The 72,089-nt window shown below is 39.2% G+C and overlaps 1 protein-coding gene across 5 annotated transcripts; it reads right to left on the minus strand.

Moving 5' to 3' along the window:
• Window positions 1–701: 701 nt before the first annotated feature.
• nipblb (NIPBL cohesin loading factor b) lies at window positions 702–56,625 on the minus strand. Of its 5 annotated transcripts, none has more exons than XM_063014589.1 (47): window positions 56,250–56,625; window positions 37,508–37,654; window positions 33,684–33,849; window positions 33,472–33,572; window positions 32,093–32,204; window positions 31,823–31,974; window positions 31,317–31,468; window positions 31,119–31,209; window positions 30,483–30,974; window positions 26,137–27,429; window positions 25,829–25,999; window positions 23,705–23,887; window positions 23,433–23,504; window positions 23,247–23,336; window positions 22,921–23,027; window positions 22,754–22,840; window positions 21,321–21,552; window positions 18,916–19,067; window positions 18,743–18,823; window positions 18,545–18,645; window positions 16,508–16,640; window positions 16,326–16,408; window positions 16,107–16,239; window positions 15,205–15,348; window positions 15,027–15,113; window positions 14,718–14,938; window positions 13,075–13,177; window positions 12,663–12,761; window positions 12,394–12,540; window positions 11,800–11,934; window positions 11,032–11,130; window positions 10,859–10,912; window positions 10,635–10,746; window positions 10,361–10,497; window positions 10,082–10,222; window positions 9,890–9,983; window positions 9,159–9,313; window positions 8,981–9,071; window positions 8,718–8,891; window positions 8,437–8,627; window positions 6,896–7,003; window positions 6,570–6,770; window positions 6,225–6,371; window positions 5,736–6,085; window positions 4,589–4,763; window positions 4,284–4,472; window positions 702–1,852 (listed from the first exon to the last, which is right to left on the minus strand). In XM_063014589.1, exons 2-47 carry the CDS (start codon window positions 37,569–37,571, stop codon window positions 1,487–1,489), a joined length of 7,968 nt encoding a protein of 2,655 aa, XP_062870659.1. In that variant the 5' UTR covers window positions 37,572–37,654; window positions 56,250–56,625; the 3' UTR covers window positions 702–1,486. The 5 variants fall into 5 exon arrangements, with proteins under 5 accessions (XP_062870659.1, XP_062870661.1, XP_062870662.1 ...); XM_063014591.1 differs by having other exon boundaries at window positions 30,483–30,971; window positions 37,508–37,657; XM_063014592.1 differs by having other exon boundaries at window positions 25,829–25,948; window positions 37,508–37,657.
• Between the last annotated feature and the right edge of the window lie 15,464 nt (window positions 56,626–72,089).

Genomic DNA, 72,089 nt, shown 5'->3' on the forward strand with positions numbered 1-72,089 from the left:
CTTGGCCTTGTGACACCATATGCGGTGAATAGGTTCCCAGCCTTACCTTCAAGAATTGTGTTTAAACCACACAAGACAATGCAAATACACCGATTAGGCATAACATTATGACCACCTTCCTAACTGACTGGTCTGCGGCTATGCAGCCCCATACGCAACAAACTGAGATGCACTGTGTAATCTGACACCTTTCTATCAGAACCAGCATGAACTTCTTTAGCAGTTTGAGCTACAGTAGCTCGTCTGTTGGATCGGACCACATGGACCAGCCTTCGCTCCCTACGAGCATCAATGAGACATGACCCTGTCGCCGGTTTACCACTGTTCCTTCCTTGGACCACTTTTGATAGATACTGACCAGTGCAGACCTGGAACACGCCACAAGAGCTGCAGTTTTGGAGATGCTCTGACCCAGTCGTCTAGCCATCACAATTTGGCCCTTGTCAAACTCGCTCAAATATTTACGCTTGAACATTTTTCCTGCTTCTAACATCAACTTTGAGGATAAAATGTTCACTTGCTGCCTAATATATCCCATGCATTAACAGGTCCCGTGATGAAGAGATGAACAGTGTTATTCACTTCACCTGTCAGTGGTCATAATGTTATGCCTTGTAGGTGTATATTTAAAATCTATTTAATTTACCCTTGCATTGAACCGCTACTTAAAAACAACAAAAGTCAAATGCAAACAAGACAAGTAACAAAGAGAAGTAAAAAAATTTATTGCAGTATTTGTTCCGCCAGAAGTGCTGGGGATCCCTTTTTTCTCTCTAGGGTGACCTAATACATCAAAATCTACATTTACAAAAGAAAAACTCCCCCTGCATGTAGGCCACAGATACTGCATGCTCTGCTCTGCTTTGAACAGAATAAATTATGTCCAGGAGACTCCATTGTACAGCATGAGTAAACAAAAAAAGGAGTAAAACATAAAGCAGAGGAAATATTTAAAAGATTCTTTCCCTGGACACTGAGCTAAGCTAAAGAAATCCATCCGGTGCTAGGTTTAACTCCAAGAACACTTTATTAAGAACATCAACAGACTAATTTCCAACATTCACTTTAAGTTTATTTTTTAAACAGATTTTTTGTCAGAGATATAAACATTTTTTGTTTTTGTGTTTGTTGTTTTTTTCCTGTTAAACTATGATACAGTGGGAGTAAAAATCACACAACCGAGTTGCTGCACAACAGCGAAGGAGCTCCCACACAATGTTTTCCAAACATTTCCTTCTAAATGTGTTTGTCCTGTTTAACTTAAAATGTGTCCAGTATGCGTTCCTGCAGTTCCTCACGGGTTTTAAAATGCTTCCCCTGCCCCAGACCTTGTCCCCACCCTCTCCTCACTCGTTCGTCATGACAGTGAATCTGAAGCATGTGAGACCGTGAGTACTTTAGCCGTACTGTCTTGAGTTTAGAAAATGTTGGATCCCAAATAAAGTTTGGCTGCTGAGAGTTCCTGCCAGGGTAAGTGTCGGTTTGATTAGCTGGAAGTCCCCTCCTTGGCTGCGTACAGTGAGCGTAAAGTCTGCACCATTTTGTTAGTCAGCTTGTGCGCACTCGTCAAGGCGATTTTCTTGTAAATGATGTCCGACTCCTTGATAGTGTCCACCCAAGGCACCAGTTTACGTCCGTCACGCTTCTTGGCCTCGGCCCAAGTGCCCGAATACGAGCCGGCCATCCAGTGAACGCTGTAACCGTTGCTCGTCTTCTGGATGACGCGTGCTATCTGTGGCCTGTCCTTGTACTTGGGACAGCAGATTGCGATGACGTCCATGGCTTCTACTGCTTCGTTCATGTGACCTGATGCGTCTCCAGACTCGCCGCCTCTTTTAGACCGCCGTGACGACTAAGGAGTGGAAAAAAGACAAGATTAACAAAAATGACAGTGGAGTCGAAAAATAAATTATGCCTTTTGTGCGTAACATCTCAGGAATTATTATAATACTGCAGGTAACCTACACTAGTACACCAGTATTTATTTATATACAAAAACAATTGTTACTACAGGAAACCTACACTAGTACAATTGTATTTATGTATATATTTATTTATTTATCAGGATTTTAACATCAAACACAGTCATGAACAATTTTGTATCTCCAATTCACCTCACTTGCATGTCTTTGGACTGTTGGAGGAAGTCACAGCTTCCGGAGGAAACCCACACAGACACAAGGATAACATGCAAACTCTACACAGAAAGGACCTGGACTGCTCTACCCGGGAGTCAAACCCAGGACCTTCTTGCTGTGAGGAGACAGTGCTACCCACTGAGCCACCGTGCCGCCCGTATTTATTTATATATAGAAAAACAATTATAAATAATAATAATAATAATACATTTTATTTATATAGCGCTTTTCAAGATACTCAAAGACGCTTTACATAAGACAAATAATCAAAACAAATACGTACATACACCATACAAATCATAGTACAAAATCAAAATAGTACATCAACATCAAGAATAATTAAGATAAAAACAAAGAGAGCAGCATAAGACAGTTCATTAAAAATTAGCTAAATTATGAGAGAGAACAACAAATATAGAACAATTTCTTAAAATTAGACAGAAACAGGACAGATTTACATGCAATCAGGAAACTGAAAACTTTACAAGTTTTAGGATCTAGGACTTCACATTTCTGTCGTGATCTAAGTATAAAAACTATTAAAAAGAATAGCAAAAATAAAAGCATTTATTTCGTGTTGTTACAAGTTAAATGCCATATTGAATAGATGAGTTTTGAGAAGTGACTTGAATTTGGACAGGTCAGGACAATCTCGTAGGTGTTTGGGGAGAGCATTCCATAAAGATGGAGCAGCTATGGAAAAGGCCCTGTCACCCCAGGTCCGGTGCTTGGTCCTAGAGGGTATGGACAGTAGGTTAGCCTCAGAAGAGCGAAGGCTACGGGAGGGAATGTGCTGATGGAGCAGGTCGGTGAGGTAGGATGGGGCCTGATTATGGAGAGCTTTGTGAGTGAATAGAAGAATTTTGAATTGAATGCGTTGAGCAACGGGAAATTATGCAAATTATGTTACTACAGGTAACCTGCAGCAGGGTTTTTCAAACTTTTCTTCAAGTGATCCACATTTCGTCCATGCGGCCCAGACAACACAAACAATGCATCAAAATGAAACACAAAACGATATATACTTAATTAATAAAAATGAATGCAACCTGGTCCCACTGTGGTTTACGATATGTAACGTAAAGCCTCCAAAAGGGGGCGTTCATGTACAAGTTCATTTTGTGTTTGTGCCTGTCAAAATTTGTTTATTTAATTATTATAAATTTTCTCTGCATCCCATGTTTTTGTTTATTCCAAGATCAAGCAGTACATATGTACAGTGGTACCTTGTAACTCAACGTTCCCTAAACTCAAAAAAAGTTGCGAAATTTGTACCATTAAACTCGATGTTTCCCTTAAACTCAGCATGTGTGCAACTGTCGCTTTGTTCAGCACTTGGCTTAAGAGGTGCAGTGAAACGTCATCAAAGTGCGAATATGAGACGAATCTGAATTTAAATGGAATAATCGTTAAATTCACTCTGAAAGCGTCCACATGCATCTGTGTTTAGCTGGATTTTGCTCACGGTTTCACTTTTAAACTTGTGTTATAGCTCAGGGTGCTGAGAAATTGTGCAAATCAGCTTTTCCAAAAGAGTCTAAAACCCTTATCGTTAAAAAAAGCTTAATGTGACTTAATGTATTAAAACAACAACACAGGAACACTAAACTTAATTAATATTGCTCATAAGTTTTCTCCACTAATAAAATTCCTCTCTCGTTTTAGTACACTAAGTCACGTTAAGTTTTGTGCACCGCCACACTTCGTAGGAAATAACGGCACAGCCAGCACAAAAGCTATTCTGCCACTTCTCAAGTGAATGCGCCCGTACAATAAAGGAAACAATAAAGAAGTAAAGGTAAAGCAGGTTTTATTGTATTTATCTGTTTTTCAATTGTATTTCAGTGTTTTTATATTATATTTGTGTTATTTTTTTCAGTGTATAAGGATTAAAAGCAATCCCATTATTTTACATTAGCCTAAAATCTATGCAGTTCCACAGGACCATGGAACGCATCAACAGGTTTCACGTACAGCCTTATGGGAAAAAATACCTTGAAACTCAAAGCCTTTTAAACTCGACACCACTCCCTGAACCAATTTACATCAAGTTTCAAGGTACCACTGTATATATTTATATTTAGAAAAAACATTTTCTTCAGTAAAAAAAACAAAAAAAAAACACATTTTGCATTAGAAACCTACCCCAGGCATTTTCTCATCTCCTTCACTGTCTTCATCATATGACTCAGCGGCGTTAGCATTGGCATTGTTTCTCGGGCTGGAGCCTCCCAGCAGAGCAGTGATGGCTTTGTTTCTGGCGTGGCTGCTGGCTGATGCTTCACCTTCCTCATCCTCTTCGTCTGGATCTAAGTGCTCCATCAGTACCTTAAACTGAAGCCACAGAAAGAGTGACCCATAATGGTGAGAAAAGTTTAGCACTACATTCCATCACTGTAATACAGTAGAGCTTAAGTTTATTAGTTAAAATAAATACTGAAACTACTCACGTCCAAGTATTGCCGGACAATCCTCCTCTTGACCTCATAGGTGAGCTCGGTGTTGGAGAGGCTATTGGTCAGGAAGTCGATCGTCTGCCGTGGATGGAAATGTACGTTGCCTTTCCTGTTTACCGCCTTGTCGTACACTTTTGCTGACTCAGTGGGTGAATACTTCTGGATTTTGCTGTGGACAATGATATGGGTTTAATCATCACAGGCTCTGGGGTATCTGCAGATTTACTTATAATTAACTTCAATTGAGGTAATACCATTGCAAATGGCACTAACGAGTAAGTGTTCTGATATGCAACCACAGAACACTGTTTAATTATCTGTTTACTATGTATTTTATTCCACAGCAAGAAAAAAAGCATCAGATGCATCATAACCGACTTTATTGCTGAGCTCTTTTAGTATGGAGCAAATTCCAAAATCCACACATATGCTGAAACTAGAATTAATATGTTGAGAATTGACTACTTCCAGAGTTCATTATTTCTTGAGATTATTCGTTCACTTATTTCATTAAATTATTAGACCAATGAAAATCATTTGTGATAGATTTAGCCCAACTCTCACTGGTGAGATTTTTACATTATCCTTGATGTGATTTTTTGCTTATTGTTCTCGCCACTAGATGGTGCACTAACACAATAGCAGAATTGGTGTTGGACAATGCTGAAAGTATGAGCATACTAAAGAAGTAAGCAGTAAATCCAGGGTGTCCATCAAACATGTCGCAAAACACACTTTTTAACAAATGATGGAACGAAGGTAAAACGATGTGTTTTATTTGTCAGATCTGGCAGCACGGAATATTGTTTTTTGTTCCTTGTAGGTGGGTACTGACCCGTCAACTGTACAACACACCAATACTGTGTTATTTTTGGCTTCAAAATGTATTGATTGCCAAAAAATGTTGGTGCTTAAAATGTTTTCTTTCAATTGTGAGCATCAACAACACTGCTATGATGGACTTAAATGCTAAAAGAAACTTAAGCTTTGAAGTAACACTGGACACTAGTGAGATACTATTGGTGTTGAACATTATGGGATCTGTCGCTATACAGAGTCTAAATTGCTTGTTCCAGATTTTCCTTGCGTGTCGCAACAGTTGAAACGGGATGTTGGAGTTAGATTAGTGGAAATTAGATACCTGTCAGAGAAGCCATAGAGGTTCTTCAGGTGCTGTTTGAGCACTAAAAGGAGCAGGATGCCCTGAGAGGCGTTGGCGAAATCAAGCAGAGGCATGGTGTTGTCTGGTAGCCGGTCCATGACCTTATCCACGTCATCAGCATCCAAGTCTGAGTCAAAATCAGAATCAACGGCAGCCCGCCTGGGCTTTTTAGCCCTGTGGACGACCTCCTCATCTTCATCGCTGGTGTGTGAGCCGCTGCTCTGTGGTTCCACGTAGTCCTCGTCTTCCTCTTCTGAGCCATATTTCTTCTCTCGCTCCTTCTTCTTTTTCTTTATCTTTTCCCTCTTCACTGGGTCCTTTAGCAAAGACTACATGGACAAGAAGGGACAGTTTAAAGCAGAGAAAAAAAATCACATAAGTATCTGAGCACAAAGTTTAACCTTCAAAAGAAAAAATAAACATTACAAAAGAAAAAAAAAAAAAGATCAACAAGCTCATAGTGCTCACCTCTTTAAAGGACTGCAGCAGATTGCTGCCGGACACGGACAGTGTGATGTCGATGTGATGCATGATAAACAAAGGCTCCTCCTGGGTTTGGAAAGGAAAACATGCCAGGTTGTCTGCGATGAACAGCAGCATGTTTACATCTGTCTTCTGCAAGAGAACAGACAATGGTTGGAAAGGTTAGAAAGCTTGTTAACATCGCCAACGCATCGGTGCACCATTAAAAGCAAGGCATTCTGGGACTTATCAATCAGTATTGATCAGAAATTAAAGTATAAACCATACGTTAAGTGGAAACAATCACTGATCTGAATGACTGAAAAATTCCACTCAAAGCAATGCACTCACCGCACTGTCGTCAAACAGATTAAGCAGCGAAATAAGGAAGGCTCTCCGGTGCTGTCGATTCCCCCGCACCATGGTGAAAAGGTGCGAACAGAGTGCGCTGCTGCTCTCATCCTGGCGGAAACCTCGGATGATGGTGTTGTGAGATTGCATTATAGCCTGCTGGACCTGGTAGGACATTTTCATCCCTGCCACAGCCTTCATCTGGTTTTACACAAAAGTATTTTATACATACATAAGAATTATATAAACATACACATACAAAATTAAAAGAATCATGATGAGTAAGATGTAAACATAAATAAATGAATAAATGCAGGTGCACTTACATGAATGAATCCTGTGTACTTCTTATCAATCTCCACTAGTTGCTGGTCTGCTTTGTTCCTCATTGTAGGCTCAGGGTCTGTACCCATGGCAATCAGGTAGGGCACACACTGCACAAAAAAAGGTTTAAGAAGCATTTAGACTCACTGAAACAACATAATCTCAGTAAAGCGTTAGGATATTAGACACAGAGGTAGTCTATTATTATATATAATTATTTCTTCCAATACATTAACATACACATTGCACAGCATTTAGTGTACAGTCTACAATAAACACATCAGGACTGAAAAATATGCAAAAGTTTGCTTTGCTCTAAGTGTTTTTTATGCATTTTCTCCCCTTTTTCTCCCCCTTTAGCGCGTCCAAATGCCCAATTGCGCCATGCTTCCTCTCCGCCTATGCCAATCCCTGCTCTAACCGAGGAGATCGAAGCTAAGCCACGCCCCCTCCGACACGTGGGCAGCAAGCCGTATGCATCTTATCACTCACACATTGATGAGTGTTGTGCCACCTAGCGTTGTGTATGGAGAGAAACACCCTAAGAGCACTCTTTCACTCTGCGTAGGCGCCTCTAATCAGCCAGCAGAGGTCATACAGAGAGAGACCCATATCCGACTTAGTCCCGCCCATCTGAACAACAGGCCAATCGTTGTTCATGTGACCGCTCAGCCTCAGCCGTCAAGGCAGAGCTGAGATTCGATACGATGTATTCGAGATCCCAGCTCTGGTTCCAGCGTGTGTTTTTAGCGTGCGCTCCACCTGAGCGGCCCAAGTGTTTGCTTGATGCATGTCATGTAATGCATAGATGTTAATGTTACATTAAAAGACAAAGTGCCAGCCCAGTGTTCCGTTGCTATATGAATAGTCTGCTTTGCTTAAATAAATAAAGAGCATTTGAAGGATTAGTATTATCACTCTTTTATTAGACCTTGTCTAAATGATGGTCAAAATTGTCCAAACACAATTAGCAAGCCTTCTTGGTCTTAATTAAGAGAACAGTCAACTGTCTCTTATTTATAATTCGGCATTTCATTTGACTTAAGGTTATTTAAACTTACCCAGACTGGGCTCACAAATACAGAAGGTGCATGGCAGTGTGTAAACTAGCAATTTGGGGGTTACATTAGGACAGCCTTAGCGCCAGTCCAAAGCCTGAATAAATAGGAGGGTTGCATTAAGAAAGGCATCCATAAAAGCTGTGCCAAATCAGATATGCGAACAAATGATCCACGATGGCGACCCCAAATGGGAGCAGTGGAAAAAAATTATTTATTAATTTCACTTATGTTGCAACTAATATTTAAGTACAGGAAATGCTGGTGTGTTTATTCAAGTCACCAAACAGCACTTGTGTATAATTATAAAAAATGTGTATAATTAATGCAATAATAATAATTAATTAAAATTCATGTCATGTTATGGTCCACACGATATAGGGGAAACTGTAAGCCTGAATGATGTCACATTGATAATCACTATTAGCACTTAAAGTTCACTACTGAATAAGAAACTGGAAAATGTAAATCATGTGTTTCTGTACCTGTACTGGGTGAATAAGACCCTGGTTGAGTGTGAGAGCAATGACGTTGAGAGCGAAATGGCGTACGCTGGACTGCGTGTGGAAGAAGGCTTCCAGCACCTGCTTCAGATAAAGCTGCATGATGGAGCTGCTCATGCCTGATGAGATGTCTCCCATCTCCTTCAGATCTTCCTGTTTCGACAGCTTCTTCCCTGCACATGCACAGAAGAGTCAGAGCGTAAAATATACCAGACATATTGATATTTCCAAACTAAGCAGAAAGCTGTGTGATAGGCACTCACATTCCCGGTCAGCCTCCTGCATTCTCGAATCCTCCTCCTGCAAGTATGTTTGGAGATTCTTAAGCACCTGGATCTTCAGGTTCACAGACCTCTTCCTCTCAGAAAGGAGACCATTATACAGGTTCTTCACTTCTGGGACAAACATCAGGCCTGGGTGCTGAATGAAAAGGAAACCTGGAGAAGACCAAAGAGCCATTTAGTTTCACAAAGGCAACAACCAAAATATGTATAAAAGAAACCTGCATTGGAGAGCTAAAACCTACCTAAACCAATGATGGCCTTGGTCTGCACCTCCTCATCTTCATTCTTGGTGAAACAGAGAAGCAACTCCAGCACCTTGTCCTTTATGACAACCTAGAAAGAAGATAGAAAAAAAGATAAGCAACTTTGATTAAGGACATGCTCAAAATCACATGACTGGTATAAAATCCCATAACTGACCTTGTTATTTCCTTTAAACTCTTCCTGGTCAAAGTCAAAATGCCTGCACAGAGCCCCTACAGTAAAGAGAGAGCGCAGCAGTGCAGGCTTGTTGGACACTAGAACCGTGCTGTTTGAATCCTCTTGGTGTTGGGTCTTCAGCTTGTTCAGTGCACCTAGAGAAATATGGTTTATTGTTATTGCATTGTGGTTTACATACATGTAATCTGAAGCTAATTCATCTATATACACAGGTGCGGCACACAAATCTACGACCTGCCACTAGCTATATCTACTACTGAAAATTTCAAGGGCCCTGCACGAGCCCCTACGGCGTTAGCGTAATGTGAGTGAGTGGCTGAGCAATGTAATTTCTCCAGTCAAAAACTAAATAAATATATAATATATAGGTGCTTCTGCTCCAAAGTGAGAGTGATCATAATGGGGTTCAGTGCCTCCACAAAGCTTTGGATGCTTTCCACATTTGTTTGAGGAAAAATTTGTGCATATGGGATTCTAGAGCTTTGTGTAAGCGCTTAATTAGTTTGAAATAATTGCCTGAGCTTTAGAGCCAATAAGGGTTAAGAGGCTTGCTCAAGGGTCTGACATGGCTGCAAGGCATGCCGAGATTTTAATTCATAAATGTATACTTAATTGAAATAATGTGCCCAAACACTTTGTGTTTAACAATGTGCTTAACAAAGTAGTACAGAAATCCTAGAAAATGAGAAAGCATATAACTGTAAACTCACCATAGTATCGGTTAAAACAAGCCCACACAAACTTGTAATTGTGAGTGACCTTGTTCACTATTGCACCAAGACAGCTCACACAATGCTGCACAACCTGAAGACAAATAGAATAAATACAACATTAAGTAAATATAAACACCTATACGTTTTGCCTTTCTAAAAGTTAATCGAATTCTGCAGCTCTTCACTGACCGTCATGCCATATTTAATGATAAGCTTCATCAGGTCCTCTTCTATGGTGGTGAGAAAGGTCTCGCTGGGGTGGTCCATCAGAGGAACCACCAACTCCAAGATTTTTGCCACGTTGCAGATGACCATAAAATCGTTCTGGTTCTGTGATTTTGGATTGAAATGTGATGATTTTATTCAGAAGCAATTGGTAACCAAACTCACTGTGGCTCTTGTAACGAACCACTAGAGAGGTCAAGAGTTTAAATACATCTGTAAGTGAAGATAGGTGAAGATGCTTACGTTGCACTTGGTGGTCAGGTAGGGCTGCATGGTCATGGCGTGTTTTACCATCAGATGTGCTCGGATCTTGCTGAAGAGGTACAGGGTGGTAATGCAGGCCACCAAGCGGTTGGAATTTACCCCTTTATTTTCACAGTCTGCAGAGTCATAGACACAAAAACATCAAAATTGTAACCCTTTATGAATGACATAACTCATTAATGAACCATTAATAAGTTATATCAATACGTAACACTTATGACATGAAATAAATGTGTATTTGCTTATGCCGTACCAGTGAGAGACTCCTCTTCGTACTTGAGGATGTGCTCCACTAGATTGTCGACGAGCTGAGCACAGGCCTTTCGGGTTGGCTTGTAGGAGGCGTCTTCCTCTGTCTTCAGTAGCTGCACCAAACATGAGCGGGCACATCACATTAAGACAATGGCAGCAGAATACACAGCATATGCATAAACATACAAACACAAATGCGCCGCTTAATCAAACAATAAAACTTACATTCTGAAGCAGCTGTTCAAACCAGTCATAACCTGAATCCCGGCATGCAGACACCTGTTGGGAGAAAGTGTTACAGTTCATCATGAATAAACACTGTAAGATTCTGTAAGTCCTATGGATTTATTCACAGACATATACAAATAATGGATCCAACATTTTAAATTGTAGCTTACCACATCAGTGATATTGATGATCTTCCTGGTCATGGTTTCTTTGTCCTGGTTTGGAGTGGGAGTAAACCACAGTTTTTGGAATGTTTCATTCACCAGTTTCTAAAAAATGGGGTTTAAATATACCAAGTGTTAACAGTGCTTTAATCTGAGCTTTAATATTAATTGCAGTAACTGGCAGATCTTTTATTCTTACACAAACAGTAACAATGTCACGGTTTATAGTTAAATCCGGCATGCTTTAAATTGAAGGGTTCATCACTTAAAGATGATGGAATATTTAGGAACGAACACACATCTGAAGCTTATGCAAACAAGTGAAAATAGGTTCAAGTGCAGCGTGTTATAAGTAGGACACTAGGACTGAATTAGGCAAAGAAAACACAAACTTTCTGCTGCTGAAACTAGCATTCTGGTCATTACAAATTCCTGACCCACTTCTGCTCGCAGAACCTCTGATCTAATCAAGGATCACCGCACAAGAATCCTGAGACACTTCTTATCACCTCCCAATGTTGGGTTCCCATACAGAGCCGCATTGCACACAAGATTTAAACTCACATTTGCACATGCTAGTATGTAAGACCACTGCACCACTATAAATATATATGCATAGGTAGCATAAATTCTGATGGGGGAGGGTGGAAAATTTTTATAGACACTAGTAAGATTTGTTTGAATGTTTTAGTAGCAAGAAATAACAGACCCAGGTAATTGAATGCATGTTACATTCTAAAGCATTTAACAAATATAAATAAGTGGAATAATAACCTTAATGCCTTCCTCATCGTTGACCCGCCTGATCATCTTCACACACATTTCTGTAATCTTGTTGAAAGTTGGCTGCTCCAAACAGATGTCACGCAAAATCTTAATCACCCTCTTCCTCACACTAATGCCCGTATCCTGAAAAACATCAAAAAATCCAAAAAAAGCTTTCTCAGTGATCGTGCTACTCTTTTCCAGAGCCTGTAGGTGGCAGCAGAGTGTTAGCTGAATTAACCCAGGGTGAACTTTCATCCTCAGAATGAACTTCCTGCCGTCATGGCTTACAGTTTAAAATCAAGCAAGCCCATGAAGCAACAGTTTCAAATAGGCAGCATCTACTGATGCTAACAAGCAGAGCTTGACATAAGGACAAAAAGAATAAAATAAAATAAAAAACCACACAGTCAGTGCTAATGTGACATGTTGAGTCATATTGGAAGAAAGATCACTAGTTTTAAGTCTCCTTGTTATTTATTTAATAGCTGTTTTTTCATTATTGCTCCTGGCCGTCAATTGCATGGGTACTTCTTTATTTCTGATGGCAATCAATACTTTATTTTGACTCAAGAGGTAGGGGACAAAGCCACGGCGACATACCAATATCCTTTCGATAAGCATGTCGTAGTACTGCTCAGTCAGTTGAGGGCGACTCAGAACAAATCTGCCAAGCAGCTCGACAGCAGCCTCCCGCACACTAGTGGAGTTATCCATAAGTCGTCCGTGGACACCACGCTGCATGTCCGACTGCACATAAACACAGACACACAAGTTACGTCTCACACACAAGGAACAGTGTTGTCTTAGGTGATTAAAAAGAAGGCAGAGCATTAGTATCTGTTCTGCCAGTTCCAATAGGACTCACTCACCCGTGCCAGTATGCTTGGGTCCACTGCGACCACTTCAGACAGACACTTCATCGCCTTCGTTCGTACAGCGATGGCACTCTCACCCAGCACTCTTAAAATCTAAGCAACACAAAATGTTTGATTTAGTTGCCACATATTGCAAAATACTTCTGACTAAAATACTTCTCAACATTTTAAGGACAAATTTAAAGGGCTTTGCCACCCTTCGCTGCTTTAGCATTGTGACACATTGTGAAATAGGTGTAAGCAATACAGCAAGATGTATTACATCAGTTCCTTAATACAGTGTATAAGACTAAAATAAAAAGCACAGCACCTGGTAATACACAACACACTAAGGAATGTGTATCACACTAATATGATCACAGTAAAATCAGAAAGCTTTACACGATCCGTCTGTGAGTGTGCTTACCTGTGTTAAATAAATATCAAAGCTCTGTGCAAACGGCCTCATGGAGGCCAAATATCGCACAACTAAGCAGGCGTCTTCATAGTCCACAGCGTCAGAGTTCATCCTGAGAAAGAGTACAGATGTGTCAGACAGAGGTTTTTCATCTACCAATTGATTGTTTTTTTCATCTGTGCTTCACTGTTTGGATGTACAGTCTGTAGTCATAAAAATCACATTGTTACACGCATTATCTAAATTTAACTTCCTGCAAGTTTCATAACATGTCTCCTTACTATACCTTCCCATTCATTTATCAGCACCAGGGGTTGGACAATGAAACTGAAACACCTGGTTTTAGACCACAATAATTTATTAGTATGGTGTAGGGCCTCCTTTTGCGGCCAATACAGCGTCAATTCGTCTTGGAAATGACATATACAAGTCCTGCACAGTGGTCAGAGGGATTTTAAGCCATTCTTCTTGCAGGATAGTGGCCAGGTCACTACGTGATGCTGGTGGAGGAAAACGTTTCCTGACTCGCTTCTCCAAAACACCCCAAAGTGGCTCAATAATATTTAGATCTGGTGACTGTGCAGGCCATGGGAGATGTTCAACTTCACTTTCATGTTCATCAAACCAATCTTTCACCAGTCTTGCTGTGTGTATTGGTGCATTGTCATCCTGATACACGGCACCGCCATTGGATGCACATGGTCCTCCAGAATGGTTCGGTAGTCCTTGGCAGTGACGCGCCCATCTAGCACAAGTATTGGGCCAAGGGAATGCCATGATATGGCAGCCCAAACCATCACTGATCCACCCCCATGCTTCACTCTGGGCATGCAACAGTCTGGGTGGTACGCTTCTTTGGGGCTTCTCCACACCGTAACTCTCCCGGATGTGGGGAAAACAGTAAAGGTGGACTCATCAGAGAACAATACATGTTTCACATTGTCCACAGCCCAAGATTTGCGCTCCTTGCACCATTGAAACCGACGTTTGGCATTGGCACGAGTGACCAAAGGTTTGGCTATAGCAGCCCGGCCGTGCATATTGACCCTGTGGAGCTCCCGACGGACAGTTCTGGTGGAAACAGGAGAGTTGAGGTGCACATTTAATTCTGCCGTGATTTGGGCAGCCGTGGTTTTATGTTTTTTGGATACAATCCGGGTTAGCACCCGAACATCCCTTTCAGACAGCTTCCTCTTGCGTCCACAGTTAATCCTGTTGGATGTGGTTTGTCCTTCTTGGTGGTATGCTGACATTACCCTGGATACCGTGGCTCTTGATACATCACAAAGACTTGCTGTCTTGGTCACAGATGCGCCAGCAAGACGTGCACCAACAATTTGTCCTCTTTTGAACTCTGGTATGTCACCCATAATGTTGTGTGCATTGCAATATTTTGAGCAAAACTGTGCTCTTACCCTGCTAATTGAACCTTCACACTCTGCTCTTACTGGTGCAATGTGCAATTAATGAAGATTGGCCACCAGACTGGTCCAATTTAGCCATGAAACCTCCCACACTAAAATGACAGGTGTTTCAGTTTCATTGTCCAACCCCTGTATATGCTCATATTCTGCGACTGCTGCTTGCAAGCTGTATGTAAAATCTTAAGTTTTCACATAATAAGCATATTGCTGAGCGTGTTGCAGCCTTACTTCAGTGTGCTGAACTGCGATGGTGTGGCCCTGATGATGGAGCGCAGAAACTTCTTCCGTGCCTCGGCTTTTTGCATGATCTCACCCGTGGTTTCCACGTCCTTAGCGTGATGCGTTCCTTCTGATCCCTCATCATCCTTTTGATTCTGCGACTTCATGGCTTTCTCTGACTCTGTAGTGGTGTCTCTGAACCACTGAGCAATGTAGAACTTCCTTGCAAACTAGCAGGTCACGATAAAAAAAGGATTTAGAAACTACAAAAACTGGAAAGAGAAAGGAATACATGTACAGTCGTGTAAAGGTGCTTACCAAAAGAGAGGGATCCGTCTCTATATTTTCATTCAGGTAGTCCAACAGGGCTTTCTGCAGCTGCTGGGTCTCGTCATTGCCAGTGGCCTTAAGAGTCAGAATCAACAAAATGAGAATTAATTTAAACAATGAACAGGACAGAGAGCTTTGGCTTTGATCGATATGAGTAACAGTTTACCTCTTTAAGAATGCGGTCTATAGAGCTCTGGTCCATCTTGCTGGTGACTGCGTCTTTGCGCAACCGAGCAGCCACTGTGCCCAGGTAGTCCAAGGAGGCCACTCTTAATGCCATCTCTGTTTGTTTGTTACTGAACTGGTGCACCTATAGACAGGAGACAGTACGGTCATTTGAGTTTGGCATTAAGACTAGTAATAAAGAGTTGAAGGTCTATGTGAACAGTCAGAACTTTCCGAAATGACTCCTGAGGGGCTCGACAGTAAACAATTATCTTATTATTGGATCGCTGGTTTGAGACTCAAAGATGCCAAAGGCATCTGTGTCTGGGTTTCCAGGACGGCATAATTGGTCCTACCCTCTGGGAGGAACAGATTGCATGCCTTTCTTATTAATCAAAGCAGCACTAGTTAAACAGAGATATACAAGGCTCTTAGCACCTTCCAACTGCTCTATGAAACTTGCAAAAACGCAGTGGTTGGCATCCTGTGTGCCTGAGAAAGCATGCTAGTCTCAGAAGCTGTGTGATGGGAAACTTTTTCATGTTTTACCACAGCTTTATCCTGGTCAGGGTCTCTGTGGGTCAGGTTCCCCCAAATCAATGGACACAATGCAGTAACGCACCCAACACTGTGGTGCCTTGGCCATCCACCACCCTCACAGCCAGACACAGCCAATGGTGTTTGTGTGTAGATGCCCGACTGGCTGATTAAAACCCTGGGAGATTCAAACCCTGGATGCCAGCAGTAGTGGGCTAGCGTAATTTTCTGCTACACCACAAAACTTTAACAAAAACTATAAAAATGATCACCAATCACACCAAAACTACAAAAGCCAGCAGTTGACCAGTTAAGAACAACTGGAGGAGTTTAAATATGTCCTTATACCACAACTAAACAACTTACCAGTAACCGGCCCAGGAGACTGAGCAGCAGTTCAGCAGCAGGCCACTCTGGTTTGTTGACTGTCGAGAGCAAATCCTGCACAAAGTTTTCAAACAATGGCCGATAATCCTCCTCACCCTGTTTGCTGCCACACCTAAAATTCAGAAAAAGGGTTGAGGTTAATACTGTCAGCTGGACTGCAGAATTTTACCAATGTAAACACAGTGCTGGAGCTCTTACTTTTTGAGAAAAACTGAAAGGAAGTTTTGGGCTGTTCTCATCGCAGTCTCATATGAGTTCGTGATGAGGACATCCTGGTCCACCTGAAAAGACAAATGTAGACATGATGTAGATTAATATTTCATCTCAGCAAACAAACCTTAAAAAAAATGTAAGATCCAATCTGATGCACATTCACTTACTTTCTTTTCATACTCGTCATCTGTGCTGTCCTTCTCTGTGGGCAGATGCACCACACACTGAATGAGCTGAAGCACCAGAGCAGTTACCATCTGGATATACATGGGTTCCCCATCAACATCACTGCTGTTTAACCTAAAAGACAGACAGGACCATTGAAATGCCCAAAAACTAACAAACTATTCTACACGTTTTTATTTCTGTATTTGTTTTAGACCTTGTGTGAGCTTTTTTAATGCAAAAGTCATATTACACCATTCTAATTAGTGCTAGTTTCATGTGTGGCTCTTAAATCCAACTCATAGCAATGCAACCTTGGTCTCAGTATTTAAATTTTACAGCAGTCCAACTCAACATTTGTAATTCCTTAATGTGGATTACGATAAACCCCAAATACTTGCAAGCTTCAGTAAACATCGGCAATTATATGAAACACTTTAATAAAACAAGTACTGTTCATTCGCAGCAGACACACAAAGCAAAGAGAAAGAAAAGTGCATTCAGTGTTATTTTACAATTTTTTTGGCTATTATTATAGCTCCATTTTAGTAAATTAAGGACTTTTTGCTACCTGGCAGGACACCATGTGATGTTATGCAATTTGAATCATGTGACAAGACAGAGATACACATTTTTGCTATGAAAACTCATTTGTTCTAAAAATGTGATTTTTGTGGACTTTAATTTAATGACCCCTGGCAGCATTCTAGTTCCACACAAAAATGCCATTGTTATGTAATACTGCTGTATTTGTTGGAAGAAAAAACTGTAAATTCCTTGTGTGACAAAGTAAAAATGGTGATTATTGCATCTAAAAATGGATTTATGCCTTTCCATTATAATATAAAGTGATTTTTTTTTATTTTCATTCAATCCGTGCTCTTTCATTTTACCTGTGTATGACAGTTATTGTAAGATAGTAATGTTAATTGCTATTGCTAAGGAAATTGCTAATCAAAGGACACACAGACCTTGCATTTTTATACATTTGTAATTACTAGTACTGGCAAATATGTAAATGAGAATTATGGGATACTGTCATGACCAAATATTACATCACATATTCATGCATCCGGGGAAACGTTCAGTTTTGGTTCTGCTAAAAGCCGGCCACACAACAAAACTGTTGGAGCTGCTGTGTGTACGTCAAAAGAACATTTTATTGCTCAAGCATCACAAATTAACAATACACTTAGTTTCTGTTTTAGGAGATTTTTTTAGCATGTTTTAGGCCTGAAAATAACATCGGTACACTTTTTCTTTCTATTTTGGCACACTGAATCCATAAGGAATTAATATTGTTATGTTTTCTTACTAATGATTTTTTTTTTTTTGCCTTGTTAATGAAGTCAATGACAAAATTTAAAACAGTAAGTCAGGAGCATGATCTGCTCCATGTCTAAAATCAGAGTCAGATTTAAGACACCACAAAGATCTAATATGAGCAGAATATCAGCAACAGTTGTCCTGAGTAACCAAATGACTGAACAAGCTCATCAAGAAAGCGAGCTCTGTTTTGAACTGTCCTCTCCAACCTGTAGAGGAGGTGGGAAAAAGGAGGACGATAGCCAAGCCGTCATCCATCCTGGACAACACCGCACATCCACTACATGAGTCTGTAGGGGACCTAACAAGCTCCTTCAGCACCAGACTCCTCCACCCCCTGTGTAAGAAGGAGCGCTACCGCAGGTCCTTCATTCCAGCAGCCATCAGGGCTTACAACAATAATAATATGTAATGTCACTCATACCTATACTTACATGTTCATGGTGTAATAAGAAGTGCAATATGTAATTTATTACAATAATGCAATACGTAATATATTTTGCGTATTTCTAATGTATATATTATTTTTTTATATATTTTTTTAGAGTAAACAACTACACACTATGTGTGCAATATTTTAACTTAGTTGTATTTCTTTCTGTTTTTCCTGTCTTCCTACTGCTGTAACAAGTTAATTTCCCTAAGGGGATCAATAAAGTCTTATCTTATCTTATCTTATCAAATGTTGAGGTACAAAATAATTATCTGCCTACCTGAAGTTCCTCAAGCTTCTTTTACTGGTGGGCAGTCTGGCGAGGGATGTGAAGATCTCCTCCAGGATCAGCTGCCTATGCTTTTCATATCGGGAGAAGACCTAAAAAGAAATTGCATGAAAAAATATTTAGTTGAATGTTTGCATACTAAAAAAAACACTAAATAAATGCGTGCATTTAAAAATAACAAAAACTCACTGCAGTGACCAGCTTAATGGCACAAAGTTGAAGCTCGCTGACATTCTCCACAAAAAATGGAGTGATGCCCATGGAAGAGACCTGCAGGAGCAAAGACAGGGATTAGCTTATAGAGATCCTTATAACAGAGACACTGCTGACCCCTTAAACTCTGTGAGGGAATGTTCACTCACCTGTAGGATTGTAGTGTCTGTGAGTAGCTGGATCTCCAGCAGTTCTGAGATGTTGCTGACAACGTCACACACTTTGTTGTAGAGCATGACAATTACTCTTTGCTTGTGTGTGGAGCACTTGGCTCGCTTAGCTTTCGAACTCAACACACCGCCTGTCAAGGGTAAAACAGAGAGGGTTAATTAGAGACAATTAGAGACACACTGGGCACTTTGTACAATATACACAGTACAATATTAACATAACTGTGTAAGTGTAAGACATGACAATTGATAACATTATTAATCAGGTCAAGTAAGGACAATTTTAAGATGTGTTCAAAGATAACATAAATATGATATTATAATAAATGCAGTGCCTGCATAAAACTTGACTAGGTCAAAAAGCTTGCCAGTTTCAAATTATAATTTAAGGCGTTTAATTAAAAAGAAACATTATAAAAGCTAATTAGCAAATCGATGACACTTATTTCTAGACAATAAACCACATTAAACATTAACATTAAACCACACACTGTCCATTTTATCAGCTCCACTTACCATATAAAAGCACTTTGTAGTTCTACAATACAAATACTTTTCTAACCTCCTTTTACTCTGTTCTTCAATGGTCAGGATCACTACAGAGCAGGTATTATTTAGGTGGTGGATCATTCTCAGCACTGCAGTGACACTGACATGGTGGTGGTGTTTTAGTGTGTGTTGTGCTGGTATGAGTGGATCCGACACAGCAGCGCTGACTGAGTTTTTAAACACCTCACTGTCACTGCTAGACTGAGAATAGTCCACCAACCAAAAATATCCAGCCAACAGCACCCCATGGGCAGCGTCCTGTGACCACTGATGAAGATCACTGATGACCAACTCAAACAGCAGCAATAGATAAACGATCGTCTCTGACTGTACATCTACAAGGTGGACCAACCAGGTAGGAGTGTCTAATAGAGTGGACATGGTATTTAAAAACTCCAGCAGCGTTGCTGTGTCTGATCCACTAATACCAGCACAACACACACTAGTACACCACCACCATGTCATTGTCACTGCAGTGCTGAGAATGATCCACCACCTAAATAACACCTGCTCTGTGGTGGTCCTGTGGGGGTCCTGACCATTGAGAAATAAAGTAACAGGAGGTTAAAGAAGTATGTCGAGAAATAGATGGACTACAGTCAGTAATTGTAGAACTACAAAGTACTCCTATATGGTAAGTGGAGCTGATAAAGTGGACAGTGAGTGTAGAAACAAGGAGGTGGTTTTAATGTTATGGCTGATCAGTGTATAAAAATTGTAAAATAAATTGTGAAAAGTAAAATTAGATCATTTTTATTGTGCCAAACATTTAAAGGAAAAGACTTCTTTTAGCACAGCAACGTTAGAAATACCTGTACATAAAAAGAACAAAATGTGAGACAGTAAAGAACCCACTAGAGGGCGATGTTGATTTAAATAAAAAATATAACGTTGCTTTTTATAATAAAATGTTACAACAGGTGTCACAAACCGTTCAGTAGTATCATGGGTTTACCATAAAATCTATATTTATAGCCCAGTTTTTTGGTGCACACATTACAAAGCGTTACATCACATTCTCTCTGCAACCAGAACTTTAATGACCCTCAGCAAGGTTCCAGCATGAAGGTTTAATTAAATAACTAAAAAGAATGAATAAAAGTTAGAAATGTAGAAAAGTAAATTCAAAGAACATGCACTATATATAAAAACACATTAGGCAGCAGAGAACTTTATGGCACCTTGACCAGGTAAGTGTTAAGTGTAAAATTCCCCTGACAATAAAACCTTGTCTCCTGCACACAATTGGCTAACATCTGCTGAATGGGAAAGCTGGAGGGATTCCTCATTATTGCTGAAATTACCGTCTGCATAGAGACCGAGGATAGCGATCGGTGTGTGACTGACTGTAAGTGATACTGATCCCCAAATTAACACTTGCACAGGTGAAAGTATGCAGTTGGCAACTGCACATGCCTTGGAGAGGGCGCATATTGGTATGGTCTTCCTCAGCTGGGGTAGGGGTCAGCAGCATTAGAGGAAAAATATATGCAGGGATATGACTAAATAAAAAATAAACTACTGTACAGACATCAACTTATCTAGCTAAGTTTTGCTGTAATTTAATGCATGCTGAGAAACAGCCAGTTTACCATAAAGCAGCTGAAATAATTTTATTTCTATGGTCCAACTTTATTTTATGATTGCACGGAAACCCCCAAACATTGTGAATGTTGAGTGTTTCATGGCAAGTGTGTGAATGAGTGTAATTAAGTTAGATAACATGTAGGCTGTCAAGAGTAAACAACGCAAAATCAAGACATCACCCGTAAAGCATGAGTGTTAAAGGAGCTTAAGCCAGAATCAAACCACAATCCGCCTTATAACAAACTGACCTCCATGAGGATCCACTCTGTAGACAGGGTCATACTGGGGGTAGAGTGTGTTCTGCAAATGAAACTTTGTATACTGTAACACCCTCTCAATCACATCCTCAATGTAGACGGCCTTGGGCATGCGCAGCGAGGTCATGATGTTCAGAGAAGTCAAGCAGGAGTCAGCGGATTTGGTGACCCGCTCCATGATGAGGTCCCGCCACAGACGTTCCTCGTCCTCTGCGTCGTTATCCTGGAAAACAGAGGGAGTATTTGTTGTGATTTACCTAGAAATCAGTAAGGCTTTTATTGTCATTATACACCGACCAGGCATAACATTATGACCACTGACAGGTGAAGTGAATAACACTGATTATCTCTTCATCACGGCACCTGTTAGTAGGTGGGATATATTAGGCAGCAAGTGAACATTTTATCCTCAAAGTTGAGCGAGTTTGACAAGGGCCAAATTGTAATGGATAGACGATTGTGATGGGTCAGAGCATCTCCAAAACTGCAGCTCTTGTGGGGTGTTCCCGGTCTGCAGTGGTCAGTATCTATCAAAAGTGGTCCAAGGAAGGAACAGTGGTAAACCGGCGAAAGGGTCATGGACGGCCAAGGCTCACTGATCCACGTGGGGAGAGAAGGCTGGCCCGTATGGTCCGATCCAACAGACGAGCTACTGTAGCTCAAATTGCTGAAGAAGTTAATGCTGGTTCTGATAGAAAGGTGTCAGAATACACAGTGCATCTCAGTTTGCTGCGTATGGGGCAGCAAAAGGGGAACCATCACAATATTGTGGTCATAATGTTATGCCTCATCGGTGTATAATTCATATAATGAAATTGCCGAAGCTAAAACCTGGGTGCAATACAAACAGACAGAAGACCAATATTTAGTTTTAAATAAACAGATAACAGATAAGATCAACATAGAAAAAAACAGACATGACAAACTAATACTAAAACAATAGCCACAGTAAACCAGATGTCATATTGCACATTTGAATTTCACACAGGTAATACCAACCCACAGTGGTTATTGCACATAAAAACAATTTGTGGGTGTTTGTTGTTTAAGGTCCTTATGGACCAGGGGAAGAAACTGTTCTTGAACCTGGAGGTACGAGCTATTCAGTACTGGACAAGCTAGCTTAAAATGTTGTCAGGTGAGATTAATGAGACAGCTAAACTTAGCTAAAGTTAATTCAAGGTATGAGATCAAAACCTAATAATTGGGCACCTTAAACAAAATGTAGTATTTCTAAATATCAACCAGAACTGGCTTTATAAGCAAGTTTTACAAACTACCTGATTCAAGAATGAACAGAACCACTTGGTCACCAAAAAGTGCAGTTAAACTAGGGCTACTGCACAGCACTGTTATCTTTATCCCAGATTTAAACTGTGTAAAGGTACGAGGAAGAGCAGCACCGTTATGAAAGCTACACTTACATGGTTAATGTGCGTGGAGAGCTTTGAACCATCCTGGATGTTCTTTTCTAATATGCCCAGCACTTTCACGAGCTTATCAGATGGAATCTGCAAAGCAAAAAGCTCAGAGTTAAAATGAGACACATGACTGGATGACTTGTGATGAAGCTAAGCAGGAAGCAGAGTACCCTATGTGTGATGCCCATGGCTTTGATTTTGGCTGATTCACTGCTCAGCTCTGACAGCTGGTGTTTCCCGAGGAGCAGCTCCTGAGGAATCTCATCGTCATCTGCATCTAAATTTGGAATAAATATAAATGGGGTGAAGAGCATGGCACATAATATAATGCAAAATGTTTCAATGATATACAGAACATTTGCTAACATATGCAACAACAATAAAGGAAGGGAAAAGAAGTGGATCAGTGGAGGTACTGTTGTAAAAAAGACATCAATGATCAAGACACTGACAGCCATAGCATCAATCAAACTGGTGAACACCAAAAGCTACATACTTAATGAAGTCAAGTCAACATCTTCCAGGTTTTCTAAAATGTTGTCCAGACTTGCCAGGAACCTCTTGAATGTAGAGGAGTCCATCATTTCTGTAGAGGAAAAAAAAAAAATCCAAAAATGATAAAGGTAATGGGTATTAGCATCAAGCCCACAGTAAAATGCTGACAGACAAAGCGTAAACATACCTTCTGGAGTGAGCTTCGGTTCATAGGCTTTCCTCTTCTTTTGCTTCTCCTTCATCTTCATCTTTTTAAGTACTGAAAAGGAAAAAGTTATTCGGTAAGGTGCTGTCTTTTACAACACAATGGTTACCTTTATGTCAGGATGTCAAATGTCATTTTAGTATGTTGTTTTCATATGCGATCTTGTAGGGTCCAATGTTTTGTAGATCTTGACGCCTGAAGATCACTATAATGTATTGAGTTCCTTTCCCATTTTTCAAGTCTTCGAAACTTACGGTCACTCATGCTGGGAGGGGGAGTCTCTTCGGCAGAATCATCCGGACTTTGGTCTCTGTATCGGCTTCCTGAGCCTCTGCGACCTTCATGGTGGCCTCCTCCACTCCGTCTGCGCTCTCCGGCTTTTCTGTCCTCAAACTCCCACGTCCGGTCCCTGTCCTTCTTTGATCGCTTGGGAGCGGCTAAGGATAACAAAACTCACAGATCAAACTTTGAGGCAAAATGTGAACTGAGAGGACCAAAATTATGCAAACCAAAGAGATGTTTTAAACTTCATTTTGGAAGCAGAACCAGTGCTTGAAGAGGCACTGATAAAATTTAAAAAACAAACAAAAAAAATGCAATAAAAACAGCACTGGACATTACACAGCTGTTAATCTTCTGCATGTCCAAGAACTTGAGGCTACATACCAACCAAATGTGACACACTATTTAGGGTGGAAATAACTGAAACACAGTTTGAGTATTGGAGCTTATTTTTTGTTGGTAATACTTTCTCTCAGCTGTTACTAATGTTTCATTATACTAAACACTTTCTGTAAGAAAACCATGTCTTGTCTTTTGGTAGCGTCTTAACACCTTTTTATAAGATACAGTACATCAGATCTGAGTAGATGCACATGCTAGCTGACTGGCAAGCACTGGAAGTGGTTCTAATCTCTTTGCTCTGTTACACTATATGGACAAAAGTATTGGAACATCCGTTTTAGCTACTGAATTTGTGTTTCAGCTACATAAACAATTTCTAACAGACGTAATTAATCAATAACATAAAGGAAATGAAATGCTGTCAGCTTTGCAGCAATTCTATTTTCTAGCGCGACTGTACCCCTGTGCACAAAGCAAGCCTTATAAAGACATTAAGCTTGGTTTAAAGAAACTCCAAAGGCCTGTTCAGAGCTCTGACCTCAGCCCCAATAAAAAGCTTTGAAATAAACTGGAACATCAATTGAGTGCACACGAGTGCCCAGCCATACAAATGCTCTTCTGTCTGAATCAGCACAAATTCCCACAGACATGTTTCAAAAAGTCTTGTGGGATGCCTTCCCAGATAGGTGGCTGTTATAGCTGAAAAGTTAAAAAAATAAGTCTATTTTAATACCACTTGTATTCTGTGTAATGAGTCCATGATCAGGCCATATAGTGTATCTAAGGGTGCTGCATGTGTAAAGCCAGGGTTAAGGTTAATATGATCTCTACTGTGCTCTGTATGGCTCAGAGGCATATATTATGTTATGTGGTCTATTCTCTAAGGCAGTAGGAGCGAGTATCACAGGCTCACTTTCACAAGTCATTTCAAACCTGACTGATAAAAAGGGTTTCAACTGCCACCATAATGTTTTCAACCGGAATAAGTCACACAGAAACAACAGTTACTTGTTACAAGATTCTTCAGTTTACAAGTTCAATGTCAAACACAGTCATAGACAATGTTATAGCTCTAATTCACCTCACTGGCATGTCTTTGAACTGTGGGAGGAAACCGGCGCTCCCGGAGGAAACCCACGCAGACATGAGGAGAACATGAAAACTCCACACAGGAAGGACCCGGACCATGCCGCCCTCTTGTTGCAAAATAAATGTTTATTATTATACTGTTGTTATTATTACAATTATCATTTAGCACCATCAAGACTATCCTGACTCCTAGCAACTATAGGGATGTTCATAGTATTTCTCCAGAACATCCAGTCTTCCTAAGAGCTAATTTATTATTCCTCTAATTGATCCATCCATCTATTTGCTGGGCGTCCTCTTCCACTTTTACCTTAAGGTCTTTCAAGCATAACTGTCTTTTCCAATGAACTTGTTCTTAATATATAGGCCCAAAATAACAGTTTCAGTGTGCTTATCTGAGCTTTGTGTGAGAGGTTATGTTTGGTTGAGGATCCATTTGTTTGCCTTCTTTCCTATCCATGGTACTCTCAAAAGTTTTAGCAGGCACCAAAGTTCAAAGGCATGGCTATTCCTCCAGGCCCACTTTTTTAACTGAAATATGTGGACTGCTAAAACACCGTGACACTGACCACTCGGCAGTCTGGACAACTGGAACTTAATAAACATCTCTGTTCGATGCTGTTTCAAAAGCAAAAATCAATGCATGAAAGGAGAATTGTACTCACATTCTGATCCACCATCTTCATCCGAGCTGACTTCGGCATACTTGGGCTTCTCGTTGATCGTACTGCGCTTGCGTTTGTTCATCTTCACCCTCTCACACAGAGGCATGGTGGACTCGATTTCTGCAAGCAGATGAGGAGGAAGCTCCTTGAGCACCGACTCATCAATGCCCCCTTGAAACAGGTTAACAAAAACCGTTACTCGTTTGTTTAAGTTAATCCAGGCTTCTCAAACAAGCCTCTATGCACTGGGTCATCCCGACTGTGCAAACTGCAAGCTTCAATAACATCTTGTCACCTAAGGGACTTACCTTTTGAAGACTTTCCGTAGGAAGGCCTGTTCTTGCTGGATTTGGAGCTGCCTGAATGTCTGTCTTTGATGATTTTCTGCACTTCGTCAATAGAAAGCTTCTGCAGAACCACTACAGGTTTTGGCCGTTTGGTGATGTCCTCCAGGCCTAGCCTCTCCAGTTTTACCCGTGGTTGGCCAAATATCTCCCCGGATCGCCGGGTGTCCGAGTTTCCTTCCTTTCTGTCTCTCCCGTCTTTGCCTTCCTTTCTGTCTTTACTGTCTTTCCCATCTTTACTGTCTTTATCATCCCTTCCATCTTTCCCGTCCTTGTCACGCTTCAGTTTGGGAATGACAAAATTCTTCAAAGCACCAGACTTGCCACCGAGAAGGTAATCAGGGAACTCACTAACCTTACTGTCAGAGGAGGGTTGCTTAGAGCCATCAGAGCTTTTTCTGTGCCCATCAGAACTTCGCCTTTCCTCTTTGCTGCTGGGTGGTTTGAGGTCAGTACGAGGACGGCTTGAGTCGGAACCGTTTCCCCTCTCCTGTTTCACACGGGGACTGTCAGGTCGAGAGCGGTGCTCGGGAGAACGTCTGTCTCGGTGCTCTCTGGAATCAGGCCGGTTTTTCCGCTCGCGGTCTCTGTCTTTGTCTCGACTGGAGCGATCCTGCTCTGACCTGCTGGACGATTTCGGTGTGTCCGGCCGTCGGATTTTGGAGCCGTCACTGCTACGGTCCCTGTCCCGCTCACGATCTTTGTGTTTCTCTTCCCTCCCATCCCGGGAGACTTCAGTGCGCCCGTCAGGTTTCCTTGGAGTCTCGGGTCGACTTTTGTCAGGCTTGCTGTCGTGCCTGTGCTTTGACGATTCTGGACGTTTGTCTGAGCTCTGCTTTCCAGAGGACTCACGCCGACTGTCCTGCTTGTGTTTTGGCGTCTCGGGGCGAGCATCTGACAAAGTTTTCTGCTGTTTGATGACTTCAGGCCTGCCGTCTGGGGCTGATTGGATCTCCCCATCGGTCTTTGACTTGAGTCTCAGTACCCCAGAGTCTGTGCTGTCCTCAGAACAACGCTGGGCCTCCTGGGCTGGCATGGGGCAGGAGTCAAGCTGGCTCTCTGTTCTGCCTGCCTGCTGAAGGTCTATGCTGACCATGAGCGCTGGACGGTTAGCCCCATTACTGGCAGCGCTGGCCTCCTGGGGAGTCGGTTTGTTCCCTGCACTGCCCCCACCACCCACTCCTGGACCTCCAGCAGTACCAGCAGCACCAGGCTCCTGAGGGTATGAGTCTTGCTTCCTCTTCTTTAGAGGTTTGTCTAATTACACAAGTGACAAATAGTCATTAAACATGTATGCAAGACTTTAAATAAATCTACTTGTTTTACAGTAATATGAAAATGATATAAACTATGATTTTTATGGAGAATACTAGACCCAGCTGACCCTTTAAAAGGAGGGAGAATTTGCTGAAATACACGTTAGTTACAGGTAGGTTTACTGCACAAAAATCTGGTTTTCTATAAATAGATGTACTTTATATAGCCCAAAGGGAAATTTAGTCCTGACCACTGATGTCAGTAACGTGTTACTTAGTAACGCGTTACTCTAATCTGACCGCATTTTTCAGTAACGAGTAATCTAACGCGTTACTATTTCCAATCCAGTAATCAGATTAAAGTTACTTATCCAAGTTACTGTGCGTTACTATTTTTGTCATTTTCCTTAGTAAAAAGATATATTTTTGCTTTCTTCTTGCGTCTCGGGGAGTGACGTCTGTCCTATGCGACAATTAAGTCACGGGCTGCGTCCGGAATCGCATACTTACAGAGTACGTACTAGATTGGAGGAAGTATGCACTACTCGGCCGGTAAAGAAGTACATCTTACCAACGTCAAGTGATGACGTGGGGACGTGATGACGTAATATCACCATAGTTACAGACTCATTACAAACACCACTCACCAAAATTTAGGATATTTATCGTCTTTTTGTTATTTATTTGTCTTTAAAAAATTTTATTTTATTTATCTTACTTACACTTGTGAACAGAGGACTCCGTTTTCCACTATCTTTCTTGTTTCTTATTCCGCTTCAATCGCCTACGCAGCTCCAGTTGCATTATGGGATACATTAGCGGACCGCATTATATAACTAATAAAGTAACTTGTAATCTAACTTAGTTACTTTTAAAATCAAGTAATCTATAAAGTAACTAAGTTACTTTTTAAAAGAGTAATCAGTAATCAGATTACTTTTTCAAGGTAACTATGCCATCACTGGTCCTGACCATTGAAGAACAGGGTGAAAGCAGGTTAAAAAGGTATGTAGAAAACAGATGGACTACAGTCAGTAATTGTAGAGCTACAAAGTGCTTCTTTATGGTAAGTGGAGCTGATAAAATGGACAGTGTGTGTATAAGGCATAAACAGGGACTGAACCTGTGATCGTAGGTTTACAATGCCATTTATGTTACAGTTGTTGTAGTATACTTTTCATTTATAATATGATTTTCATTTACCAAATCAGCAAATAACTTAAATTCTCATAGCATCTAAGATAACTTATTTCCGCCAAGTATGGAAACATAAAACATAGTGGTGGCTTTAAAACAGTTTGTTTTTGATTTGCATATCAGTGATCTGTGTTATGTGAATCCACATGACCGTGACGGTATCATAGGTCATTACTAGAGATGTACCGATCGGGGTTTTTGACGCCGATTTCGATCTCCGATTTCTTTTCAGAGCGATCGACCGATAGACGATTCCGATGGGGGGGGTCAACCTGTGGTTCGCGAGTGCCTGACCAGGGGGTGTGGCGGCATTGCGAGATTTTTTTACTTATAAAACTAAAGCAATTCATTTTTCACCCACGGGAGACATATCTCATTAGTCTAACTGACCACACACACACACAGGTTAGCTGTTATCCAGTTCAGTCTGAAAAAACCTTAAAAGTAGGACGAACAGTGAAGATAAACCGGTGTCAGAAGCATTGACGTGTGTGTGCCTTTAAGAGAGACGCTCTGTTCACAGTATCGACATAAGTGATTCATGATTCATTTTATGCGAAGCGTAAGTTTCTCTTCTCAGTTATCTCTCCGTGTCTACTGTTATTAATTAATGTCATGGTTTTAAATAAACACCAGCTACTACAGAACATTTTGTGTGACTCTCTTACATTAAAAAGCTTCATTAAACTGCTATTACCACAGATCTGTAACTGAGTCAGACTCGTTCCATCTGTGGAGCTAAAAGTTTTCTGTCAGTCAGAGCAGATGATCCTGAACTATGTATGATGCACAACGTTAATGATGTTATTTTAGGTCGTGAAGAGCTTTCACGATGGTTTCTGTACGATGGTTGATGAATGGTGATGTGATGGTTGGTGCTTTGTAGCTCAAAGTCTGGATCAATCCACCGAGCTGTTAAGCTTAACGTGGTCTTTATATATCACACGATCGGATCGGCTACATTTGGGAAATATCGCCGATCACCGATAGCATATTTTGATAAAAAATCGGCCGATATCGATTTATAGCCGATCGATCGTTCCATCTCTAGTCATTACCAACTTAGTTTAATGCTTTAATGTAATAGTCAAGCTTATTAGAAAGTATACACACTGTGAAAGACAGACGCCATCAGGTAATCTGTATGATCTTTGATGAGACAACCCAAAATAAAAGGAAATAAACAAAGAGCTTAAATCAAATGGAGCTAAAATACCCTACAGGCTTACTTCCAGTGGCACAAATTTACCAATTTATTCTTTTATAGCACGACTCAGCTGTAACTCAACTATCAAAAATCAATGCTAACAGAATATCATTTAAAAAAGCAATCTAGGGAATATAGAGTTCTTCCCTTGCTTGACACAAACATGTAAATGGTCTGGATTTCTCAAGTTCTTTAAAAATGGGGGGTGTATTTTTATTGTAACCATTACCTTAAGTTATAGAACAAACAGATTTACAGAAACAGGGAGCACAGAAAGACTATTTATGTATTAGTTGTTTACTTTCTTAAAAAAGCTTCCTACCGGCCAGACGGACGTCTGCACTCATGTGATTGGAAGGTGCATCTGTCAGTGTGTTCTCAGAGCAGCCCCAAGCCCCAATAAAGTAATAGTTTTGCCCAGTAAAGGCAGAACAATATACTGTTGTGACCTCTGAATACAAGTCAAGCCAGCTAAATTCAACAGTTTGGTCAATCTAAGGAAAACTTTACAACCGGTTTCCTGAACCAGATTTAGTCTCTTTAGTTTAGTCCAACATTACACTTTAACTAATACTAACAAGCATCAATAAAAACATGCCAGTTTTAAAACCAAACGCACACAAAAAAGTAAGCCAAAAAGAAAGTTCTACCTTTATCCTGAACCTCCTTGGAGCAGCGTTCCCGCTCAATGGCCGACTCACGCTCTATCCTTTCTATCTCGGCCAGGGCGTCCAATTCAGCCTCGTCAAAAGGTGTCCCGCTGACTGCTCCGGGCTGTTTGGCTGCTACAGCACCTGCGTTCTGCAGCACCGTCACCTGTTGGTACGCCGACTGTTCCCGAAAACTGTTGCAGGGCAGATCGTTCTCGCCGTCCGAGTTTTGTTCCATGCCAGCAGGCATCAGCTCGCCGGGTTGCTCCGTCTCGGCTGACTTTACCCGCGATAGCTTTAGCGTCAACTTGGTGGAGTCTTTTGAGGGAGAGCTGACAATGTCGTACATGGCACCTTTGTCACCTTCCTCCTTTATTAGTTTTTTCTGCTTCTTCTTACGCTCAGGCGAGTCCAACAGTAGGTCCGAAGCGGCGTCCCGTGGTGAGGTGTATGGGGGCGGGGACTGAAGGATCAGAGGTGGCCGAGAACCTACTATGACAAAAGCAACACAGTGCAATTGAATTTTAAAGTGTGCTTTTTTAAAAATGTCAAACAGCTAGTGTAAACATAGCAATCTGAAGCTAATAACACAATGCTAACAAGTGTGACTACTTATCTAAAACCCTTGACATCTACCTTTTGGAGTCCCTTCGCTTCCAGAAGGAGAACACACTGACTGGGGCGATCGGAGAGGGAAGGATGCATTTCTCATGGAAGGATCACTCTCCTAAAAAGCACAACCATCATGGTTAGACATCACTTTAATTCTCCTATTGCTAAATGTAACCAGGTCTGTTACACGATGCTTAAGTATTAGTTCAATAATGTGCTCACCTCACTTCCCAGTCTGTGGACTATGTTCATGTACTCTTCATTGGAGCAGTGTCGTGCGTTGTGATTGGAGGAGTTACTTGACATTTGCCCAGACACTTTGTTGTCATGGATGTTTCTTATACCCCCAGGCACCATAGGACTAGCCACAGAGACTGCAAAAAATAGTAATCTACATGAATGCCAATTCCAGACATTACCCAGATCATATGTAAGAAACAATTAAGCCAGTATTTAAGCCCTGCATGTCATGCATTATGCATAATAAATATAAGAATAGGCTACTTTAGCTATATTTGGCTATTTTAGCCAGTTTTGTAATCTATCCACTGCAATATCACGCATAGAATACACACTATAAAAAATGTAACACACATAATAATATATATAATAACTATTAATTTCAGCTCTAGTAAAAGAAGTAAAAGAAACCAAACACATCTGGTATTTGAAAAATGTAATATTGTTTTGTTGAACAATTTCTTTAAGCACTTCTGATCTAAACCAACCTTGGATCTGTTGGTGCTGTGAGTAGCTGGGAGGGTGAGGGTACTGCATGTAGCCAGCGGGACTCTGTGGAGCATAGGGACTGGGCACAGGGCTGTTTTGCTGGGGCATAAATCGGGCGCCGGATCCCGTTTGAGGCTGAACGAAGCGACCGCTGGGACAAAGAAAAATAAATGTCAGAATAAAACGATCAAGATGTTCAGAATAAAACGATCAAGATGTTCAGAATGAAATCCACCCTGTTTTTAATGGAAAAACCACTAGCGAAGTACCTGGGAGGGCTGGGAGTAACAGTGGTTTGCTGGTAGTTTGTGGATGCTGGGCTGCCATGAATGGAATTCTGAGACATCTTGTATGGTGGCATCATTGGCTGTTGCATGATACCTTTAATTAAAAAAATAAATGAATAAATAATTAATTCATTACACAAAACAGCTGCAATAAAACAGACAGTTTTACCAGTGGATTAGTTTTAGCATTCAGATTAGTATACATGACCTCATATACAGGAAGAAAAGAGAGAGCAAGGCCACATTAGTCAGAGTATGTTTAAAATGCAAACTTAGTAAACTCCTTTTTAACCTAATTGAAACAAACCAGTTCTTGTTACAACACAAAATCTAAGACGGGGTTTTAGGACAAGGACATGAAACTTATTAGAATGTACGTCAGTGTACAATTCACACATTGCTTTTTGATTCATTGTTGAAAACAACAAAAGAACACAAGGAGCACAGAGTTTGCAAACACCCTACTGCCCACTCACAGTTTTTCCTCTGCCACTTTCGGCTGCTCCCAAATTAAGAGGGTCACCACAATGGATCATGGTTTACATACCTGATTTGGCACAGTCCTTTCTGACACATCCCTTTTTATTGTAGTGTGAGTTTGGGACTGGCACTGAGAAAGCACTGACAAGCACACACACCCTAATGGCTGGGCTGTTCAGCACCCCCATCCCAGTCTCAGACATAGCCAATCACATCTGTGTAGACAACCAACTCATCCCTAGCACTGCTAAGATTTCAACCCTGAATCTCAGTGGTAGCATATTTTATCACACCACATGAATGCCCTTACTGCCCACCTACAGCATTAAGTACAAATAATTTTGAACTCTCATTTTTATGCTGTTTAACAACACAGTACATCTGTTATTTAAATGTTACATTTTCTCCCAATCCAGTCACTGTAAATTCTCCACAATTCCACTTCCACAATTCCACTGGCCAAGAAGAGCAGCAGACCAGCACCCGCCCCCTTTGATATGTGTACAGTCTCCAGACACTTCTTTACACTAGCCAGCAATGGATTATCACTGAGTCAGTGTGGAGTGTATATGTGTATCCTCCACTACAGACCAGACAGCAGAGGTGGCTATTGCAGCAGCAATGAGCACAAAAATCTACCCAACTGTCCCATTTATCGCCCAACCAGTAGTAGTATGGCTGACATTTGAACTTGAGAGCTATATTTTACAATTCTGAATTTTAGGAAACATTTCCAATAGAGGGAGCTATAACGGACTTGGCTGCAGAAGGCTGCCAGAGCTGCATTAGGCCTAGCACTGTGCTCCATTGGGTTCAGAGTCAAGGGCAATGTCTCCATGTCTTCTCCTTACCACCCTGAACCCTGTGTCTGATGGGCATACTTTTCTCCCTGAAGATATTGGGATTCCTAGACAGCACCGTCTGCAGCAGCACCGGCATGTCGCCCTCCGGATCATCAGTGCCCAGGTTGTCCTTCAGCTCTCTGTCACAAAAAACAACAATGATTGTAAAATGCATAAAGAGAATGTACAAAATGAATCCTTTTGCAGCACACTAACTATAGCAGTTGTGTGGTGACTGGTGAGGTACCCACATGTGCTCGGTGGAAACCTGGTTAAGGCTGTGGACCAGCTGGGAGACAAGGTTGTCATCCCTGCGGGCCAAGAGACAGTTGACCTCTTCGGCGATCCTCCCATTGTACAGCAGGCTCTTAGTGGTGGTGGCAGGGAGAGGGGAAGGCAGGGGCAGCTGGTTTAACACTGCAAAAGAAAAAGAATAAAGGAGAATGAAATGGGACGCAACAGCAGGGTGTGATTGGGTTGTCCGTAGTGAACGGCAAACCAGTTTACAAATGACTTTCACTCAAACAAGTGTAAAGCTTTACAACTATTTCAGACAGAGATGTCCTGATCCCGTTTATCAAAACCTTAATGGTGTCTTCTTTGAACATGCAGTGTACATACAGACATTCCATATTGTCATTTATCCTCAAATGCATTTTATAATGTGTCACTGAATTACATCAGATAAAAAAATAGGTCAAATATAATCAGCCACCGATACACAGTTACAGCCACTATGGACATTTGAATTGAATTGGTTCATCAGTAATTTCCACTTATCGCTTTATCCTGTTTAGGATATGCACACTGAACAAGGCACCAATCAATCTTGTGGCATCACAAACTCACTCATTCAGTCATGTATTCATAAATAAAAAAAAACTGCAATAAATTCTGACGACACTGCTGTTACGATTAACTTTAACAGCTGTTAAAAGACTTAATGGAAATTAATAGCAAATTTCAGCACAAATTTCAAAAAAAGATTAAGGAATGACTACATTGGCAAGTTTTAGTTTCCTCCGTTGGAACCGTCTAACAATGGTATCTCCAATTCACCTAACTTGCATGTTTTTGACTGTGGGAGGAAAAAAGTACACATTTCATTATATGTTCACCAAAAAAATGATGCCTGTGACCTTGTGGGGGAAAGTGCAAAATGTTTCCAAACAGTCCAAACTGAGATCTGTATTATAATCATATGGCATTAATAGCAGAGAGCCAGCAATTTAAAATTTAGGATCAGTGCAGTTGCTACTGTTTTCAAGCATTTCGTCCTCCCTCACCCAGATAGCTCAGCTTGGATTATCCAGGTAATTATTCGCTCATTTACACCATAAGGTGTGAGGTGTAAGTGTCTTCATAAAGCTATTAACAGTAACGTGGGATTGCTACATTTTTTAGCACCCCAGAAGGTGGCCGCCATCCACCCGACTGCTATTAACAAGTTTCCACATGATTGTGTAAACACTGAAGTGCTCAGTATGTCTTTCATGAGAGAGGGAACTGATCCTCCCATGCATACTCTTCTAGGCATCTCTGCAGCCAATCGCCTTCCCTCTGGAATCCCCTGGAATAAAGTGCAGTGGTGCACACCTCCACATTACCCTGCATGGTTTTACTGTCCTACATGAAAGCATACTTGACAAAATAAAATAAACAATGAGGATGCACAAGCACTATTTGTTCTATTTGTAAAAGAACTAAATCCTACTGCTGCATTGTATTTGATGAATTTTATTTTTAGGTAGTTCATTCTGGTAAAGTCAATGATCTGTATCCCAAAAATTACACATTTTAAGCTGAAATTTATTACGTTTTCTAGCTACAAAGCTTTACATTACATAACATTAGAGCCGACACATATGGCCAAAAATGCCATTGTTAATTTCTTGTTCCAACACAAAAGACGTATCCAGTTATTCCAAATGAACATCTCTGATCTGAAAGCTGCATTCACTTAATATTTTAGCGTGAATTACAGCCAGGTGAGAACTTATGTATACATAATCCAAAGCAACTGACAGTGAAATTATTTACACTTTATGAGTAAAGGTATATGGACACCCCCTTCTAATAATTAAGTGTTTCAGCCACTAGCGATTAAAATATTTATGGATAAGGCTCTTTGGTGTTACAAAACGACTGTACTTCAGCACACAAAGTGAGGTCCATAAAGACATGGTTTTGACAAGTTTGATGTGAAGAAAGTCCAGTGGCCTACAAAGAGCCATTGAACTTTGTTTGGGATGAATTTGAAGCCAAGTCAGAACTCGTTGACCAGTCCCAATCAGTTATCATGATGTGTTACATTTACATTCACAGCATCTAGCAGATGCTTTTATCCAAAGCAACTTTGTTACAATTACGACTGAATACAATTGGAGCATTTGAGGGTTTGAGGCCTTGCTCAGGGGCCCAACAGTGGCAACTTGGCAGTTGTGGGACTTGAACCAGTAACCTTGTGATTACTAGCACAGTGCCTTAACCGCTGAGCTACCACTGCCCACAAAGCACTGACAGCCAGCCACTTTATTAGGTACACTTGGTGGTACATTTATTAAATATTTTATAAGCTACTGCACCCCACCAAGCATCACTTGGTCAGTGGGGGGTTCTTATGGGCTTGTTTTCAATTGATAAATGGGGTACAGAGGGATGTAAGTGTACAGAGCAATACTGCATACAGTCAGTAACTGTTTACACACAACATTCATCTGTTCAGTAGGTGTAGCTTGTAAAATAATCAATAAAATTACAAACCATATAGGTGTAGCTAATTAATTTATTGGTGAATGTGTATGATTGTTACTAAATAAATAATTAATTTATAATTTCATTTCCAACATCTGTCAGTGAGCTCTTTCACAAAAACATGAAAAACAGAGTGAAAGTGATTGGTGATGGAAGGTGATTCACCCTCTCCTACTCTTAGCACACAGGCAGCAGATCTGTCTAAACCACAACCCTTATGCTGGGAACACACTGCTTTTCTTAGAGGAGGAGGAAAACCTAAAGCTATTGGGCATTAACATCACAAAAAGCAACATTTTTATCACTACAGTAACTGAATTTAAAAAAAAGAGTACAAAAGAAAAGTTTTAAATGAGGAAAAGTAGAGTTTGTTTTTGGCTTTATTGCAAGAGGGATACAGGTAGCTCTAGTCTTTAAAATCTTAATGACAGTGGTCCATAAGAGCAAGGTCAGAAATTAAGGACGACAAAGCTACAAACTGGCAGAAGGCGAAAACTACTCTACACTGACTGGAATGACCGGCAACTCATTCAAATGTTAACCATACAATGACATAGTAAAAAGAACATAAGGATTGGAGTGTAGAGAACTGGAGTGAAGTCATTTTCTCAAATCCAGTTTTCAGTGTGGCCAAACCCATGGTCATCTAATGGACAGTCCTGAGTAGGCCTACAAGCCTAGCCTTGAAAGCACTGTGAAACCTAGTGGAGGATCAGTAATGAACTTGGGGTTGTTTCAGCAAAGCTGGAACCAGATAGATTTGTCTTTGTGAAGTACACATGAATCAAGCCATGTACAAAAGCTTCCTGAATGCTCCATGAATGACAGACAGGTGAATGAAGATCAAGATAAGGCCAACCCAACCTCCAAGCCTGAACCTCTGGTGTGCGATTAGGAAAAAGATGCAGGGTCAAAAGCCGTCAAACTAATCTGAGCCACATTAATTATTGCACCAGCAGTGGTACAAAGTCACCCATTTGCAATGTGAAAGGCTGATGAAGAGCATGCCAAGATGCATAAGACTTTTAACTGAAAATTCATCAAATATTTATCTATTTGCAATGATTTAAGGTGAGAAAAACTGTGTTTTTATTTAGACCAGTTGTCATTTTCTGCAAATACATGATCTGACAATGTTTGTATTTGTAATTTGAAATAAATGATGCCAGTAGTATATTAAATAAAACAAAAATGTTCATTATATTCAAACAAATACCTATCAATAGTAAAAAAAAAAGACAAACTGATTATTTTGAAGTGATGTGTGTGTGTGTGTGTGTGTGTGTGTGTGTGTGTGTGTGTGTAAGAGAGAGATACATACAGTCGGTGAGGCTAGCAATCCCAGCAAGAGTGGTAATGGGAACATGAGGCATATCCCCATTCATGCTGAAGATGGGGGTGGGGGGGCCGCGTCGATGTGCAGGATGCTCAGTGTCGCTGCTCTCCGACCAGACTTCACATCTCCCTTCTGCTAAAAAAAAAAAGGATAAGAAAAGATGTTAAGACTTATTGTACAGGCAAAACGCAAAATTCTGCACATTATAACAGCCTGATTAGTGCATTGCAGTGAGATTCCTGAAATGAGGACAGATACGGTCTTTTATTACATTAGAATAATGTTAACTGATTTATACCCATGTTGACAGACAAACAGTAAGACAAATTTTCAAACCTTAAAAATGTAAGACATATATGTATCTCAGCCTCACAAACATGAACACTCTTGCCATTCCAATCTAATATCTAGTATCTGTGTCAGGGCCAATGTTTCGAATCGAAGTTCACACATTATAACTAACAATACAGATCATGAAAACAGAACCAAAACTTACAGCACTGTACTGATATTTGACACATTGTTTGCAGAAAACACCTAGTTAACGTTAGAGTGTCAGTACTGTAAAGGATTAGTGTCATTTACAATCTGACTTTTATTCCAAAACAAATAAAAGCAATAATAATTTACAAATGTTTTAATGATGGCAATATTAATTTGACTGACTGTTGAGTTCAATTGTAACTACTAGGAAGTCGTGGCACATGAGGCAGAGTTTGTTGGTACATCTATGTTATTTATTTACAAAAAAAATGATGAGGTACAAATGAGTAGAGATTGAAGGATGCAAGTCCTGTATGATGCATGCCTGCATTTTAGATGGACCTTCTTCCACCACTTAAGCATACATGAAAAGACTTACAGCATCAAGAGAATACTGGCTAGCTATAATACTATTGCCCTAATAGAGTCCCTCAGCAAGAAAGTTTCAAGAGTAAGCATTCACAAAGAAGACAAACAGTGTTTTAATGCTGAACAAGCAGCAATTAAAGTATTAAAATCACAAGAAACAAGGATTTAGATCATTCAAAAAAGCTAAGCTAAGACTACCATTAAAAATTAACGTTCAATCTATTAAATATCATCGCTTCACATCTGTTGGTATAACCACACACTACACATCACAGAGCCACAGCACAACAATGCAACCACAAAGTGCACCTCGTAATGCTCTTAGCACAATGTAGGACACAGCATCTACAGCCTGGATGTTTGCACCAAACTGACAAAAATAAGCAGCAGTGTGTATCACTGTGTCTGAAGTGTAAGCTTCCTTATCCAGTCCACAGTAAAGAAATTACTGTGCAATTTCTGGATGGATTTTTAATCGATGGCTTGGTCTTAAACCTTACATACAGAGAGAAAAATCGTTGAAACATTTATTCATGCATTTTTATTACTGGTAAAACCTGATTATCTTTATTATCCGATTATCTTTAAACCAGCCAGTATTAATAAAGTGATTAGCTATCACAACATGCTGGTGCGTCTAGATTTAGGAAAACATGCACAAAAAACATTCTGCACCATTTTACAAAAAATCTTGCAGTTAAAATATAAGATTAATTGTACATGATTTTCACTTTTTTTAAAACTGCTGGGTAACTAGTTTGTCTGTACTTTATAAAATATGACAATATACTTGTTTTACATTATACAATACAAGCTTTACAATATGCATTTGAACTAAACGGTCAGCATGACCCTATAATTTTCACAATGCCTATAACAAGAATGCCATGAATGAAAAAAAACATTTAAAAAAACATTTGAAATACAGACATGCGGTGCTTCTGTGTCTCACTTTTACATTGACTCACTTCCTCTTAAAGCGAAGCCTCTACTAATTCATGGAACTTGATGTAACTATCCTGCCCTCACGAATATCATAGAACAGCACTAAATCATGTATTTCAATGGTTTAATTTTTGAAGCAGAATTGTGGGTATCCAGCAAAATTTTTAAAAAATCCAGCAAGGCAAATTTAATCCAGACACAAGCACCAAATAATAAATTAAATAAGAAGCATCCTCCTTCTGCATAGCATCTCCGTAACACCAGCTGTGACCCATACTGGATCCCACTGTACTACATAGTGCGTAAAAACAGGAAACATCATACTACACTAAGAAGTAAAAAAGGACAAAATAGACGTTATTGGATGAATATGAAGCGCTGTGTGTCAGTTGTACAAACGAGCTGAGCACTATAATAAAACTTTAATATGCACTAGTGTTAAATTAAAGAAATAAACCTAAGCCTTGTTTAAAATAGTATATTCAGTATATGATGAGCAACAAACACCTAAAATTAGAGATGCATGAGTACCGATACTGGTATCGGGTATTTGCCCGATACTGCGCTCATTAACTTGTACTCGCAAACGAGGCTCCGATACTAAACATCCGATACCGTGTGCCTAGTGCACGTTGCTGCGTTATGCCTGGTTCACACTACACGATTTTTGCCCTGATTTTCGCTCGGCGACTGGTCGGCGCTAGATTTGCCGGCTCGGGAGCAACTCGGCGTTCGCTCGGCTCACCGAGCGCTCGAGTTTTCTAGCACGTCAGATATCTGATCTGAGATGTGCGACTGGGAATGAGTGACATGTCGAACAGCCAATGAGAACGCAGGATACGGTGTGAGGGGAAACGCAGGAGAGGAGTGTAAACAGGTGGGACAGGGGGATAATATAGTTTATATCAGAATACACCAGCACACACACACACGTTTTACAGTATTTCTGACCTGATCGTTCTCTACAAAACATAACAACAAAACACCAACATTGCAAAAATATTTATTAACCTCCAACTCACTACAGAACAATCCATGCTATTCGTGTTGCCAAATCCACTCAGATTCATTTATTTTTCCTCCTTGATTTCATCACATCAGCGCACAAACACTTTGATCTCTCGCTACTTGTTGACGTGCATTTTTGGACGTGGTATCATTAAACTTCTCGTCACTTCTCACGTGTGTTTTTGTTAAAAAAAAAAAACGGTATTCTAAATAGGCATTGGTATCGGCAAGTACAAAAATACATGTACTTGTGCTCGTACTCGGTTGGGAAAAAATGGTATCGATGCATCCCTACCTAAAACGCTGTCGAAACAGTTCTGACCCACCAAGAAATGAACAAGACAGTTGTGGTATCAGGTAACAAGAAATTACCAGTTGGGGGTTATCTTAAATTTTTTAAATCAAATACCTGTTCAACTACTAATTTACACAAATTATATCAGACAAATCTACAATATACAAAAATTGCAATACAATGATACATTAAATAAAATAAATACCTTAATAGAGAATCTTGTCCACATAATATGATCCTATTAATAAACTATCATTCCTAAGCATCAGCCTACTGGGTGCTGCACAACTCCAAGGTTTTGAGGACCTTTCAAGGGAGGATATTAGCAAGTTTCCCAGGGTTCTCTGGTTTCCTCTCACACCTTACAACAAACAATTAGATGGGCAAACTGACCTTTATTGCCCCTAGATATGACTAGGTTGTAAATGGGTAAGTGTGCTGCCCTATAATGGATTAATGCCCTGTCTTAGGTGTATTCTGGGTGTTTTCTTACTTTTACGTACATAGCAGTTACAAACAAACTATTAATAATTTAAATTTAAATATCAATCAACAGTCTGGGAGAGCAACATTTTTAGGAAGACCTTTTTTAAATGACAGCAAGGATTAAAACATTATAATTAATTGCTTATCATTAACATTTCGAGTCAAGATGTAATTTCACATAAATTAAAATGAGAACAGGTACATCATTTATCATAATAATCTGATGAGCTAATTTCAGTTATCTGTTTATGCACTTATGTACACAGCATACCTTCCAAAATCAGACAAATCTAGTTACCTAATTAGAATCTTGAAATTAGGAAAAATTGCAACATGACAACCAGATTGTAGCCGTGTTATTAAACATATTTGTGTATATAGTTGTGTGCATCCAGAAGCATAAACAAATCCAAAACATCATGCACCCACACTAGGAATTTTTAATAATTTATAAAATTATTCTATTATTTATCTACCACATCGTATTTGGTGTTGGTGGACTTAATGATAAATCCCGTTGGCAAAAGTTCCTGTCTGATTGATTACTTAAGCAAACAGTACAATTTCTTATTCAAATTATTATGCTACAGCAGCACAACACATTTGAACCAGAGATGCACAACACTAGGACACATCACCTAATAGACCACTGAAGTCGTGCGTCATTCTGTAGTCCTCGTTATGCCCATATTTGGAGACCTGGGTCTAACTCAGACTTCCTACAGGAAAAATGAACAGGGTTTTCAAAAAATCGACTCTAACGCATCCTGTGCTAAATAAACATTTTCAGAACCCTGTACGTTTTGTCCTATGTACATTTTTCTCCTGTACATCACTGGATCCTATAAATTACGAGATTGTTAAAGGGTCGTAATACTAATAATGCTACACGAAAGCTAATGCTACTGCGCATTAATTAGACGTCACTGAACTACACCAATCAAATCGACGGAACGAGCGGCTCGCTTTTGGTGAGTACAGCCAAAGGCATAACACCCAACCATCCTTGCTTTCTACTTTAATGTAGCTAGCTACTAAAAATATCAACCAGAACTTGTGAATATCACTCCACTGTTACACCGGTGAATCACGCTGCTTCGTGCGGTTATTTAAGAGGCTTATAAAAGAAGAAAAAAAAGAAAACATTAAGAGGCTTCCAGTTTAGTGACATCAATTCAGTGTGCTGTAGCATTAGCTTACATGTAGCAATATTCATATTTTGACTCTTTAACGACTTCATAATTCAAAGGATCCAGTGATAATAGACAGAAGAATCTCCATAAAACCCAAACGTAACAGCTTTGTAAAATTTTTTATGACTACAGGATGCGAGAGGCAATTTGTGAAATCTCCATTCATATTTCCCATTCAAAATTTCTCTTAGATCCGGGTTATCAAATATGGGCATAACAACATGGCGTGGCCTACAAAATGACGACACGACTTCAGTGGTCTATAGCAGATAACAACAGTAAGGGCACAAGTGCACCCACAAAAAAATGAGCATGCATATACTCTGTACCTTACGTTTACTTGTTGGCTAATCACTGTAACAGTGCTATGACATGTTTCTGACATTGTCAAAAATTAAATCCAACAGATAAAGCTAAAGCAGTAAATGGATGCTCAAGCTCCCCGCCCCCCAAACACACACCCAGCCACCCACACAAAAAATGACTTTGTGAGGAATAAAGTCTAAGCAACTAAGGTCTAAATTGCTTTAGAACCAAACACAGCCACCTTTAGATTACTAGTCCAGCACCTTAACCGCTGAGCTACCATTGCCACTTCACACACTGCTTAGGGATACAAATTAGGGATATAAGCTTGTTGGACATGTCTTCTTGAAATAAGAATGTATTCAAATAGTGATCTTTTCAAGCCATTAAAGTCTGTGGGAATTTGTGTCAATAATTCACCTTTCAGATCACCAAAATAACAGCCATAGTATCTAACTGAACTGTCCAACAAGGTCACTGTCATGTCCCAACATACTTTTGGCCATATAGTTAATAATCTGTTGTCATAGCACACATGGCTTTCTTTCTTGTTTTTATACCCATTTTTCATTATTAATTGCAAATTCCCCTACTGCAATAATCTTTCTGCATGCACCACCCCTGCATTGGCCAAGAAGAGCTGATATTATTACACACATTCAGTCGCCAACTGCATCTTTTCACCTGCCAGTGACCGAGTCTCAAAGAAAGTTGTATCGTGTACATTATCACTCACTACTGCTTGCTTCTCGACCAGACGAGTCAACAGCACTAACTGGGATTCAAACTCTGGAGCTTGAGATCTCAGTGGTGATGAGCACTTGCACAAAGCACCTTGCACATGGTTTTTAATGCCATGGTTGGTTGCTGTATTCAAATCAAGCATGCATTGCATAAAACAACTAAAAACGCCCCTTTGTTAATTGATTTGTATATTATGTGTGATGCAGTAATCAGATTTTAAGCAGACTTAATAAAAACAGATTTATGTGCAAACCTAAATGCATGTAAATTACATCAGTGATTTCCCAACTATATGAAGCCAGATATTTTTTCAAGCTTTTACAGAATTTTATCTCATTATGTTACATTTTCATCATTTAGTAGACGCCTTTATCCAAAGCGACTTACATTACTGTGACAGTATACAGTCTGAGCAATTAAGGAGTTAAGAGGCTTGCTCAAGGGCCCAACAGCAGCAACCTGGCAGCGGCAGGGCTTGAACCAGCGACCTTTTGATTACTAGTCCAGTATTTTTACAGCTAGGCTACAACTGCCCTTGTACTAAATATGTGGTAGAGAGGGTACTAAATATGTGGCAGAGAGGCTAAAGGGGTAAAAAGGAGTTCAACAGCCACATTTAACACCAGCAATGTCAGTGTTCCAACAAGCAATAAAACAGTCAATAAATACACTACCTAATACACAAGTCACTCAGATCTCTTCAACCACAATCTTAAAAATCTAAAGATCTATGGACAGGTAACACTGAGAAAGTAAATCAGCTTTTCACTTTTTCCTTGCCCATTGCCATTTTTCCTTTTTCAACATTCTTTGTTCAGAGCAGAAATAAACCCTAAAAACAAGAAACCTTGTTATAACATGTTAATGAAAACAAAGCTAGCAGAACAAAACCTACAGTACTACACACTACAAAATGATGGCTTGCAGTGTCGTACAAAAAAAGGACAATTATTTAACACTACTTACTTAGTGGGTTACCAGCCAACTAGTGGATTAGTGTGAATGACTCATGAAATTTATTATTTCGGTGCATTGGGTACAATGCAACACTTTTTTCTTTTACATAGACTGTCTAAAGCAGTCCTGCCTAGTCAGCACTGTTCTCTAAAACTCTCTCTACTTTACTTTACTGGTCTCTAGCAGTAGACACTTCTATCACCCTGGCCTAAATAAGCCATAGACCACCCTCCCCCCAATTTTAAGTTTTCATGCAAAGCTGCCTCCTTGTTTTTTTAATCAGACGGCAATAGATTCTTGCAGAGAGCCACACAGAGTTTAGAGTCATGCTATGACCAATATCAATGTGAGCAGGCAAGTGCACTATGCTGCGGCTGAACACGGATGATACACTGGAATCGCAAGTCCCTACATATCACTAGTTATAGTTGTTTGCTGGACAATGGCATGTAAATGTAATAAACTGGTTCCTTTAAACATTTTTGTACTTTTAGTGACTTACTGGAAGCTCTAGAAATAGAACTGAAAAAAAACTGACTATTCCTTTCAGGTTGCTAGAAATCAACATGCCAATTCACTATGCCAATTCACTGAATGTAGCAAGCAGAACGAATGACCCTGTTAGTTTATATTGGTTGCAAAGTTTTTGTTTAGATCTAAATCTAAAGTTGAAAAGGCGTAAATAAAGGTTTTTTACAACAGCATCACAAGTTAAAATCATCTAATCTTACCTAAGCGCTTAAATGACAATAGAACACAATTAACCAGCTTATGTGCATTTAGGAATCTACTGCTTTTAAAGGTGGGGATAAAATAAATAAACAAGAGAGCTCACATTACAGCTAACGCCTCCACAGCGACCTCCAGCAGCACCAAGCTGCTCATAGAGGGAGGGAAAGCCACACACACACACACACACACACACACACACACACACACACACACACACACACACACACACACACACACACACACACACACACAAAGGATTATCAGATTATCATTACACAGGAGGGAAGACATGGCAGTAGTATGTGTTCATACACATAGACATTACCTTTCCTAGCTGCACTTATATTTAATTTTGTTTAAAAAAACAGCAAAATGTATGTGAAATAATACCAACACATATATAAGCTGCCAAAAAGTTGAGTTCTACCTGTAAAATAGATGTTAAAGATACAATAAATGGCATCAAAGTGAAATCTCTGCATGCTATGATTTCCCCTAAAACTATTCTTAAAAAAACTCTTATATTAGGGTTTTAATACTTTACTTTTCGTAGAGACTCTAAGAATCATGGGTCAATATGGCGAACAATATCATAAAACATTAATACAAAGCCAGACTCAAAAGAGATGGGTCTGTGGCACTCAGCTGGAGAGAATGCTTGCCCACCACTGGCCAAGTCACCGGCCTGGTGGAGCATTCTATAGACAAAATTGGCAGTGGCTGAGAAAGGAAAGGCTGGATGGGGTTTCACCACATTGTCGTTGCAACACGAATAATAGAAACAAGAAGTGCTGTCTGGTTATGATGGCTGCACGAGTACTAGAAAGAGTTCTTCAGTGTAGCCTGTGCCTCTGTGCATGTTACAGCTCTATGTAAGCATCTAACAATGGTTTCACACATGGCAGAGGGAACGTGCGCAAGTCTACTTCTGCTTGGGAGGAATTAGACGCATCTTAATTTCTTTAAAAAAAGAGACGGGTCCAAATTGTTACTGCATTAAGGATTTACACTACAGACTAAAGCATTTCTTACATATGTATAGAATCACAATCAGGTGTATTTAAAGGGGGAAATAACATCACAAAAAGTTGTTTTAGTCTACTGCCTGTAATTTATTTAAAATGAATGAAGGTCTCACTTAACTCAAACCGAACATCTGTTTTTTGGGATCGCTGCGTAGGTTATTTTTACACACAACACAATTTTAAGGTGCACACCTTGGGATTATAAAAAAAAAATCTCAGTGGTGCACAGTCAAAAACAACTGTCTGCAGAAAACAAGGAAGCATAGACAATTTTACATATACTACAGGTAATACTACTTACTAAAGTTTCTGCATCAAAACCAACCTGACCTGCACATGAATACTCAGATTTGTGAGCACTACAAATACTTCAAATTTACTAAACTCATGACGGTAGTTTTTCTTCTGTTTCAATGAGTTACTTTATTTACACATGCAACCCTCATTAGAATAATTTGTGAGCACATGGTGTGTCCAGCCTAGCATTTAAAATAAATGAAAAACACTGCCAAAAACCTTATAACCTTTATGTAACTGCTAGTGTGTATGAGAAGAAAACAGACTGCATCTTAGTTATGCTGCACATACCCTGTAAGGAAATGGAAATGTTTATATTTGGTAATTGTATAGGGTAATTAATGGAAAGATTATTACTAATATTACTATTGAAAGTTTCCATACATTGTCCAAATGCTGGCAATATCATTAGTCTGCTTACATTTTTAGACAGACATGTTGCAACATTAATTTACCAACTCTGCTCATTTAGAATCATGTATTAAATATAATTTGATTTATATTAAAAACATTAAAGTGTAAATGATTATTATACATGTTTTGTCTATCTTTAAGCATAGTCTTGAACTTTAATGTGGAAAACGTATGGCAAAATGTCCTAGAAGGTACATGATAAAACACTTAGCCTATAGTTTAAATAAATAGATAAGGAATCTGAGCACTGCTGTAAATACTTTCTCTTTTTAACGTTTTAGCATCAATGTTGCTGGTGATGACAATTAAAATATATACTTGTGTTTATAAAATACTTTTGTTTTTATTACATTTAAATAAGGACAATGAGCAGATGTTACTGTCGCCCGCTTTGGAAATTACTGCGACACACTTTCACAATCAAGAATCAGGGTGAAGCCTATGAGACATAAATTTACTTCTTTATTTTACTCACATTACAATTATTACTTATATAAACACTACCACATGCATGTGATGTACAGAACAAAAACACCGACGCGTGACATGTATTTTTCAATGTCGACTTCACATTTTAAGAGGCAATCCCCAGATGTTTCTATAAGCGCTAATTCACTAAGCATTTAAATTACCGTCGCTTTCAGAATATAAGGGACCAATAACTGGTATCTTAGAATAACCCTGCTCATGGTTAAAATGGAAAATAAAGAGAAATATAATATATGGTACCAGGGCCGGTGCTAGGGGGGGGGGGGGGGGCTGAGGGGGGCATTGCCCCCCCAAATTGTGTCTTTGCCCCCCCAAGCACAATGCAAGCAACGGCTATTTTTAAAATTATCTCTGAACCAATCACAAAAATGCATTTTGTTTTACAGTGTGAAGATATTTCCTTGCTTATTCCTGATTTAGTTATTTATTATAGGATTTTTTGTATTATTGTTGTATTTGCACTGTTTTGTATTGTCTTGCACTTTTTGTACCGTGTTACACCGTGATCCTAGAGGAACGCTGTTTCGTTTCAATATGTACTTGTATGTAGCTGAAATGACAATAAAACCTCTCTGACTCTGACTCTGATTGGCTCTTTGAGTCATATAAAAATCGGCAGACTGCCCCAAACAGTTCAGTTCGGCAGTATATGTTCTGTTAGTGTGAGCGAGAGGCAGGTATACTGGTAAACACTTTTTTTTTACAGAATTAGTATTCTTTTGTTTTCTTTATATTTTAATTTCCCAATAATATAAATATTCTCACTCATTCCTATTTCCACGTTTGAATATTCTCAGTCTGTGTGTAGGTACATTTGTCAGCTTTGACTTAAATTTGTATTAAAGCCTTTCAAGAAATAGAGTTGTTCTATTAGTAATGGCAATTTAATTAAGGGGGCGTATTAAAATGAAATACAATTAGATGATAATCTTTTTTCTCCATTTACATAATCAACATGTATTTTTTAATCATTGGGTTTTAAGTTTAAGTTCGAAAACATGCATTTTTATTTCTTTACCTCATACATCACTTTAAGCCAGTATCAATAGCTTGGCTGTCATCATTCATGCACAAATCAAGCCTTGAATATATTTCTGGCTTCAAAAACATGACTATCAACATGCCCCCTCATTAGGTTTTACTGCCCCCCCAAGCAAAGCAGTTTAGAACCGGGGCTGTATGGTACTGATATACCGAGCTAAAAACCGAATCGGAGCCGGTTTTAAAAACACAGTGTATGTTGCCGCTACAGCTAACTCACCATTAGCTTTCATATGTGTTTTAATTTTCATAAGTTAACAAATGGAACACTTTACAGCTAATTTAAACAAACTAAGACACTATTACATTATTTACTACGTGAAAGGTGACACTAAAACACAAGCGAACTTGGTACGTGAAAGAAGTAGCAACAAAGCTAATTTGTTCACATCCGTGTCTCAACCCCCACTGTCATGCTAAGTAGTATGTTACTATAGTAGCAACACAGCGGTGGGCTGCATACTATTTACTGCGGTAGTATGCGTGCCTAAATGCCGTTCACACTAACGACCGACTAGCATTAAAAAGGCGATAGACACAGTTGTGCAGTTAAAGCATATTGTCCTCAAAAACGTCACTTACCTTTATAAATCAATAAGAATTTGATTTAACTAGCAAAATGTTTAGGAAGGTTACCTCAACAATACCTACAAAACGACTATAAACAAATAAATATCGAGCAGCTTGTTAATCAACTACAACTCCAGGTTGCGTCTCAAACCGCACAGTCGGTACTAAATATTATGCTGAAATAGTAAATGCAGCAACACATTTGAATGCACTTTTAATACAATTACATGCGGATTAAGACAAAACCCAAGCTAATCGGTGGGACCGATGATTTCGGCTCTTTTCAGTAATATAAATTAACTCATTTACCAAAAAGGGTCGACTCCTCACGAGCTCACTAGCAGAACAGGCTCTTTTTAGTGAACCATAAAAATTGACTCATCTCTTTCGGCTTCCAAATGACTTATCGTTCAGCAGCGTTGTTTTTCCCTTTAAGCAAAAACTTCCAGTCTTTCAGTCTTGTATCCATCCATCTAGTTGCTGGCCGTCCTCTTTCTCTTTTACAGTCAACACGTCAAAGCATCACTGTCTTTTTTGGGTACTGTTTATAAAGAATACTCCTACCTTAATAACTGATAACTAGGCTTTTCTCATAATTGTACATTGAAATATTTTGAACTAATTTAAGGTAAAATTATGTGTAGGATAAAATGTAAATGTATTATTGATTATTATATTTTAGTGTTGCTCCTGTCAGCAAGACAGTAAGTAAAATTACACTAAAAGCCAAACACAGTGCACTGCTTTTTAATTATTTTTAATTCTGCTTTAAAAAAAAAGAAGAAGAAAAAATTCAGGTCAAAATTCAAAGCCATACAATTGAGTTTTGTCAAAGGTTGGGGTGTCAGTTACAACCCATTGTGTTTTAAGTTTTAAATTAAATGTACAACAAAGGGTTTACACAGTAGCCTTTAATATATTAAGCAAAAACTTAATAATGCTTTAATTTAAGGATCAATGTGGATAATTATACACACAAATAAATCATGATTTGTCTTTTGATGTCTGATGATTATTGTTAAAAAATTATTCTGCCAATTCTATGAATATTTAATTATCGCTTAATTGAATACTGATACATAAAAGGCAACTGGATTTTCATGATCTAAGAATTATTTATGAAAGTGGGGCTGCTGTCTATCAGAACTTTCTAGGGATTTAAATGTGAACACTGATTGAACTGATTATATTATTTAATAACTGGTTTGGAAATTATTTTGTATTATACGGTATAATTCCGCTTCAAACAATTAGGACTGGCTTAAACGGTTCTTCAACACGAGCCGACTCAAGATGATTCAAAGAGCCGAATCAAAGCACTGACTTGTTCGTGAACGAGGGCGGACTTCGGTACACGGCGGGCAAAACATCCAGCTTTGAAACGAAGCGTCTGCTAACTAAACTAATGCCTTTTACTAAAATAATGCCTTTTGACCTGTCAATTTAAGTTAACCTCGAATGTTATCCAGGCATATTTACCAAATCATTTAATTTTATTTTATGTACTAAACTTTTAGCTCTTCAATCCCAATGTAAAGTTGCCAAGTGACCCAATACATCATGTTGTGCTTTCCTCTTAATTTTCAGAGATAACAACAAGCTTACACACAATTCTAAATAAAACTTTATCTCTATTCAAAGTAAAAATCTCTATCTTCTAGCTCTATCTTCCATCTCTAAATCTCTATCTTTATCTCTATCTCAAAACAATTTAAAAGGTTAGCGTATTTGGCACAAGTCACATTACAAACACTCTCGTACTAGGGAACGTAAACTAAATCACTGCTGACTTTGTCCCATCTAACTTGGTTCCAATACTAAACTTTGTATCCAGTATCAATTCTGAGTTTGTTTACAAAGAGCATCAATAAAAAAAGGTCTGTTTTTACACAGACGAGTAGCTTCTGAATCAAGCCAAGTATAAACAAAACTAACATCATGTCTAATGTACATAAAATCCTGGTAAAAAATAAAACATAAATTTTTACTGTATTAATATTCCATATTTATGTAGTGCTTTTTTTACTTTTGCTAGTTGGACATTTATATTCATTTTATCAACGGTTTATCCTGGTCAGGGTTGCCACAGGCCCGGTTCTATCAGGGTGCAAAGCAGGAGTACCACTTCACCCACACAACAACATAGCCACTTGTATAGACGTCCGTTCAGTCGGGGTGAGCTAGTGTAACAGACTGCTGAACCACCTGAGCATGGTCATTTATATACAAAAACAATTAAATCTGTGTTTTCATAACGCAGTTCGTGTTTAATTCCACCTTCTGTTGTTAGGCATATGGTAAAACTACTTTCTAAGCTTGGGAAATATACCGTCACAGCATCTCATTCTCAGTAAAGTTTAGCCACTAGCATTCCTTGATTCCCAGACTTGAGTGCAGATTATTCACACACAGTGCAGTTCAAAAGGCAGTCTCTATTTAATCTCTGAAGTTTCAAAAATATTTTTTAATTCCCACAACTAATAACATTGTGTGTTATTAACAATAGTCTCTGTGTCTGTATAAAGAAGAAAAATAAAACAAGGGGTGGCAGGCAAAATGTATCAAATCAGTGCAAAGAGGTATTTCATAGCCTCTTAATTATGATTAAATGCCTCTATTTGGAAGCGTGGCTTTTAGAACTGAATGAAAATGAAAATGAAAATGAAAGGATGGTTATTTTCAAAATGGTCAGCCCTAACCAAGTAGCGTTCTCATGGTTAAAAAAATGTGTGTACGGTTTTCTATCAATGATGTAAATGTGCTGATATGTTGAGGTAGAGGGATGGGTTTGAAAACATTGATCACTAACCTTTCTAATGGTAGCTAGGAATCAGAACTGCCACTTTGTTAAATATTTTTTGTATCTTACCTAGTGAACATATCCTTGTTTACTAGGTAACCTTGCTGATGTAAATGAGTTTACTTAGCTGTTAGAGAAGCATTTAATCTAGAAATTGCTTGGTATAGTGTCTATTATTCCAACTCTCTTCCTATCGGATACGTTTCCTGGATGATACGACAAAAAAATGGACAGTGGATATAAAAAAAAAACTCTACACACCCGTTACAATGCCAGGTTTTTTGTTATGTAACAAAATAAGACCAAGATAAATGATTTCAGAACTTTTTACATTTTTTATGTGACCTATAATCTGTTCAATTAAAATAAAATAAAATACAAAAAATCTGGGGGGGTTGGATACATTTTTTTTAATGTGGTTGCATAAGTATGCATACCGTTAAACTAAATCCTTGATAAAACACCTTTTGATTTTATGACAGACTCTTAACCTGAAAGATTGAATACTATCAGCACAGCACATCTTGGCAATCTTCACCCACTTTTCCCTGCAAAAGAACTACAAATCTGTCAGATAGCAGAGACAGCCCTTCTCAGGTCACCTCACTGATTTTTAACTGAATTTAAGTCTGAGCTCTGGCTGGGCCATTCCAAAAACTTTAATCTTCCTCTGGTGAAGCTATTCTTTTGTTGATGTGGAGGTATGCTTTGGGTCATTGTCATGCTGAAAGCTTAAATTCCTCTTTAGCTTTTTAGCAGAGGCCTAAAGGTTTTGGGCCAATATAGAATACATGTGGAACTGTTCAAAATATAATTTACCTTGACTAAAGCCCCAGTTCAAGCTGAAGAATCATCATGTGATGCAAAGAGTTATTTTTGCTTAATGTTGTTACTTAATGTTGGTATTTTGCAAAACGTAGCCAGGCTTGAATGTGTTTTGCCACCATACCCCACAGCCCAGACATATAAAGAATATGAGAGAATGGTGTCACATGTAGAACACAACCAGTATTGGCCAGAAACTTGATTGATTGTTGCTGTGGGCATCTTGACAGCCACCCCATTTTATCAACTTGTTGATGACCATCTTCACTGTGTTTCATGGTTTATGTAATGCCTTGAAATGTTTGTGCCCTTCTCCTCACTGATAGCTTTAAACAATGATATTTGTTGACAATAGTCTTTGCAACTTACTATAGTAAATGTCAGAAAAATCCTACCAGAAGAGCTTAACTTTATATGAGGTTCAGAGTCACTTGCTCGGCAGCCTGGCGGGTGTCACTGACTGCTATTTAACATAAAATTGAATGAACACAGTCACATCAATTATAAGGTGTGCAAATGTATGCAACCACATACATACACATATTTCATCTATTTTTTTTCTTCTTAAAACAATGTTAGTTTATTTTATATTAAATTGTACACATTGTATGTCACATTAGATGAAAAAAAAATCTTAAATGATTTATCTTGGTCTGATTTTTTACATCACAAAAAACTGTCAATGTAGTACAATGAAGGATTATGGCCAAGGCAAACATTTCATTATTGCAGTTTTCCAACTAAACAAAATCAGGGTTTGTAATTAAAACAGGCTAGATCTGTCATTTATGTAAGATTTGTCTTGTAAAGCAGGGGCCTCCATCTGTAATATATTATAATATAATGTTACAATGAAATTAAATTATACAGACTGTAATAAAAAGAATCATTTTAAAAGCATATTTAGCAAATGAACCAGTATCCTTGAACACATTAAACTCCTATGAAGTAGACTTTAATTTTATTTCAGGATAGAATAGAATGAATACCTTTTATTGTCATATATAAACATAAAAAAATGAAGTGCTCTCTTCTCATATCCCAACTTGTTTGGAAGCTGGGTCAGACATTGTACTGTGCCCCTGGAGCTGAAAATGTTAATAGCCGTGCTCAAGGCAGAGCCGGGATTTAAACCCACAATCTTCCGATTGATAGCTCAAAGCTCTACCCACTAGGCTACCACTGTCCCAAAGTTTGCTGCCTAGCTATGTATCAGACATGCATAATCAATGCTTATGTTCAACCCGTGTTCTTTTACTAATTCATTACCTGACTTTACTAATTAGCCTATTTAAAACATGTTCAATGGATATATTGTTTCATGGAGTGCCATGGAGTCCCATAATAAAATATTCGTCATTAGCTCTGGAACCTAGATAACAGAAAAGTAAGATCGGAAGCCTGTATTACTGACAGGGAAAGACTCAAAATGTCTATTCAGTAACAAGCTTTTAAAACTTCCATTTCAAACTGTAAAAGGCATTTTGGTTTCAAATTTTCTGCCTAGTCAACATCTGACAAGCAAGATCATTTACTATCATTTATGCAGATAGTGCACATTTCTATGCTGTAAACTTTGGTACATCACCAGATATGATCTCCTAAACTACCAGCTCCATATTTATAAATGTGGATAACTAAATTCACACAATCCCTTCTACAGGCTCAATAAATTAAAGTTAAATGAAAAAAGTATTTTTGCTTCAGATTTAATATATTTAAGCAGGTAAAATGTGTGTTTTCTCTAGTTATTGCACATTTCAGTGTTCTTTTCACTTGATCTAGCACATGAATTAATTAATCTGTTTAAGACATCTGAAGATGGAAAATAGGTGTGTGTGACAAAATATATGATTAGTTTTAAACAGATTTACTTTGATGTGTGAAGTCAAAATATTCCGTTCAGTAATCTGTGTGCCTTTATGGTCCCTTCAGTTAACTATAGTTTATTTTGTTATAATTAAAGCTATTAATTAAAAAATACAGTTTATTATTATGTTTTAAAAACTGGGTGAAATAAATATACTGGTGGCTTTACATCACCATGGGCTTAGATGCTGCCACGCAACAACAAAAACTGCCCCTGTTTCTTCTTCAGTCCATTCCATCATCAACAGACTTTGGTCAAGCTTTAAGCCCATGGTTTTGTAGAGCTTGCTTGACTTGACTGTGTCACCCCTGTTCAAAGGGCTAGCTTTCTAATTCGTGACAGACCTGTCTGTATGGGGTTCTTGGATTGCACCTGGCCAAGCAGACATTTTCTCATCATAAGGTGACAGTCATGAGCTATTATCAATTATAAGCAATAATAACAAATGAGGAAACCATGCCACTTTTGTCATTATAAATCTTTTCTACACCACCCAAACAATAAAGTATTTTACAGCATGGGTATTTAACCCAGCAGATCCAGTAAATCAAAAACCTAATTTGTTTACAGAATTTGAAAGCATGTTTCAATTAATCAATTAAACACTGCCACAGCATAAAGAGTCCTTAGGGTATGTAATCTTTTTTTGAACTTCAAATCAATGTGCAAATCGGGAACAATAAATTGCAATAACTGTTTTTCTCTAATTTGTTTTATACCAATCAAAGTGGTATAGAGTTTAAAATGCTAGTGAAATGTAAATGAATACCAAAGGAACATCCATGAGCAGTAGAGGACGACTTTGAGATGTAAGGTTATTGTAGATAAAACATTGACTGGCACTGTATGGATTTCTGTTCACACTAACAATGTTTCATACAGCGGGCAACTATTGGTTTCAATTTGAATTTGATTGTTTTAGACATAACCAAGCAAGCCTTCAAAATGCCTGGCGATTAATACCGTTAGTCCAGTCGCTGTCACACTGACGTTCAGATGTAAAGAAAATAGTACAACTTTAGTTACTTTGTACGGAATATTGTGCCCTCAGGTTGATTTTGTTTCCAGAACGGATAGTTTAGCTTACGTTATACCTGTTTTCGCTCTGTTATAGCACATATCAGTGTTTTTCTCTGCCTTTGACACCTTTAAAATGTACTTAACTTGCCTGAAATTACTGCTAAAATAATAGTTTGCTTACAGCTAGTCCACTGCACACATAGCTAAGTCAATTTAGCAGACAGTTCAGTAGGCGCTTTCCAGTCAGTGTAAACAATGCTAACTGTGGCTAGGCTAATTCGCTAGCCAAGCTAGGCCTTTTCTTGTTCTGTTTAAGCAACCTAAACTGCATGGATAATTAGCGAAAGTTTTAGGTTGTGGAGCGTTAAATGCGTGTAAATGGCGAGTTGGAGCAAATAAACGGCCAAGTACGGTTCTTCACGCTTGAATTGACCGATTTGGCCTTGTAGCAATGTTAGCTAGGGAAGCTAACAAAACCCCTCACGGCGGACTCGGGTAAGGTCAGTTAGCCGGGGCCCCAGCGCGGCAGTTCGACCACGCAAAGCAACATGCGCCGGAGAGAAAACAAGAAGCCACTAAAGTTAGCTTAGCCTAGCCAAGATACCCAGCGACCGATGAATAACATTCGAATGTACGTCCCAAATCGGATACTAACGTACTATTTTAATACAACATCCGGGTCTTTTTGTACACTACGTTTATTCGTACAGCGCGAACATTTACGTGCACTTACAAAAACGGTGTAGTCGATTTGAGACACAACCCAAGTTTCGCACGGCCTGAACTACATTATTCAGGCTACTCTCTTTGATCGGCTGCGTCTAAATGAAGTGAAAAGGGTGCAGTGTAAAGATTTACCTCAGGATTCGGAGGTTCAACTTAAAAAAATAAATTGCAGCAAACGTTTCCGATCAGGCTCGATAGCTCCTCTGTCGCTCTTTACAGCTACTCCGAGTAATATAACAACAATAATCCGGGTCGGGAGGGCTCGCTCTTCTTCCTTCTCACGGCAAACATGAAGCCTTCGGGGAGGTAAACAACATTCCGTCCAACCGCCAACCTCCCTTCGCCTAAATCCTCCAGCCCCGAATCAGCTTCGCTGTATATTTCCGAGCGATTTTTGCCAAAAAATCAGCGGCGAAAAAAAGCCTCAGAGACTATTGACGCGGTGATAAAAGAGATCCACTCAGACTCTCCCCCTCTCTCTGGCAGAACAAAATGCCGACCGGAAGCCCCGCTGCGGGAATGACTCCCTCCACCGGCGCCAAACCGACCAGCAACGAATCAGGTTTACTCCCAAAACCTCTCTCTATCAGACACCAGGGGCCCTAAGTAGTCAGTACAAGCACACGATTTGATTCACAGCCTAGTGCATTTAAAAAGACCTTAGAAGCCATTTGGGACTCACCATCTTATACTTCCGCTGTTTCTGCAAGCTCTCCTATTTTCTCCTATCCCCTCATATCTATGGTACTATTTAATTCTATTGAAACCCACGAAGAAGCTTTAGAGTCAAACTTGTTACAGTAGGTTCAGTTGTAAATATTACTTTTAGAGTTTTTATCCACCCTACATTCACCTAAATAATTATGCAGCTTTGGAAAGTAATTCTATCCAGAACGCTTTCTTAAAATTCTATTAAAATACCACCCTAAAAGTAAAAAAGTAAACTGCTCAAAGTGGAACTTTCAAGTAAGATTTGGTGATGCAGTTTAAATGCTATATCATATTATATGTAATTTTATATCACAGCAGCAATACTCAGTAAGGGAATTTTTAAATGTCAATTTAGTGTCTGAATAGGCCAAGAAAAAAAAAAGGTTGATGAAAATGAAAAAAAAAATAGAAATTGAAGTGAACAAGATGTTCTGTATATGAATAGACACTGATCAGCCATTGCATTAAAACCACCTCTTTGTTTCTACACTCACTGTCCATTGTATCAGCTCCACCTACCATATAGAAGCACTTTGTAGTTCTACAATTACTGACTGTAGTCCATCTGTTTCTCCGCATGCTTTGTTAGCCCCCTTATATGCTGTTCTTCAATGGTCAGGACCCCCACAGGACCACTACAGAGTAGGTATTATTTGGGTGGTAGGTCATTCTCAGCACTGCAGTGACACTGACATGGTGGTGGTGTGTTAGTGTGTGTTGTGCTGGTATGAGTGGATCAGACACAGCAGCGCTGATGGAGTTTTTAAACACCTCACTGTCACTGCTGGACTGAGAATAGTCCACCAACCAAAAATATCCAGCCAACAGCGCCCCGTGGACAGCGTCCTGTGATCACTGATGAAGGTCTAGAAGATGACCAACTCAAACAGCAACAATAGAGGAGCGATCGTCTCTGACTTTACATCTACAAGGTGGACCAACTAGGTAGGAGTGTCTAATAGAGTGGACAGTGAGTGGACACAGTATTTAAAAACTCCAGCAGCGCTGCTGTGTCTGATCCACTCATACCAGCACAACACACACTAACACACCACCACCATGTCATTGTCACTGCGGTGCTGCGAATGATCCACCACCTAAATAATACCCGCTCTGACCATTGAAGAACAGGGTGAAAGCAGGTTAAAAAGTTATATATAGAGAAACAGATGGACTACAGTCAGTAATTGTAGAACTACAAAATGCTTCTATATGGTAAGTGGAGCTGATAAAATGGACAGTGAGTGTAGAAACAGGGAGGTGGTTTTAATGTTATGGCTAGTTGGTGTATATCCACATCTTGCTATTATTACCTTAAAAACTAAATGTTTTGTTAAGAAGCCAGTGCACAAGCTTTAGCATCAAATTTCCATGGTAGATAAAAAGTTTTATCTAATGCAGCTCTGCATTTTATTTTGTTTGGTTGTTTTATTAGGATTTTAATGTCATGTTTTACACCCTTCGGTTACATCCACACCAGAAACGATTGTTACTCGTTACACAAGATTAATCATTTCACAAGTTTATTGTCAAACACTGTCATGGACAATTTTTTTTATCTCCAGTTCACCTCACTTGCATGTCTTTGGACTGGAGTAGTAAACCTACGCAAACATGGGGAGAACATGCAAACTCCACACAGAAAGGACCCAGACCGCCCCACCTGGGGATCGAACCCAGGAACTTCTTGCCCACATTTTATTTAAAGTTCTTTTTTTTTAATGAATTTTATCTAATGAAATACTTTCTTTAAAATGCTTATTTAAAAAAAGTTAACACACACTCCCACCCCTAAAACTTTTTCAGATATTTTTTCCTTTGGGAAAAATGTGTGTTCTTATCACTCTTATTTGTAAAGAATTGTTATTTACAGGAAACTAGAAAGAAGCTTTGAAAACAAAGCATGAAAGTTTAAATCATACTTTGTATATATTTTTATACAATCACTACTTTTGAAATATACCCACATAATGATGAAGACTAATATGATATTCGAAACACAACAATAAACAAATTTAAGAGTTAAACTCTTTCTAACAGGATCAGACAGTAATTCTTTTATTCACTTAAAGTTGTTATGAAATCATTTTAATTATGCATTGCTTAATCATTAAATATATATTTTATATATTGCTAAGTGCAATGAGATACATTTTTAAATGTAGTAAACTAGATGACAGCCATAAGCTAAAGACTTAAAGAAACTGTGTTACAAGAAGGATTTGATTAAAGTGTGTGATTTATTTTCAAATGTTATTTTATTTTGTAATTACTGTATTGTTTTGCATTACCAATTTATGCTATGGGATCAAACTGCTTTAAAACTTGTTAAAATACTTAAAATATAATCCTTTTTTATTTGAAACTCACTAAATCAATTTGTACTTTTATTTATCTTATAGACAGTATACTTTTTTGTGGGTTGGATTAACTACCAAACATCAAAATGTGTTTGAGCTATCATGAGGGGTCTTTCTCCTGTGAATTAGAACAGTACTTGTCATATATAAAGAACAGAATACTGTATGATCAACAGTTTGAAGAGATGAGGTATCTCACTTTGAATGTCTGGGAGGAAGCACATGTAAGCCTTCACCTTCCCAGTTTGGTGGCTGTTGTGCAGTAGGGGTCTATATAGTGGATGAATGAATTAATGATGTATTTCGTGTTTACCATTGCAGATCATTCATCTGCATTTGATTTGGCACAGTTTTTATGCCAGATACCCTTTCTGGCGCAACCCTCTTATTTATCTGCTTTGATCAGCACTAAGGGTGCGCTGATATGTGTCCCCCAATGGCTAGCTTTACCTACCACCATGTGCCTTCTGTATTTATTCACAAGCTATTGTGTTCATTTAAATAAAAATAGAAATATATACACATGGGAAAGGATATCAGCACTTCTGGTGGTGCTGAAAAATCTCCCTCATCATCTTCTCAGATTCTCATTAAATCTGAAAAGAGATTAAATATATAATTTAAATTCATGCAATTGTCTTGCAGTTATTTGGCACAAATAAGAATAATATGGAACACACATACCCATGATTATCAATCATATGAACCACCAATCCTGTAACAGCTCAGGAGGATATTTAATGTGATGTAAATGTGGAGTAAACACTGTGGGGTGATTAATAAAAACACAGGACACAGAAGAATTTGCTAAGGATTGCAGCCTATACTTGAAACGGTTCAATGTCCACAAAGCTTAATTAGATAGACAGTTTCACACATCATAGTCACAAAATCTCATAATGTGGATGGTTTACATGAACTAGAAAACAAAAAGAGCAAAACCAAACAAATAGTATTAACAATGTTTCACATAAATTTCAATTAAACATAAAATAACCCAAAATAAACTTACATTATGCATCCCAGACATCCCAAGTCTCCCGGAAGTTCCGGGAGTCTCCCGCATATACATAGCGTCTCCCTGATGCCTGCAAGTCAAATAAAATCTCCTGGAATATAGAACGAGCGGCCAAGAGCGCACACACACGCGCGCGCGCATGCAGGCGACACAGACTTTTTTCCCCATCGCGTATTAAATCCGTTATCTGATATACTATCTAGTGCACTGTGTAGGGAACATAAATCAATTGTCTAATATATTGTCTAGTGCACTAAGTAGGGAACATAAATCTAAAATCGAATATACAATCTAGTGCACTATGTAGGGAACATAATTAATTATGTAATACACTATCTAGTGCACTATGTAAGGAACACAAATCATCATCTAGTTATACTTTCTAGTGCACTATGTAGTGAAAATAAATTAATATCTAAAATACTATCTGGTGCACTATGTAGGAAACCTAAATCCATTAACTAATACGCTACCTAAAGCATTATGTAAGAAACATAAGTCTATTATCTAGTACACTATCTAGTGCACTAAGTAAGGAACATAAATTCTTTTCTAATATACAATCTAGTGCACTATGTAGGGAACATAAATCTATTATCTTTCACACTATCTAGTGCACTATGTAGTACACATTAATGTGTTTGTGACGCAAACAGTTAGCTAAGTAGCTCAGTTAGCAGCTCCTAAAAGTTCTGTTAACACTGCATATTTATTTTTTTATTTTTTTAGGGGAAATCCGGGATTGGGGGTACCTCCCTGAAATGAGTTTTTGCAACTTGGGATGTCTGGCATCCACACAGATATCATGCTACCATGCCGCTAAACAAAACAAAAAGCTCTTGCATGGGGTTACATAAGGACTAAATCAAGGGAATGGGTGGGAACAGGTGATAGCAATTAAGCAAGTGAACAGAAAACAATTCAGTGAAAAGGAAAACCATTAAATAACTTGGAGTTTTTTTTACAAATATGTTAACCATATGCCCAGAATAATCATTGCAAAAAGAACATAAAACAACCACAGTACACAGTTCCCCAGCAGACAGGGAGAAAACAAGTCATTTAGCTTGCTAACCTAGCTGACTAGACGGCTAAACACGCAAACAAAAAATCGCACAGGACCAAAAGCAGTTGATGACGTGGCTGCAATCAGCTGCAGTTAATTTGTGCAGCGTTCTTACAACAGAAACTTTCTCTCTCACTCTCACACACACATCCTTCAGTACACCTGTGTTTTAGACTGACAATATCATCATCAACAATGTATACTTTCATTAAGACTGAATTAATTACACTTACAGTGTAAACTTGAGAGGGGAAAAATGGCGCCGTCGTCTCCTTGTCTCCAACCGAAGAGGTAAAATCAAATCTCTGCGGAGTTAGGTTAACACCGATCTAATCAACTCTGCCAAGTAACTCCAACACTGAACACAATTTAAATCCGAATGTGTTAAAATGAGAGTGAAAATTAACTCATGAATGTCAACACCAGTTTTTGCTGTGTGGTTAGTTCCTCACAGCTCCAGTGTTCTGTATTTAATTCTGAGCTACCCTGTTTATGGTGTATTCCCAGCATGGTTCCTGAATAGGCTCCAGACCAATCATGACCCTGATCAGGATACTGAAGATAAATAAAAGTGGTGCAGTGATGCAGGTGGTAGAGCAACATGGTTCGTCATAGCAACATAATTCCTGGGATCTTTGGTCACAGATCTTTAGGTCATATATCTTTGGTTAATAATATTACTAGAGTTGCTTTCTATCATTTGCGTAACATTTCTAAAATAAGAAATATACTATCTGTTAATGAATCAGAAAAACTGATCCATGCGTTTATAACTTCTCGGTTAGATTATTGTAATGCTCTTCTAACAGGATGCTCTGGTAGATCCTTAAACAAACTCCAGTTAGTTCAAAACGCAGCAGCTCGAGTGCTAACTAGAACTAAAAAATTTGACCATATTACTCCTGTTCTATCGTCTCTACACTGGCTGCCAGTTAAATTTCGCATTGATTACAAAATACTTTTACTAACTTATAAAGCGCTACATGGTCTGGCTCCACAGTATCTGAGTGAACTTATTAATCACTACAGCCCAGCGCGTCCACTTCGTTCACAAGATGCAGGGTTACTTATAGTTCCTAAAATTAAAAAGACCACAGCTGGTGGAAGAGCGTTTTCTTACAAAGCTCCACAACTTTGGAATAATCTTCCTGCCTCTGTTCGGGATTCGGACACAGTCTCAATGTTTAAGTCTAAACTGAAAACATATTTATTTTCTCAGGCTTTTGATTAGTATAGACAAAGGCGCAGAGCTTGGGGGTTCTTGGTCATAGAAACTTGTGGTGATCAGGGATGTTGGGTTGCTGTCGTTCTGCCTCTCTTGTCCGATCACTCAGGTTTGATGACGGTGGGGAGATGGGCGCTGATGTCCTGTGAAAGCCTTCATTACCTTGTTACCTGCTTGCTCTCCCTTTTAGTTATGCTGTAATAATTAGGGCTGCCGGAGTCTAAAACTCTCTGTAAAACTGTTTGTCAACTAGCATTGTACATTATTAACTACATTCTCTGTTGTTTTACCCCGAGGGCATTCTGATGGAAACCTGTTTACCCGCCGAGGTTAAGGATTAAAGTCGAGACTGCCGGGACAACGATGCTGCTCCTGTCAGATGTGACGGGTCTGGAGTAATTGCAATGACAAGAAATCACTACAGACTTTATTGAAGACTAGAGCGGATAACAACTCTATTATTATTTAATTGTTTATTTATCTATTTATTACCAGTTATGACTTTTAGATCATTTAATTCTGTGTTTGTATGATTTGTGTAAATCGTGTATTTATTTAAAGTATCCTCCAGGCCACCCAAGAAGGATGGGCCCTGCTGAGTCTGGTTCCTCTCAAGGTTTCTTCCTGTAATTTTCAGGGAGTTTTTCCTTGCCACAGTCGCCCTTGGCTTGCTCAACGGGGTTTTTTGTATCTGTTGGTCCTGGATTTTGTAAAGTTGCTTTGAGACAATGTATATTGTAAAAAGCGCTATATAAATAAAGTTGACTTGACTTGACTTGACTACGATGGGTTATGTTCTTTCTGTGTGTGCATGGGTGTATTGTAGTTTCCTCCCACCAACAAGAAACACCAACAAAATAAATTAACCGCTTAACATTAAAATCGTTTTGTAAAAATAGGACATATGGGCTAAATATATATATATATATATATATATATATATATATATATATATATATATATATATATATACAGGTATATACAGTACCAGTCAAAAGTTTGGACACACCTTCTCATTCAGTGGTTTTTCTTGATTTTTTTTATTTTCTACATTGTACATTAATACTGAAAACATCCAAACTATGAAGGAACACATATGGAATTATGTAGTAAACAAAAAAGTGTTAAACAAACCAGAATATGTTTTATATTTTAGATTCTTCAAAGTAGCCACCTTTTGCTTTGATGACAGCCTTGAACTCTCTTGCCATTCTTTCAATCAGCTTCATGAAGTAGTTACCTGGAATGGTTTTGAATTAACAGGTGTGCCTTGTCGAGTTAATTTCTTGCCTTCTTAATGTGTTTGAGACCATCAGTTGTATTGTGCAGAGGTAGGGTTAGTACAAAGGGTCTATACAGTGACTAGCCCTATTTGACTACTGTTTTAATCCATATTATGGCAAGAATCACCCAACTAAGTAAAGAGAAACGACAATCCATCATTACATTAGAACATGAAGGTCAGTCAATCCCGAAAATTTCATAAACTTTGAACCTATCATCAAGTGCAGTCACAAAGACCATCAGATGCTATGATGAAACTGGCTCTCATGAGGACCGCCCCAGGAAAGGAAGACCAAGAGTTACCTCTGCTGCAGAGGATAAGTTAATCAGAGTTACCAGCCTCAGAAACCGCAAATTATCAGCACCTCAGATTAGAGATCACATAAATGCTTCACAGAGTTCAAGTAGCAAACACATCTCAACATCAACTGTTCAGAGGAGACTGCGTGAATCAGGCCTTCATGGTCAAATTGCTGTAAAGAAGCCACTTCTGAGGAAGAACAATAATAATAAGAGAATTACTTGGGCAGAGAAACACAAGGAATGGACATTAGACAGTGGAAATCTGTCCTTTGGTCTGATGAGTCCAAATTTGAGATTTTTGGTTTCACCCGCCGTGTCTATGTAAGACGCAGAAAAGGTGAGCGGATGGTTTGTACATGTGTGGTTCCCACCGGGAAGCATGGAGGAGGAGGTGTGATGGTATGGGGCTGCTTTGCTGGTGACACTGTTGGTGATTTACTCAAAATCCAAGGCACACTTAACCAGAATGGCTACCACAGCATTCTGCAGCGACATGCCATCCCATTTGGTTTGTGCTTAGTGGGACCATCATTTGTTTTTTTTACAGGACAATGACCCCAAACACCTCCAGGCTATGTAAGGGCTATCTGATCAAGAAAGAGAGTAATGGAGTGCTGTGTCAGATGACCTGGCCTCCACAATTACCTGATCTAAACCCAATTGAGATGGTTTGGGATGAGTTGGACTGCAGAGTGAAAACAAAGCAGCCAACAAGTGCTCAGCACCTCTGGGAACTCCTTCAAGACTGTTGGAAAACCATTCCAGGTAACTACCTCATGAAGCTGATTGAAAGAATGGCAAGAGAGTTCAAAGCTGTCATCAAAGCAAAAGGTGGCTACTTTGAAGAATCTAAAATGTAAAAGTTATTCTGGTTTGTTTAACACTTTTTTGTTTACTACATAATTCCACATGTGTTCCTACATAGTTTGGATGTTTTCAGTATTAATGTACAATGTAGAAAATAAAAAAATCAAGAAAAACCACAGAATGAGAAGGTGTCCAAACTTTTGACTGGTACTGTATATACAATATATACAGTATATATATATATACAGTATATATATATACAGTATATATATATATATATATATATATATATATACAGTATATACAATATATATATATATATATATATATATATATATATATACTGTATATATATATCGTGGCGCCGGCGAGCAGGAAGGATAGCGTCGGGGCCGCGAGTGAGCTGCCCTTGGCAGTTCACTCAGTGGTTTAGGACATACACTCATTCACACATACATACATTCATACAACAGACAAACATATAAGCTACCTATCCAGCCCTCACCGCAGCCACCCAGGCTCCTTCACTGGGATACACGCTGACGGTAAGCCTGGATACCACGGCCGCAGGGCTTTCTGGGTACCACTGGCGACGCTACACAGCCCTCTCCCTAAAGGTCAACCGTCCCGGTGACCTACTCACCAGCGTCCACTGGGTGGCTCCATGTCCGGACCTCACCCCATTACACTGCCGAGCCGCTGTTTCCACCCCCTGCTGCACCTGGCTTTCCATGCCCCCGCAACAACCCCGGGGCCAGCGCACTCAGACAGATCGGGCATATTGGCCCACCGAACCACCAGAGCCACCCAAACATCACAATCCCACTTCTGACACCAATGTGGCGCCGGCGAGCAGGAAGGATAGCGTCGGGGCCGCGAGTGAGCTGCCCTTGGCAGTTCACTCAGTGGTTTAGGACATACACTCATTCACACATACACTCATTCATACAACAGACAAACATATAAGCTACCTATCCAGCCCTCACCGCAGCCACCCAGGCTCCTTCACTGGGATACACGCTGACGGTAAGCCTGGATACCACGGCCGCAGGGCTTTCTGGGTAAAGCCCGTGCCGGCCCCTCCCACTGGCGACGCTACAATATATATATATATATATGTATATATACAGTATATATGTATATATACAGTATATATATATATAGCCCATATGTCCTATTTTGTAAATATGGGCTAAATATATATATATATATATATACATATATATATATATATACTGAAAATATATATATATATATACTGACAAATAATATAAACGCAACACTTTTTTTTGCTCCCATTTTTCATGAGCTGAACTCAAAGATCTAAGTCTTTGTCTATGTACACAAAAGGCCTTTTTCTCTCAAATATTGTTCACAAATTTGTCTAAATCTGTGTTAGTGAGCACTTCTCCTTTGCCGAGATAATCCATTCACCTCACAGGTGTGGCATATCAAGATGGCTGGCCAGTAAGGTCTAGTAAGGTCTGTTAAAGTGTATTAAAGTCTGTTAAGGTCTGTTAAGGTCCATTAAGGTTGATTAAGGTCTGTTAACATTTACATTTTCAGCATTTAGTGGAGGCTTTTATCCAAAGCGACTAACAGTACTGTGACAGTATACAGTCTAAGCAATTGAGGGTTAAGGGCCTTGCCTAAGAGCCCAACAGTGGCAGCTAAGCAGTGGTGGGATTTGAACCAGCAACCTTCAGATTACTAGTCCAGTACCTTAACCTGGTACCGTAGAGTAGACACCCATTTAATTGATCACCCATTTAATTGATCAATGCTATCTCAGGGGAGGGGAACTCAAAGACTAACCAATGAAAATGCAAAAAAGTGGTGGCATGACCCACAGGAGTCAATTTTGCTTCATCTTTCAGCACATGTGAGCATGACAGACAGCCCTGTATTCTCTCTAATAAAAAGTGCATTTTTCACACATTTTAATCCAGATAATCACCAACAAAAAATCTGATTCACCTTCACTGGTAAGTAAAGAAGTATTTTAAAAAACATTACATGGGGGGAGGTCACGTGATGCAGCCCGAGTAACATCTCTCGGCTTGAGCTCTGATATCTGAGCTATTAAATCCTTATTTTTACTCCTAAATACAGCCTGAAAAGTTTATATTGACCATTTTCTACACATCTAATGTCCCTGGAATTGTTTTGGGGCACGGCAAGCAACAAAATGGCTCCTAAAACTGGAACAGAGGCCAGGGCAGCGAGCATGGCGGAGCAGGCCCAGCCGATGAGTTAAGTCCTGCTATGACAAAAGTTATGGCAACATATACCTCTAATATTGCCTCAATGATTGATTCTAAGTTGGATTTATTTTTACAAAAAATCGGCAATTTAAGAGAGGATTTGGACGAGACGATTAAAAGAGTTAAAGAAACGGAACAACGCATTTCATCAGCAGAGGACGCAGCAGTTAAGATAGAGAAGCGTACTACCAGCCTGGAAAAGATCGTTATGTTACTATTAATGGGGTTCTACATGGAGAAAAAATTACAATTTTAAGTATGTATGTACCACCTATGCAGTCCCCCGAGTTTATTACTAAAGCTTTTGCATATGCTGCTGAATGGGAGTGTAACAATACTATCATAGGTGGATACATTAATTGTCTCCTTGATCCCTGTAATGATAAATCACCTCCCTCACGACACAATCCAGGTAAACGGGCCAAGGCTATCCAAAATATCTGTGAAGAACTAGGGTTCCAAGATGTGTGGCGTACTCTAAATCCAGGGGCAAAAGGGTTTACTTTTTTTTCCGGAGTCCATAAAAGTAACTCTAGGATAGACTACTTTTTTATTCCGAAAGTAATGTTGCATTCGGTAATGTCATGTGATATAGGAAGCATTATAGTGTCTGATAATGCACCAGTATTCATGACGTTGCGTTATAATGAGGGCCAGCAAAGGTCAGCTCAATGGAGATTTAACCCGCAGTTATTGAAGGACCCAAAATGTATTGAATATTTTGAGACTGAATTTCAGATTTATCTCTCAATTAACTCCTCTTAACAAATCTCTCCATCAGTCCTTTGGGAGACTAATAAGGCCTATGCGCGTGGCCTTGCCATGTCCTATGAAAAAAGTAAAAGACGAAATGCTTTGGCTCAACAGAGAGAACTCGAGTTACGACTCTCAGATGCTGAGCGGGAATACAAAGATAACTCCTCAGACAAAAATTTTAAGATAATGCTAACTGCAAGGGCAGCATTGAACACATTACTTACCCAAAGGGCAGAACGAAATTTGACATATGTCAAACAAAAGTGGTATGAGTTTGGTAACAAACCCAGTAAATATGTGGCAATGTTGGCCAGGGGGAGGCGCAATTCTAACAATATTGTTTCAGTAAAAGACACTCATGGTAATGAGCTAATATCTGTCTCATACTTAAAAAGAATAAACCTGCTGATGAATGCTCCTCATACCGCCTTTTGAACGTGGACTGTAAGCTACTATCCAAAGTCCTGGCACAGAGATTTGAAAAATTACTTCCAAGTATTATTAATGTGGATCAGACTGGCTTTATTGTTGGCCGCAACTCATGCAATAATGTCAGAAGATTACAGAATGTAATCCAACTTGTTCAACAAAAGAATCTGAACTTTATGGTGGTCTCGTTGGACGCTGAAAAAGCATTTGATCGGATTGAGTGGGACTACCTTTTTCATGCTCTAGATGTATTTGGTCTAGGTGGGCGATTCGCTGACTGGGTGAAAATTCTGTACAATAACCCACTGGCTTCGGTCATCACAAACGGTAAACATTCAGTTAACTTCCCACTGGGAAGGGGTACTAGACAGGGGTGCCCGCTATCTCCCCTGCTTTTTGCTTTGGCTATTGAACCTCTCGCAGAAGCCATCAGGGCCATCTCTGGCATTTCAGTGGGGCATAAACATCATAAAATTAGCCTGTATGCTGATGATGTGTTGTTGTTTATTACAAACCCTGACAAATCGATCTCGGTGGTTTTGAATATTATTAACACTTTTGGCAAATTCTCGGGCTATAAGGTAAACCTAAGTAAGTCAGAAGCAATGCCACTGGGGCAGATGCAAGATGGCTTTAACTCCAACCAATCCCAATTCCCTTTTAGGGTAGCTGTGCAAGGGTTTGTGTATTTGGGAATATTTGTTACTCCCCTTGGCCAACAAATGTTTAAGGCAAATTTTAAGCCATTATTAGCACAAATCCGTGCTGACTTGGAAAGATGGTCATCTCTACCACTATCAATGCTAGGAAGAGTGGCACTAATAAAGATGAATGTTATGCCCAGACTGCTATATCAGTTCCAGGCCCGGTTCTCCTGAACAATACCTTAATTAATAAAATACATGGATGGTTCAGTACATTTATCTGGAACCGTAAAAGGTCCCGATTAAAACTGGCAAAATTACAGCTACCGGTAGATAGGGGAGGACTGGCACTACCCAATGTGAAGTTATATCAACTGGCTTGCTTCTTCAGATATATAATGGAGTGGGTTAGGGATGACCGGGAGTCTGTATGGTTAGATATAGAATCATTTAATTTGGGTAATCCTATCTCTTTGGCTGCACTCTCCTTCATTTTAAATAAAAAGAATATCGGAATCTCGGATAATAACATAATTGTGAAATCTACTTTATGTGCATGGACATTAATAAGGAAACTGGAAGGTAAAGCCGGAATGTTGTCTATAGCAACACCAATTCAATGAAACCCAGATTTTGTTCCAGGAATAATGGATGGAGCATTCGCCCATTGGAAAAAGTCAGGCATTTTTATCTTAAAGGATCTGTTTTATGGGGGCAGACTGTTGTCATTCGAGCAGTTACGTGCTAAGGGGAATTTGCCACAAAGTCATTTCTTTAGGTACTTGCAAATAAGGAGCTTTATTCAAGACCAAAAGGAGCACACACTTAATGTTCAACCCACTCCTGTAGAAAAGTTACTCAGTGATTCCCTGTCTATGAGATCTATCATTGGACGTTGTTATTTGGCACTTCTCGAGAGTTGTAAGGTAAATACAGACGCAACTTTACAAAAATGGAATGCTGATCTTGGCCTTCAAATTGTTGAGGAAATGTGGATGACAATATGGCAGCATGCTAATGATATATCCATCTGTAATAGGGCTAAGGAAACACAATTTAAGTTACTCCATAGATTACAAATTACTCCACGGCTTAGAAATAAGATGAACCCAAATAAACCAGATAATTGCTTAAAGTGTGGTATGAAAGGAGCTGACTTTGTAAATTGTATCTGGGCTTGTAGATATATTCAGGACTTTTGGGAAAAAGTCTTATTAAAACAAAAATTAATTTTTGGGAATAAATTGACAATGGATCCACTCTGTTTTATTATGGGTGTCCCAAACCTGGACATTAAAGGGATAAATAAACAGAAGCTTTTGTCCTCACTGACTTATGCTGCACGGAAAGTTATTTTGTTGAATTGGATCTCTGACAGACCACCAACACTCTCTGACTGGCATAAAGTAATTTTTGATTTTTTGCCAATGGAATATTTAACATACTGGGCTAAAGACAACCTCAAACAATGGTATAATATCTGGACTGTCTTTTTGGACTATACTGGTGATCGAATTTCAAGAATATTTTTTGAAAAAATAATAAAGAGTGGCTAGGTTTTATCCCCTCATCACTAATTATTATACTGGGACACTGGAGAAGTTTGTGTTATAACAATTTAAGTTAGGGGTTTGTATATGTAAATGTACTTTCTTCTAGCTTTTATTTACGGCTGTATAAATGGGTGTAAATCGAACATGGAATACAGTGTGGGAGGCTTGGGATATGTAATATGTACATAATGTGTAGTGGTCACTGTTTGTTTGTATATAAGTTCAAGTTCAACAATGTGAAAAATAATAAAAATACTTATATATAAAAAAAAAAAATTACATGACATACCATCAAATATATCATAGGAAATTACAAAAAAACTGCATGTTGCCTCAAGGCAACATTGTACCATAATCGAATACCATAATTGCATAAGGCCCTACCAGGTCTAGAACTGTTTACATGTACAGTGCCTTGCAAAAGTATTCAGCCCCCTTGAACTTTTCAACCTTTTGCCACATTTCAGGCTTCAAACATAACGATATGAAATTGTAATTTTTTGTGAAGAATCAACAACAAGTGGGACACAATCGTGAAGTAGAACGAAATTTATTGGATATTTTAAACTTTTTTTTGAAATAAAAAACTAAAAAGTGGGGCGTGCAATATTATTCAGCCCCTTTACTTTCAGTGCAGCAAACTCACTCCAGAAGTTCAGTGAGGATCTCTGAATGATCCAATGTTGACCTAAATGACTGATGGTGATAAATAGAATCCACCTGTGTGTAATCAAGTCTCCGTATAAATGCACCTGCTCTGTGACAGTCTCAGAGTTCTGTTTAAAGCGCAGAGAGCATCATGAAGACCAAGGAACACACCAGGCAGGTCCGAGATACTGTTGTGGAGAAGTTTAAAGCCGGATTTGGATACAAAAAGATTTCCCAAGCTTTAAACATCTCAAGGAGCACTGTGCAAGCGATCATATTGAAATGAAAGGAGTATCAGACCACTGCAAATCTACCAAGACCCGGCCGTCCCCCTAAACTTTCAGCTCAAACAAGGAGAAGATCAGAGATGCAGCCAAGAGGCCCATGATCACTCTGAATGAACTGCAGAGATCTACAGCTGAGGTGGGAGACTCTGTCCATAGGACACAATCAGTCGTACACTGCACAAATCTGGCCTTTATGGAAGAGTGGCAAGAAGAAAGCCATTTCTCAAAGATATCTATAAAAAGTCACCTGGGAGACACACCAAACATGTGGAAGAAGGTGCTCTGGTCAGATGAAACCAAAATCGAACTTTTTGGCCACAATGCAAAACGTTATGTTTGGCGTAAAAGCAACACAGCTCATCACCCTGAACACACCATCCCCACTGTCAAACATGGTGGTGGCAGCATCATGGTTTGGGCCTGCTTTTCTTCAGCAGGGACAGGGAAGATGGTTAAAATTGATGGGAAGATGGATGGAGCCAAATACAGGACCATTCTGGAAGAAAACCTGTTGCAGTCTGCAAAAGACCTGAGACTGGAACGGAGATTTATCTTCCAACAAGACAATGATCCAAAACATAAAGCAAAATCTACAATGGAATGGTTCACAAATAAAC

The sequence above is a fragment of the Trichomycterus rosablanca genome, chromosome 18 (assembly GCF_030014385.1).
Source record: "Trichomycterus rosablanca isolate fTriRos1 chromosome 18, fTriRos1.hap1, whole genome shotgun sequence".
Lineage (NCBI taxonomy): Eukaryota > Metazoa > Chordata > Actinopteri > Siluriformes > Trichomycteridae > Trichomycterus > Trichomycterus rosablanca.

Coding starts and splice junctions, on each gene's coding strand:
- nipblb (XM_063014589.1), bottom strand. CDS start 37,571: ATGAATGGGGATATGCCTCATGTTCCCATTACCACTCTTGCTGGGATT. Junction 33,850..37,507: donor GATTGCTAGCCTCACCGACT/GTATGTATCTCT, acceptor TTTCTTTTGCAG/TGTTAAACCAGCTGCCCCTG. Junction 10,223..10,360: donor ACCTGACCACCAAGTGCAAC/GTAAGCATCTTC, acceptor CCAAAATCACAG/AACCAGAACGATTTTATGGT.